Below are 69,307 nucleotides of genomic sequence, written 5' to 3' on the forward strand. Positions count from 1 at the left end.
TCGTGCAATGGCACGTTTCAAGGTTAGTGTTTCAATAGAGTATAGCTCGTGTGCTGTTCTCTGTTTAAAAAAGAAAAAAGCATGTTAACTTTCAGCAATTTGTGGCCTCTAGCTCAAGATGAGATTTTTTTTTAAAATTTGTGTTGATTTTTAAAAAATTTGTGTCAATTATTTGCATTTTATGTCCCAAATGGTTTACAGAGACGTAAATAATTGCACAGTGTTCCTTGGGCAGCCCCTGACACTCCACAAAGAGTGTGCTTTACTCTTAAGACTTGCACATCCCAGATTGCTTCAAATCCAGGTCTCCAGTATCACTTTCACGTTTGTAGGACAGTGGAAAGCTCTTTGCTTGCCAAGTGCAGGGGGGTGTGGGCACCGGTGGAGCACAGCAGGGCAGGAGGAGGTGGGCACAGGCTGATGCTCCCCGCAGGCTTCTGGCCCCCATTACGCAGGTGTACGTGAAATGGGAGAGCGGAAAATTTGCTTTAGTCTTCTCATGGTTATCGACTGTAAATCAATTTCATTTCCTGAGGCGTGCTGCTGACACAGAAGAAAATAACAAAACTGTGTGGCAAAACTGCCAGCACTACAAGTTCCCCCATTGGCTGATGGTACAAGGCAGATAACTCGGCTCTGCAAGATCACCCTCCAGATACAGGGGTTCTGCAGCTCCTGCAGGATCGCTGGCCCCCCCACGACTGTGTCTGCTGGTGGGCACCGCTCCAGTCGCATCCCATGGGACTTCCAGTGCTGGGGTGGAAGAAGCCCTGGGCTGGTGGGAAGGGCAGAACTAGCTGGCAGAGGGGTGCTTTCTGTATGGGGGGTTGTCTGTGCATGCTGGAGGGATGTGGAAGGGGTCGATGTGTGCCTGTGACCGGTGGAAAATAAAAAGTGTTATTGGAGGAACGGTTTCCGCAGCCTTCAGTGGGTGGAGGCTGAGCACCTCCCCGCATGTGTTTGCCCAGCTTCCTATTGATGCTTAGCACCACCTTAAAAAAAAAAAAAAAAAAAAGAGCTGATGCTAAAAATACAAAGTACAAATGAGGCTGGTAGGAGCAACCACTGCATGTGAGTCCTTCCATGCCTGCTTGGTTTGAGTGTCCTTTTCTTTTCCTGTGCCAGAAAAAAAAAACATGTGCAGAGGTTCAGAATAAACCACGTTGATGCTGAATGTCCATCTTGATCCCTCAGCCCAGCGGTAAATCCCAGCCTGGAGAGGGGAGCCACTGGAGGGGTCTCCTCTGCCACTTGTGGGCTTTTGGTGGGGCACTGTGCCCTGGGGAAAGTCATCAGTCAGCCTGCTAGGGGCCCGCATGGACTTTCCACCACATAAAAATAGATTTACCACAGACAACTTACACTATCAGCCACAGCATCATCGGAGATGCTAGCGGCATGTTAGGCCCACACGTTGGTGCCCCAGTTAATCCAGCAGCTAATGGTATGACTAAGAAAACCCCCCCACCACTTAGATAACTTCATTGTTTGTAATTTATTCTAAAGTGAAATCAAGCCTGGTTTGATCATGACTAAAAGGCAAGCAAAAGGCATGAGCTAGCTAAAAGGCAGCTTCCATCTATCTGTCTATGTAAGGGTTCTCCAGACAGGGTGTTGTGGAGCCACATGCAACCCTTTGCCACACTCCCTGGGGTGCTTGCACCACACGGCGATGATCTGGCCCAGCAAATCCTCTGTGTCCTTTCAGAAAGAAGCTGGCTCATTTCTACCAGAATATATTCTCTAAATTAATACGTGTTTTCACTTCTACTGTGAATATCTAAGATCCTGCTTTCAAAAAAAAAAAAAAAAAAAAAACCCGCAAACGTGGCATGAGGTTCTGGAGATAACTTACTTTTGTGGAAAAAGGTTGTTTCCCAGTCTGTGAAGCTTGCGCTGACTGCAAGCAGTGGGCTCCTAACCCTCCTGGTGGACATGGGCTTGAGGCAGGGAAAATCACTTCCAGTGCCGGTGCAAAAATGCAGTTGACTGAAAGTCGGGGGACATGAAGTGCTGTTTTTTCTCTCCCAGAGGAAACAGCGAATGCCCTGAAGCCCTCTGAGCATCGGGTGGGTGCTGGGTGGGATGCACACCTGGACCACAAGCTGCTGCTGGCAGTGCTTGCCTTCAGTTGGATTGGTTGGTCCTGGGTTTGCTTTTTCCCTTGGGCAAAACTGGAGACGAAGGCAGTAGGGATTCTTTTTTTTTGGAGTGATGGAGGCCGGGAGGCCAGAGTGCTGGGCTTTTCTGTACATGTCTCCCATCAATCAGGAAGTGGTGACGCAGGTTATGGGTTGGGTTTGAGGTTTCGGAAACCTTTTCTAAACGTTGATCTCCTCGCCCCGTCATATTTCTGAAGTGTGAAGCTGTGGTGAAGACTGGTGGAGAGCAGGGGGATGCCGGCCAAAATGCAGCTCCTTATCAGATGTAACGGGAGGATTTTCCTGGCTATTTGCTTAATCCTCTTTATGGGATACACAGCGCAAGGTAAAAAAGGGGGCAGTTGTTCTCTCAGTAATCCTCTTGCTGGGCTATGCAGTGTAGTACAAGCCGGCAGCCTCTGAATTTTTCAAACTCTAGGGGTAGAGATCTATTCCGAAAACCTGCTTTGCTAATGTTTCTTTTTTCTGGAGGGGGAATGGTAAGAAAACGTGCTTTTTGCAGGTGGAGCATTTCTGTGTCACTTTCCCAGCCCCTGTGAGACTTCATAAAATACATTGCTGTATGTGTGTATATTTTCAATCCATATATTTCAATATATATTTTTTTAACCGCTCCTTTCATAGTGGTCCGGTTATTACTGTTATGCAGTTCTGTAGTTACAAAGTATGTAACAGTTACCAGGGAAGGAAACTAGTTGTAAGTGTGAGGAAATTAAACGGTTTATTTGGTACAATATTGCAACATGCAGCACTAAAACAACTAAAAGGAAATGTTGATTCATGATGACATGTACTCTGTGGATTTGTTTCTTGCAAAAGAGAAGTGCTTTTCAAGCATGTAGGGTATAGTTTGTCCCCAAACCAAGGCTGTGACAGTGATAGGCTTCATTAGGTATCTAGCACTTGTAGTCTGGTCTCTGAGGCATTATGGCCTGCTTTTTGTATGTTGTTTATTTGCAAATCATTCATCTGCACTTATTTTGTTGTCACTGTTATTATTAAAAACCTTCTTAATAATAAGCTAAGAGAAGAAAACAAGTATGAAAAAGGAATCCTCTGTAAAAGAAGCAGGAAATGATACCCGTGAGATCTTTTTTCTCTTACAGAAGAGCGTTGGAGGTAGCTGAAAGTCATCTAGTACATTATGGAAATATATAGGGCAATAGAGAAGTGTAATTACAGAAAGATATTCCCAAGAAACCAAGAAAAAAAATAGATAAAAGTGCAAACAGGGGGAGAATGTGCCAGGAAGCTTCAGAACAAATTAATTACATGAGACCAGGAGGAAGGACGAAATGCCGCTGTTTTTGTCTTTACTGTGCAATCATTATTTTCTCCTTTTGGTATTTTTTGAAGATCCGCTTTTCAGTGACAGCCCTGATCAGGCACCTGGGGGGCACCAGAACTGAAACCATGGGTTTACATAACCCTGAGTTGTGTCTAGGAGTTGCCTGAACTGTCTCTTCTGTGGCGACGTGCTCGGAGAGCCTACGCAATCCTCAAATCTGCTCCCGCGGCAGGCGGCTTTTGGCATGCCTTGAGTTTCTGACCTCCCCACCAAAACTCATCCCATTGCACTCAAAGGGGCTGCGCTGAGCCACGCAAAGCCAAAGCAGTCGGCTCTGACCCTCGCTGGAGCCAACAGAGAAAGGGAGGGTGCAGGAGCCAGCTCTCTGCTTGGGTGTCTTGTCCCCAGGAGATTTTGACATACCTTCACTAGCTTCGGAGAGAGCTGCAGGTGGCCAAGCCCACAGGTCCCCTGTGGACATGCCATGCCCTGAGCTGGGGATGAGCCCTGCTATGACATCGGTGCAAGGCAGTGGTTTCCCACGGGGTTTCCATTTCTAGTTCCTGTGGACTTCCCGGTGCTGCATGCAAGATACACCCGATGTCTCTGACAGCAAGATGTCACTTAGGGTATCAGTAGCCATTTAAAAAAAAGTCTGCAGAGTTAATATGGATTTTGGCAGTTGCAAAATCCAAGGCCACACAAATAACTTTCTTCCACTCCTTTAAGCTTTATTAGGTGCTCATACAGTTAATAGGTCCTGGTGAATAATGTCCTGGTCCCGGTGAATAACGCATGGCTGATTTGATCAGGTGCTCCGATGCAGAAGGCAAGGTACAAGAGAGTGAGGTGCCGACCTGATGCCTGGTCCGCTAACTGCATCGAAGAGAAGGGGCCCTGGTTTTACATGTCCACCAGTGGAGCCAACAGGATCCTTCCTCCCATGGCAGACCCGTCCCTGTAAGTTCATTTGCTGCACGTTCATGTCATTAATGCTAGCACACAAAAATGTCTGGTATTCCTGTCTCCACAGTCCTGTCACAGCATGGCTCACCCATGTGAACGCGAGGCTTCAGTGCGTTCATTTAAGAGATAACAAACACAAAAATAAATCTGGAATAAACTAGCTGCCGCTCTGCGTTTCAGGATGAAGAGATACCAGGAGCTGAGCGATATGTTCCCTCTCTCAGATGAGGAGTCTGGCTCCGGGTCTGATGCTGTGATGGAATCGGAGCCATCCTCTGGGTCAGGGCTCGGCGATAGTGACAGCTTCTCTGAGGCGAAGCTGCCCATCTTCCTAGCAGGTCCACGTGGCAGCGAGCTGAAGCAAAAGCTAACGGAGGAGGATCTGCTCCTGTAGGGCTGCAGACGTCGGCCCCCTCATGCCGGTGCGGCCTCGCTCGCCTCCTGCACCCCTTCCCCGATGCCTGACCTGACGCGACGGCCACGAAGTGGCTTTAGACCAACTCCAATAAAAACTTTGCCTTAAGATCTTTATTGCTTTCACTCACTAAAAAAATCTTTGTTCGGTCTGAACTTGCTCTTTGCTTTCTGCAGCTGGAGCAGCCGTCCTATTCGGGGGAAAAGAGGTTTGGGGGCCCTGCCCTACCTGTGGGGATGTTCCTGTGCTCCAGAGGCGAGAAACGAAAAACCTTTGCGCGGTGGGAGCCTCCCGCGCTCTTACAAACTCAGCTGATCACGTAAAACCCGCCCGAGCGGCTGCCTCGCGCCGGGCTTGCTCGTGTTTCCCTAACAAGCACAAAATCCTGCGAAAAACATTTCCGATCGGCGACGGCTATCTCCCCTCGGCGCCGCGGTGCCGCGTCCCGGCCGCTAGGCGGCGCCCTCGCGCCGCGCATGCGCCGCTCCCTCCTCGACTCTCCCTATTCCCCCCCGGGCCGGTCTTCGGCGGGCAAGGAGCGGTCGGTGGAGGGGGGCGGAGGGGCGGTCACGTGCGGCGGGGGGGGGGGGGGGGGGGGGGGGCGTGGCGTGGCGGTCTGTAAGGTCACATGACAGGGGCCCGGGCCGGGGCGGCTGGTGCTGGCGGCGCGCGGCGCGGGAGTCGGCGGCGGAGGGGCACGCACCATGGTGAGTGCGGGGGGGGGCGGCCGTGCCGTGCCGTGCCGTGCCGTGCTGCGCCGTGCCGTTACGGGGGCCGCTGCCCGCCGCCGCCCCGCGGGCGCCCGCCCGCCCACCGCCTCGGGTGGCGGCCTGGCCCGCGCCGCACTGGGCGGTGCCTCCTTCCCTCCCTCCCTTCCCCCCCACCTGTGGCTCCGGGCTGTGCGTGAGGAGAGCCGCTCAGCGGGGCGCAGTTTGCTCTACGGCACCGCCGGTTGTCTCTACCCCCCCGGCCCGGCTGCGGAGCGCCCAGTGTCCCCCCCCGCCCCTTCCCTGGCCTGCGTCACGCGGCCGCCCGTCGCCCGCCTCGCCCCGAGCTCCGCCCGGGCCTGGCGGCGGGTGGGATCGGGCCGGGGAGGGAGGCGGCGGAGGCCTCGGTCGCCAACGGGAGCCGCCGCTGTGCGGAGCGGGCTCGGGCAAGAGCTGGCGGAAAACGAAGCTTTGGGGTGGTTTTAATGTAATTTATGGGTTAAGGCTTGGGGTGTTCCGCTGCTGCTGCTCCGTGCGCACGTGCCCTCGCCAGTACGGGACTTAGCCCTGACACTCGGCTTCCATTTTTGCCACAGAGCTGCTGCCGGGGAGGCTTTGGGGAAGGTGCCTGGGTTACTCCTGGGAGCATCAGTAAATCTGGCAGCAGCCCCGTAAGGCAGCGCTTAAAATGACAGCGGCGGGTAGTAATCCCTCAGGGCTGGTGGGATAGCGGCCGCTTCGCGCTTAGCAGGCCTGGCCTAGGCAAAGCGCTCGGTGTGCTGTGTATAGGTTTAAAAACATACGTGTTTTAAAGAATCGGCTCGGTTAGTGCACTTTGGGTTTCTGAAGCGTGTGGATACGTGTGTGTCTATCTCTGTTGGACATGCAGAAGCTATTTGGGGCTCCCTATGCAGTTGAGGCTGGGATTTTAGCACAGTTTATCAGCTGCTGGGAGTCCTACAAGTCCTTTAGTACAGCTGTAACACACAAGGACTGAATGCAGATGGATTTCGGTCCTGGCGTATCAGAATCTTCAGTGTCTGTCTTTTGTGTGAAATCAAGAACGTAGCCTAGCGCTTGGCCAGCTTCTGGAAACCTTAGTTCTCTCTTCATTTTCTAAAGCTGTAACATAGTAAGCGGTATGATGGCTTCTTAAAATACTTCTTCTTTTGCATAGTTTCCCTGAAGTAGTATCTTTGATGGCAACAGGAGGAGATAGCAGCTGTTGATGACTTTATTCCATGTGGTGTTGTCCTCTCTGGATGAGATAAGGGGTACAGTTGAAATATTCATAGGCAGTGTCTTGAGAAGTGATGTGTTACCGACATTAGGTCTGGCTGACTGTTAAATGATGGTACAGCTTCATAATTTGACAGGTGCTGTGAGAGCATCTTGTATAATATTTACTTAAAGGTAATGTGCTTCGTTGTTTAGTTGGGGAAAGAAAGTATAAGGCTAATCTGGAAAACTAGTACAGTTTCTGAGGAAAAAATACGGGCATGCTCAGAAGTAACTTGGGTAACAGTTTAAAATAGTGTAAAGACTTTGAATTCTTGTTGAAACTGTCTTCTTTCTCTCTCACCCTGTCCCAGGAGCCAAAACTTAAGAATGGTTCTAGTGTGCAGTCATTACAAAAAAATAAAATTCTTGTTTTGACGGTTAGTGTGGATATGTGCTTGGCAGAGACTTGGAAGACAGTTTGGTCTTATGTTTGACGGCAGTGTTGGTCGTCTCTTTCTGCTTTCCTCTGAGAATGTGAAGTAGATTTAACTAGGTTCCAGTTAGGGTTATATACATCTTTGTGGATTGAACTAGGGCCACTTGCTATCTGAACAAATACAAAGTCAGTTTAGTCTTGTGTGAATCGCTGTTTTATAGCTCAGGCTTGCACCATATCTTTGCTTGACTTGTAGGAGTAAGCAAAAAGTCGCTCACTGTTCCTACTGCGAAGCAGTTGCATTCAGATCAAACTTTCTTCTGGACTTTTTGTTATTAATGCTGCATTTCAAACTTCACATCCCTAGAATGTCTTGAAATGTGTTCTTACTCAATTTTTGATATTAAATTGGTGAAGTGAGAATGACTGTTCTATGTATACCAAAGTCATCTGGTTGAAGCGGGTGCTCTGTTGAGAACATAGTGTAATTTCTCCAAAAAAACCCAAAATCACCCTGAATTAGTGAAGTGTTGATGTACTGATTTAGTACATCAAAGCAGATTAGTGACTAGGTCTCAGGAGAAAATGTTGGCTTTTGTACTAATCTTGTTGAGTTTCCAGTAGAGTCGCTAACATGTTTTGCAGCTTCTTGTCAGGAATGTTTGTGCAAGCTCAGAAGATGATCTCTCCTAGTTTATTGTGTTTGGTGCTGGTTAAAAGTTCACGCCTAGGGAATGCTGTTGTACGGTGAGGACAAACATTTGCTACTTATAATGGATTAGTGCCTGGAGCAATATTACAGGTAAACTTGTAACATCTGCTCTATCTGATGGCAGAGTTGTGTAGCTAAGGTAGATTTTACGAGGAACCACTGCCTCTTGAGCTTCTTGATGCTCTCTTTATTTGCTAAGAGAACTATGGAGTGTAGGAAGAGACAACAAGTAAGTCCTTGTTCCCCTCTACCAGCCAGGGGGTTGCTTTAGGCCTGTGTTATATCCCCTGTTGCTCTTTTCACCCTACTTTGCTCTGTTGTTCCTCTTGCTTCAGATCATCCTTGTTACTGCTGTTTATGCAGTAAGTTACAGTGGGTATAAAGCAATACATAGTTTTCTTGTCATGGTGTCTCAAATCCTAAACCAGATGGAATAAATTGGTTAAAAAGATTTTTTTGAAGTGTGATTTAAAAATGATTTTTTTTTTAAAAAAAGTGAAATCAGTGATTGAAAACTTTGCAGTGACAGAAACTGAAGTTGTGTTTGCAACAGTAATGTGTTAAATATTTGTTCGTAATTTAGTAGTAATAATGGTAATTATGCTGTGTATTTATTTTATAAACATTATATTTTGTAAGAGCTGTCGCTGCTTGTTACTGACCTGATTTCAATTATTTGCTAGATGAACAACTGTCTTTTGTCACTGCCATTTCTTGGGTCTCTAATACATAATGGCTTTGTAACTTCATGGGAGCACAAATGTTCTTCCTCACTGTATAGTGTACATCTGCAAGTAAATTCCGTATTTACAATGGAGTGTGCACTGTGTAGTAACTTACCTAATTCTTGTTATTCCAGAGTTTTCTTGGAGGACTTTTTGCTCCTGTTTGTGAGATTGATGTTATTCTTAATGATGCTGAAACACGAAAAACAGCAGAAATCAAAACAGAAGATGGTAAAGTAGAAAAGCATTTTCTCTTCTATGATGGAGAATCTGTTTCAGGAAAGGTAACTTTATTTAAAAAAAGTGGCTTAGTTACTGTGCTGATTCTGGCATGCAAATGCATATAGGAAGGTAAATGAAAAATTGATAATAATTTCTGTTGGAATTTCAGCTTGTGTTATTCAAAGAGGAAACGGTGTTTTCCTATTTATGGTCTTTTTAACCATAGTCATTCAGTCAACTGAGAAAATGGAATATTTTGAATAGTGGCTGTTTATTTGTTTCTGGTCATCTTGTATTTATGAATAACCTTTTTGTGCAACCATGTGCAATCCTATCGTTGCTTCTGACAAGAAAACTGTTACACACTGGATCCCCCTGCTTCCCCTTCAACTCCAAAATCCACAACTCAACATGTGTACCAGTAATTTTTGGCTGGCACAGCCAGCCTTCTTTGCATACCCTGAAGCTAGACCTTGTGTTTCATGCCCTGAAGTGGTTTCTGGAATTGCATAAGAGGAGCAACACATGAAGTTCAGCTGGCTGCTGAGTCAACAAGAGTTTTTCTTGGGGGGGGGAGGGGGGGGGGGGGTGGTGTTGAAATTGAAGTGGAGATTGCCAGAGCGATTTCTCTACTTTCAGTATTGCACCTAGGAATTCCTTGCCATCACTCTGGTTTTACTGGAGCTGTTCTCACTCTGAATATTTCTTGTTATGATTCACTTTTCCTCCAGAAAAACTTGAGACAGTTACTGGATTCTGAGATTGACTTATAAATACCTACTTTGGTCTCGACTGACCTGTTGTCACTGGGCATCTTCCTGCTCTCAAGATACCTTTCCATGCTAAGATCTTTGTTCTCTAGAAAGATCTTTTCAGGCATGTGAAACTCTCACAAGATGGGCCTCAAACTCAGGAAACTGAGGGAACTAGCTTTCATATGTTCACTGGCCTGAGCGCTTCTCGCTTGTAGCAGAGATGCCTGAGAGGTTTCTGATGAGTTTTGGCTAACACAAGCCTAGTGGGATGAGGAGGTCTGGAAGAAAATAATTTATTGGACAACTTCCCTCTACCTCTCTCTTCCTTTTCACCACAAAGATGGATTTTTCAAGGGGATTACTTCCTACTCAGATGTTGGTGATGTACTGGTTTTTAAGGTACAGGAATCTCTCTAGTCATCACTCTCTATTAAGAAAACATTATTTATGCTTAATACTTACGTGTTTCCATAGAAAGTAACCTTATGGAATCTCTTCCTGTGAGGTGGGGTCTGAGAATCAAATTCACAAATGAAGACCTTGATAGTTGGTTTCATTATCTGTTATTTCTCATTGACTTCTCTGACACCAATACTTAGCTATCTGCTGAGGAAGGGACTTAATTCACTTGACTTGAAAGGAGTGCATTTCATGGCAGTTCTTTTTTGGACTTGTAAATGTGACTGTCAGAAGATGCTTTGAAGCTCTGCCTTCAAAGATGGCAAGAGGCTCACGGCTGGCTTATGTGACCTCTTCTTAAGCTCTGGCTTGGATTCTTAATTTTGGGAGTCAGAAGTTTCAAGCTTAGTTATTAAATTCAGTCTTGTGGATGATTAGATTTTTCTTAAATGCTTTAGTGGTGCCTTGGTAATGCTTGATTTCATAATCAGCTCTTTGGTTTCGTTGCCTTCAAGCTCAGGTAGCGCTGTTGAGAAGAGGACTCTTGTTTTCATAAGCATGTACTGATATGTTTTCCTTTTTACTGAGATCATTAGAGTGAAAGCGTTGGAAAAAGTTTAACTCGTGTTTTTTTTTGCCTTGGTAGGTGAACATCTCCTTTAAGCAGCTTGGGAAGAGACTAGAGCACCAAGGAATTAGAATTGAATTTGTAGGACAAATTGGTGAGTTTAAGCTATACAGGGGATGTTATAGATGCATGTGGTTTATGGAACTTGGCACTTGTGACTGTCAGCAGTTTGGCTCAAACATTGCAACCTGATGCGGTTAGCGGATGACAAGTGCCAAAGGAAGATTATATCCTCCTTATTTTAACGTAAGTGATGTACTAATTTGTGCTAGTCAGAAAGTCACTGGGAGGGAAGATACGTACGTGTGAGGGAGATCTGGGATGGTGAGTATTCTGTCTGTCTCGGTCTGGTTAAGAGTTTGATTAAGAACCACTAGAGATTTCTGAGAACTTAACTTGTGGTCTGTAATTCTGAATCTGAAAGAGAAGAGGCATAGAAAAGAAATGATGAGGCAACCTATAGCAAAGTACTTCTAAAAATTCTTTGGTGGTTGGTTTTCTAAAATCTAGTTTTATACCGTTAATGTAAAACAGTATTGATGCTCTGCAGGTTCTCTGTGCTTTTTAGCAAGATAATATATTGACATTAACAATGTCATTTTCTTATAGCTGTATGTAAGTCTGGTTAGATTTGAACTGTGAAAAATCTTGGTCATGTCAAGCTTCTTAACAGTCAAGGTAATGTCTCTGCACCCTTAGGCTGATGCTAAAATTCCTTCTCTCTGTTAGAGGGCTGTTTGCATTATTACTTGGAAGTAATTCTTCAAGTTTCAGCCTCATACAATTGACTTTGAGTGGAATTTCACAAATTCTGTATTTCTGATCAGTCTGTAGGCTCCAGTACCCTGTGTCTGAACTGTTATGTAGCAGATACGACTTGAGCTCTGACACTTGCTGCTTTATGCTTTGAGAGTTGATCAGTGGGGCTGTAAAAGCAAACTTTCAGAATAAAGCAGCAGTGTGATGGGAAAGAGGCATTTAGAGGCAGGAAAAACAGCTCACATGTGAGCTTCGTTTAGTCTGTTGCCTTCTAATAGCTGTACAGGCTGTTCTTCGTCTACTCTGATGTATAAATTTTTTTTTCTAAATGACTTTGATGTAGTTTTTCTTTAATTTTGTGTGTTTGTGGGACTTTCCATTGTGCTACTGTTCGGAAGTCCTCAGAGTTATGCAGAAGTGGTTTAGACTACTACTGCTTTTTGTACTTCTCTGTCTTCTTGAATCCTTTGAATCGTAATTACAGAGGATGCAAAGCAAGAGGTACTTATTAAAGCTAGCTGAACTGTCATTAAAAAAAAAAAAGCCATGCTAGTGAAGCTTCAAATATGTGTTCTGTTAATTTCAGTTAGGTCTTCAGGAATGCTTACTGTAGGTTGCTGAAACAGAAGATAACTTTGAAAAACTGGATAAAACATTTGGTTGAATATGTGTAACAAATCAAGTTAATTGCCGCTGTTGTCCTCTCCCACCTGCTCTTGCCAAATCACTGACAGTTCTGTTTGCTAAAAATAAACACTGAAACATGTTTTCCTTTAATTTCCTCAACTTTAGAACTCTTCAATGACAAAAGCAATACTCATGAATTTGTAAACTTAGTGAAAGAACTGGCCTTACCTGGAGAACTGACCCAAAACAGAAGCTATGACTTTGAATTCATGCAGGTTGAAAAGCCATACGAATCCTACATTGGTGCCAATGTCAGACTGAGGTTTGTAACTGTTCTTCTCTCCTCACCTGCAGAAAATTAATAATTTAGCAATTATGCTGCCCCCAGTCTTTCTCCTTTTGGATTTCAAATCAGATGTGTAACAGCCGGTAACTAGTGTGCTTTGGAGTTGTTGAGATTGTGTTATAGTGTAGCCTTTTCTACTTTATTTGGAATTGCCTGGTCTGTTTGTATAGATAAAATTCTTTCAGTTCAATGAAGTGAAGACAGTCCATGTCTCTCCTTTAAAAAAAAAAAAACAAAAAACCAAAACCAACCAAACAAAAAAACCCCAAAACCAAACCCAAAACAAAAAAACAAACCACAAAAGCCACAAAAAACCACAAAACAAAAACCCAAACCAAAACCAGGCAAAACACCCCCCCATTTCTACCTATAAGTGTTTTGTCTTGTATTTTGGTGTGTTACATTCTCGTAAGACTAAGCAGAAAAGAGTATCTTGTCTCTCAAAATACCTGTACTTCAGAACATAAGGGCTTTTACTTATGCATTTCCTGAATAATTATGGCTAACTTGGTGGCTTTCTCCCTAGGTATTTTCTGAAAGTGACGATAGTGAGACGGCTGTCAGACTTGGTGAAAGAATATGATCTGATTGTTCACCAGCTTGCTACATACCCAGATGTAAACAACTCCATTAAAATGGAAGTAGGCATTGAAGACTGTCTTCATATAGAATTTGAATACAATAAGTCAAAGTAAGTGTTACTTAGAACAGAACATATTCAAGTCAATAGCTTGGGATAAAAAGGTAGAGTATGTAATATTTGATGAACAACGTTGGCATCTGGAGACTTGAAATACAAAGCAACATTTTGAATGATTATTGTGTTGAGCTATTTGGTTACTAATTACACAATGGCCTTTGAGGAATACTTGTCTGTTCTGCCTTAAGTACTAGTAGGAAGGTCACTAGCAAGTATTTAAGGCTTGATTTCTACACTTATGCTTTTTCAATATAACTATAGTACTTCCTTTGTTAATACTGCAATGATGGAAAGGTGCTAATTGCACTGGTCTGGCTGAGATGCTTAGCTTAGTGGGGAAGTAAGCTCTAAGTAGTTAACAGGCAGATGAGGTAACTGCCTGCATAACTTGAATTCGAGAAGGTGTAAAAGTTGTGTTTATTCTTTAATGAAAACCCCCATTCTGTTCTTTTAAAGGTATCAGTTAAAGGATGTGATTGTTGGAAAAATTTATTTCCTCTTAGTGAGAATAAAAATTCAGCACATGGAGTTGCAGCTGATCAAAAAGGAGATTACTGGAATTGGTAAGAGAAACAAAGTCCAAAAGAAATGGCAACTTGTATGCCGGTTGAACCTTATGCAAACCTGGAGAGTGAAGTCAATAGTTGCAGCTTTGGCTAAACTAATGCTCCATGTGCTTCTTTCTCACTGGTGTTTGACTACCATTTGCATTTTGTGCTTTGGTAATCATACTTAGTAGTCAACATTGTCAGTCTGTAGCATTGTTCTGGGATTGTGACTGTTGGGCTAGCTTCACAAATGTGAACCCTTGTAGATGGAATTAAGGCATAAATATGCAGTAGCTTAATCACGCTTGATAGATAATGAACAAGGGAAAAGGTGTTAAATGCATTCTGAAGATGCCCTTGCCTCTGCAGAGATTAGCTGTTAAAGTGGACTCGGTAAAGATCAGCATGAATCTCTCATGTTCTAGACCTGCGTCATTTACAGTCAGCTAAAGCTGATATGATAAAAATCATAGAATTATAGAATTGTTTAGGTGGGAAAGGACCTTTAAGATCATTCTGTCCAGCCATTAACCTAGCACCGCCACTAAACTGTGTCCCTACGCGCCACATCTAAGTGGCTTCTATGTAACTCCAGGGACGGTGACTCCACCACTTCCCTGGGCGGCCTCTTCCAATGCTTGACAACCCTTTCAGTGAAGAAATTTTTTGTAATGTCCAACCTAAACCTCCCCTGGCACAACTGGAAGCCATTTCCTCTTGTCCTGTCCCTTGTAACTTGGGAGAAGAGACCGACCCCCACCTTGCTCCAGCCTCCTTTCAGGTAGTTGTAGACAGTGATAAGGTCTCCCCTCAGCCTCCTCTTCTCCAGGCTAAGTAAGAGTCTTTGAAGCAGAAACAGCTTGATTATTGCAGATCAGGCTCATACACCCTGAAACTAGGGAGACAGTAAGAGGCTGTGGCTCATGACTTCATTCCCCAGTGGCTGGGCTCTTAGTGAGCTGCTTGTGTGGAGAATCAGAAAGCTTCCATAGCAATAGAGGAAGGGCAGAAAGCTCTACTTTATTGTTGGCTTTTGTGGCAAAATTAGGTAGTCTGGTTTCTTCATCTTAGGCTCTGGAGAAAGCTGGCTCTTGTGCTGGGTAGATAATGCTTCAGGTTTCTAGTCTGATCGTGGCCTAGCAGTGTCAGTTTCTAGCACTGCCCACCATACAGAGCTGTTTCACAAGTCCTATCCTGCATGCTTGTCCCTTATTTAAAGCCTGTGTAGCTAGGGCTCGTTTCAAGTGCTGGGTACTACCTCTTCTGTGTCAATGTGGGGAGGAGAGGGTAAGAAATAGGTGCTCTGCCTGGGAGAGGGTTTTGCTTGCTTTAGCTGTGTGTAACTTATATGCAAGACAAAGGCAAAAAAATGCAGTGTTGTGTAATTTAAATGCACCAGAGTACAAATTGCTGTGGTAAAGCTTTGTAAATGTTTAAAACTGAAATGTGTGTTCTCACAGTGAAAACTTGTTTCACCAGGACCCAGTACCACAACAGAGACTGAAACCATTGCAAAGTATGAAATAATGGATGGTGCACCAGTTAAAGGTAAGTAACTGTGCTTGTTTTAAAGGGTAAGCATTTTGAGTGTATTTGACTGTATTTAAAAAAAAATCTGGAGAAGTGACTTGTATAAATTTTTCATGGAGAAACCACATTTCTCCTTTGGTTGCTGAAATGATAGTGGATTTTCCTCTTTAAAGTAGACATTTTTATTGACTTAGGGCATTTCACGTGGGATCCTAGTCATTCTTACCCTTATTCACCGTTGGAAATTCTATGACTGATCATTTTATCGCTTTGGTGCAAACCTGACTCCATGGTGTAGACCAACTCTAGAGAGTTCAAGGTGCTGATTCTTTTGTCTTGCCTGACTATGATGTTTCCTTCCACTGAGAAAGTGTTCCCACTTTTGATTTCATGCTTGCCTCTGTGCTCAGAGTTGTGTTTGTGATGTTTTTTTGGAGCTGGTGGGGTCTTTTTCTCTCCTTAACCAAGGAAGGGGCACAGACAGTGCTTGGAAAACTCCCTTTGTTTTGCCTGTCCTCTGAAACTGCATTAATGTGCTCCAGTTTTAAGGAACTAATTGAAACTTTCTTTTTTAAGGTGAATCGATTCCTATAAGACTGTTCTTAGCAGGCTATGACCCAACTCCAACAATGAGAGATGTGAACAAAAAATTTTCAGTGAGGTACTTCTTAAATCTAGTGCTTGTGGATGAAGAGGACAGGCGATACTTCAAACAGCAGGTATGGTCTATAGCAGTCTTGTTGCAGAATTGTTGTTTGCAGGCTGTTGTATGTGCTGCTTTGAATGTTCAGCACATTAGAAGCCACCTGCGCTTCATGTATGGCGTAAGCATTTCTGCTGGTAAGTGTATTGGAAGCTGTATAGAAAAATCTTAGCTTGCAAAAAGGAGCCAAGGGGATGATGGATACTATTTCAGCAAGGGTAGGATGCTCAATGCCACAGAACAACCTTGCATGGTGAATATCCAGGCAAAACACTTTGTGGGTGAAATAAGCAAACAAATGTACCTGTAGCTTGCTTTCTTAAACTACTGCAGATAGATTTTTCCTTCCCAGCATTAGCCCAGGTTCAAAATTGCAATAAAGGCTAAGACATTTGACTGGAAACGTAACAGAAGTTGAGGTCATGCTGAGGAAAGGAATAGCGAAAAAGTCACTGGAATGAAGCTATGTGGATTAGATCAGGGTCTTCCTTTTAAAGGATAGACAAGGCAGTATAATTAAACATGGAAACCAAAAGGTGACTGGAGCACATGGTGGCTCTCATGATCTTTGGATTTTGAGAAAAGGAGGAAGAAAAACTTCTTGAACCCTTTAACACTAAAAAAAGTTGCGAGTAAGACTGTTAAGGAAGAGCTTACTGCTCAAGATTGATAAAAGTAAGTGTTTGGTCAGTAACTAAATATGTAAACATAATTGTGTCATCTTTCTGTTACTTTCCGTATGAACTGCACTGTTCCGTAAGTAATGGGGATGTGGAGTTTTTGCAGGGTTTTTTTGTGGATTGTTTGTTGTTTGTTTTTGTTTTTTTTTTCCCAAAGTCTTTGTATATCAGGAACTTATGATACTTGATGCTGCTGGCTTAATGGTAAATGGTTGTTTCAAAAGTGTTTGCTTTGTCAAATAGGAAATAATTTTGTGGAGAAAAGCTCCTGAGAAGCTGAGGAAACAACGAACAAACTTTCACCAGCGGTTTGAATCTCCAGAGTCACAAGCATCTGCTGAACAACCAGAAATGTGAACTGATATAAGGTGAAAAACTTTGTGATGCTTCAGCAGGTTAAAGATGGCAGCAGCCTGTGGGAAAAGAAGGCCAAAATTCCCATTACAACTGTCTTCCTTCATCTTGCAGTGCTGCATTTACCATACTACTAAGCGTTCTTCAGTTAAACATTCAAGTATGTATATACATTTAAAATAAAGTGCTTTCTCAAACACTGGAACTTTCTTAAGCTACTATTTTATACTGCACATCTATTTGATAATGTTACGTGCACTTGGATATGCATAAGCTTAAATCTAGTTATTTCCATGCATGGTAGGCTGGTATATTTGATTTTTGCTGATCACCTGTACAGTGTAGACTAAAGCATTTCTCTTCTCATGTTGTTTATTGCATGTTTCTTTCCAATGCTTATTTGCATTTGTTTTTGTTTTGAAACTACAGTAAGACACAACTGACTAAATCACACTAAAAATCAAGGTTTACGGTGAGTTTGTCCGAAGACTTCTAATCACTGTGTTAGACAGGGTTTAACTGAAACTGCATGTATATGCACTATGACTATAACTGTGCAGCCTTCAGACACCTTACCAAGGTTTCTAAGAAGCTTTGTATCTGTCAGTAGCAAAGAAGGTTAGGAAGCATCTTTGCCCTCCCTCCCCCAGTTCTCTCTCTACCGCAGTTCTCTAAGCCTTTCATGTGAGCCACTCCTGACGTTTGGGGGTTCATTGCCCAAACTAGTGACGGCAGAGATGTTGTCCTGATTTCACCTTCAGGTGGTGAGCAGGTAAAGTACTTGAATGTAATTATCTCTTATTGATGAAATAAATGTTGGTAACATCAATTATTTTGCAAATCCATGAAACTATGTGGTTCCTCCTGGCTTCATGCTTCCACTGTCTTCACACTCTGTCTCCTCACTGTCCTGACAGGAGAGGCAAAATGTCCTCAAAGGACATCCTCCTCCTCCTAGTCCATCTGGGTCTGTTAAGAAGGCAAACAAGCTTTTCATGGTCTTCTGGAAAGGTATTTTGAAGCCAGGCAAGCCTTAAAGCTATTAGAAGCTTGTCTGGCAGAGCAGATCATTTGTCTTAATCATCTCATATGCATTTAGTGTTTGAAGAAGTAGCTTAAAGGAGTTAGCCTTCATCTATTCACAACTGAGCATGTGGTCTGTGATCAGATGTGTGGCTTGGGCATACAGTGAAGCCTGCTGTGTGGAAGGCTACTTGTGCTTGTAGTTCACTTGGCCTTTAAACCAAGACTTCTCAACTCTGGTGCAAGCGTCATTGGTAACCTTACTTTATGAGTAAGTAAATAATGAAATTACATTTCTGTAAGAACTGTTTTATTACTGTGGCACTTTGATAAAGCAGACAAAGCCTCTGTGTACTTTATGCTAGGATACTTCTAATGTGGATATCTTTGAGAGCAGATTTAACTCCCTCATGTAAGTGCCTGTTCACAAATTTAAAGAATAAAGTATAAAGCCAAATATTTTCATGGTCACTTGCATGTTGTAATCTGGAAAGGACTCCAAGAGATTTTGAGAACTTGATTGTATTTAACCAGCCTCAGATTGTGCAACCATGTATAATAAAGGGGAAACGTACTGAGCTGCTATTTGAATCATTAAAACAGCTGTATTCTCACTAACGCCCGGGTCCGCTGTGTTGATTGGCTCTGCCCTGTCGCTCCAGGATCCCGAGGGACGGACGTGCCCGGTCGGGGGAGGGGGAGGGGGGGGGGGGGGGGGGGGGGGGCGGACCTTGTCGCGGCTTCTGCCTCGCTGCATGGCGGCTGGTTACGGTTCCGCAGACCGCGGGTCTGCGCATGCGCGATGGGGGGCAGTCGCCGGGCGATGACGCGCGAGCCCTGCGCCGCTGTTGCTGCCGCCCTTCGCTGCCGATGAGGCGGTGCGCGTGGCCCCTTCTGCGACTCCCGGCGCGCGCGGGGCTCGTCCTCCGCCATGGTGGGGCCGCCGCTGCCCGGCTGCGCCTCGCCGCCGCCGCCGCATCCTCTTCCTCCTCCTCTGTCGGCGGGGACGGCAGCTCCCGGGCCCCCGACACCTCTCTCTTCGTGCCCGTGCCGCTGAAGCCCGTCGGCGACGCGGCCGAGGAAGACGTGGGCGCCGAGCTCACGCGGCCCCTCGACAAGGGTGAGTGCGGGCGGCCCTGGGGCGGCGCGGGATTCGCTTCCCTTCAGGACCGGGGGCGTGCTGCTCCTCCGCACCCGCCCGCGGAGCTGGGTTCGTGAGGGCCGAGGGGAGTTGGCGGGCCCCGCCGGGCGGCCTCCTGAGGGCTGAGGGCGGGCGTTGGTAGGGCTCCCTCGCGGGTCCCGCCGCTCCCTGCAGGTTGTTCCTGGGGCGTCAGCTCTGGAGAGCAGGGGACCTCCCCTCGCGGCTCGTGTGACCGGTGTAGCTGCTTGTGCCCAAGAAGGTGAGAGTGGGTAAAAGCTGTCAGGTGAGGTAACACGACTGACAGTGATGTTTTTGCCAAGGCCCATTAGGCATGCCCTGTGCAGAGGAAAAATCTGTTGGCCTGGTTCCTCCACTCCCTGTTTTGGTGCGGTCAGGATAAAGGTGCTTGGCGTGGGGGCAGGTCCCGCAGCTAAACTGAAACCTTGTGGCATTCCGTAACTGCATGTGAACTTAGAAGTCATAGTTTTCTCAAATACCGGTGTTACAAACCGAAGAGTATTGTCTGTGTGTGAACGTGCCTAGACCAAAATCGGGCAATGCATTCAGGATTTGTAGTTATTGGCCATCGGTGTTAGAAACTCAAGTTTAAGTTAGAACAGTGTAGGTCTGTTTGTGTATTCTTGGATTTGCACATCTTAAAATATGAGCAAGTAAATGTTCAGTGTAGGTTTGTGTTTATCAACTGGGAAAGCCGTTTCAAGAACTATATGCTTCAGTGCCCTCTGTTATGAGAGCTGCTGAGTATGTCAGAAGCAGAATAGGAGTTTGGACTTCAATCTTCAAGTAAAATAATATCTTTCTTAGTGTTTTATGTTTCTCTTTTATCTATCTGCTTGGTGTATATCCTGTCATTTTACTTGACACATTATTTTTTTGACATTTAAGTGCAAACAGAGAAGAAATTCTATTGTCCTTTAGATGCTCTGCACTTCTGTTCTTTGATGTCTTTAAGTGTCATTATATCTCAAGAACCATCGAGTGAGTTGTAACTGCTTTTTCAGTGTTTTCTTTCCTTTAATGATAAACTGCACACCCTGTTCATTCTTCATCCGTGTTCAGTCTTCTGCTCAGGAAAGGTCTTATTTTATCTATCTGTGTCAGCACGCTGTCTTGATAATAGATAACAAAAGACTTGATAAACAAGAAACAAGTTCTTGATCCTTTTGATGTGTGGTGATCCCAAAGCATTGAGGTTGTAAATAGAAACTTTTTTTCTTCATGTGTTCTCCTAATTAAGTGGCATAGTATTTGTATTAACTCCAAGTACAGGAAGCATGAGAAAATTATCTTGATTTGTTCAGAGCCCTGGAGAATAGAATAGCTGACCCTGACAGCTAAAAACGTAGCTAGGAGGAAAAATCCTGAACAGCTGTGATGAAAAAAGTCTGTGTTTTCAGACTTGTCTTCAAGTGTTGGCTTATATTAGTAGTGCATTGCTCAGCTGCCAATAAATGGGAATGGTAGGATCTTACTTGAACATCAGTTGTTGTTGCATTTATTAGATAAGCAGTTATGTTTGGTACAACTAAAATGCTCTGGGAAAATAAGTACAGGTTCTGTGTGTTCTCTGCTAACTTGTTGAGAGAGAACAGATTGGCTAAAATTACTTATGTTCCCACGGGTGAAAATTAACTACTTCAAACAGCCTGAAGTTCTTTCATGTGAGACTTGCAAGGAATACCAGCCAGGTGACCCATATGGTGCTTGACTGGCCTGTTGGCTTGTAGTGCTTGCTCTGGTGCTGTCAGTAATTTTGTATTTTGCAACCTATCAATAATGTTAAAGAGGAAATAGAATGAGACCTTCTTTAGCAAATGTCATCCATTTTTTTTTATGAAATAAATGGTCTTCCTCTGCTTCCCCCCTCAGATTCTGACCACACACAGTATTATGTATCTGTTTTTCTGATATCTTGAACGAAGATTCTCTGTCAGATTCTGCTGTCAAATACTGAAGTAGATTCAATAAAGAAAACTTTATATTTACAGGCTTTTGGCTACAGCTTGTGAAGAAATGTTGTTACTTACAGTGTGAGTAATTCCAGTGTGAATCATCTTGTTAGCTTCTAACTTGCTGAAGTGAGACAGTGGTCGTAGTTTTCATGCTAGCCAAACGCTGTCTGTATAACAGAAGCCTTTTTAGAAGCTTACTTTTTGCAAAACCTTTATAACAAACCTGCCGCTTAATGGCCTGTAGTGGAATTCATTCATGGCTGCATCTGTTTTCTGTGACTTCGTGGGAAGTGCATCTTTACGATGGTGATGTATGCTTTCAATTTTGGTGTATCAAGTAGGTTACAGTTAGAAGGAGCTTTGCTTTTGAACTCTTCTTGCAGAGATTATGGCAGAATATGTCTTTCTGTAGCCTTTCATTGCTTTTACGTTAGTAAAGTTTCTGATATATTTGTGTGATGATGATGTCCTCCTGAAAGGCCCAAATGTACAGTGTTATGGGAAACAATAGAACAGTATGAAATTCCTGTATGATGGAATGATATAAGATCTGAGTAGGTGTTTGCTAAACCCCTTGTATGATTGCCTTGTTGGACAAGCTAATTGTTCGGTGACTAGGTAACCCATTGGCATGTTTTAGTGAAATACTTAAGGAGCAGTTATCTTAAAAAAAAAAAAAGAAAAGAAACTATGATGTTAAACTTAGATAGGAGGATGAAAGGGAACAAGAGGACTGCTCATGTGTGTAGTGTCAAAAGAAAGGCGTGTAAAGAGCAATGAGAGAAGATAGGGATGTTGTAAAGGTAGGCGATCTGCTGTCAGTACAGAGAGGAAGGTTGTTTCCTGCCTTCATGGTCTTCAGTACTGGGCCTGAATGTGCCAAGTCAGTGGGCAGCACAAATTAGGTTTGGTTTGATTGTGAGCCTTCTGGTATGGAGATGATCCATTAGCCATTTTTAAATAAATGTAGACAAAAATCTACTGTGTGAAAGATCGGTACTTTATGCCATGTGGCTTCACAAAATCCTCGATACAGTTGTTGATATGGAGCCCTAATGCTCAGTTCTCTTACTGAAGGGCAGTTCTGTGGCTTCAATTGTCAGACCATGGGGCTATGCTTACTGGTGAGAAATGGAAGCTAGGAAAGACAAGATATTGTCAGCAATTAATGTGTCAGAATCAGGAGGTGCCTGAACAAGTGGATTAGTTAGATGCACGAGGTCACTTGGACTGGATGATAGAAGTCTACTAGTTTTGGAGGAAATTGAATATAAAGCAGTTCAACAGCCCCAGTGGTAGCATACAGGCTTACTGAAATGAACTGTTGTCATCTCGGATGCAGGAAAATGACTGAAAAGTCTTGCTGCAAATAGGGCTGAAACATCTAAATGAATCTGATACAGTGGACACTTAACTGCATGATTTCTGAACTTAACCACAGAGTCAGGCTGTCTTTACACAGAACCTTAAAAAATGCTGCTGAGAAGTCAAAGTAATTGAGGAGTAAGAGCTAAAATACTGTTCTAGAATGAGGAAATGGTAAGGAAAGGGAAGTCTTAAAACAGGAGTGAATGGTAAAAAGGAAAATGGTAGAAGCAGGGCACAGATCTCCTGAGTATGTACCCTGATGGCTAGCTGTTGCTGTAGAAACAGTTAGTATTATGTGCAGTTAGACTAAGCTAATGTGGGCATGTCTCAGTGGAATGCACTCTCAGCTTTGTTTTGTTTTGATATACCATACTGTTAAGACAAGTATTTGTGCTCAGGAAGGATCGTGACCTTGGATGTTGAGAGCTGCGATGGTCCCAATGTCATGTTGCCTTGGATAGTAACAGATGTTCTGGCATTGACCTTTTCATCTTGTAGTAAGGCCAGCAGGTTGTGAATTTAGCTGCATGGCTGATGATGTGTTAACTGTTACAACATCTTATGGAAGCTCTGAGGAGAATTTAGCCCTCTGCTTTCTTTTAGTGCATTGTCTTCCACTCTGTCTATGATTTCCGAGCCCTTAAACATATTCTGGTGAGAGTGTGGATGCCTGTGTAGTAAATGTAAGCCTGCTGACAATTTTGCTTAGTTACCTTTGTGAACATTTCAGACTGTGAGTTAATCCGCTAATAGATTCCTGTAACCATGCACAGGGTATGGGGTGTAGCCACTGCTCTCATGCTTCTGGCTGTGCCTGCAGTTGAACTTTGCCATGTTCTCATCACCTGATGAGTTTCGTTATGTAAGGGGAGCTATATCTGTTCTATAGTTTTTTTCAAAAGAGAGGCAATCTTTCAATAATTTAGAGTTGATCTTGTGGGAAGCTTTCCATGTTGTGGCAGAGACTTCAAAGCATTATGGAGAGAGCAGAGCTCTCATAAGAGAGCAGAGCTTTGTCAGTGTTGTGTTCAGTGACTTCTGCTGGCAAACCAGGGGTGTGCTGCATTATGTATCAGTCCTAGCATTGTGGACTTGAATTTTAAGAATAACATAAATTTATGAATAGGTGCTCATGATATTTGCTAAATTTTTGTGAATTTCTGATCTGGAGTAGATGGAGAGGGGACACATTTTTACCATTGTGATTTAACTAACATTTAATGAACTAAATTCAGAGTGTACGTTAGTAAATACAGTTTTGTTGCGACTCTGAACTTGCCTTTTAGGGAAGGGAAAGGTTTTATTAATAACTTTTTAGTAAGAGATTTTTATACAAACTAATCAGGAAAGGTTTTATTAATAACTTTTTAGTAAGAGATTTTTATACAAACTAATCTGAGTAATTTGTGATATATATGAAGAAACTGTGTTAAGCTTTCTTCTTCCCTCTTTTATTTAACCTGAGGAATAGGAAGAATACTGCATCTGGCTTGCCTGGTCTTTCTGGAGAGTGTGTCTTGGAAGCAGTGTGGAGGGAAGAAGGTCTCCAGGATGTTTAGTAAAAGCTGTCACTGAGTAGTTTAAGCAGATTTTACTTTTCACATTAAAACCTGCTGTTTCCTGATAGATGCCGATAAAAAGCAAACAAAACCCACCCCAAAACCTTAATTAGTTTGTTCCATAACATGTTGGCTGCAGGTTCCCAGCTTTATGTTTTCCTATCAAGCACCAAGGAGAGTGTGCCTTGAATACCGACCTCATCTTCATGACAATTCTTACTCTGCTGCAGTTTTAAGATTGTCCTTTTCCACAGTAGGTTCAGTCGTTGATTGTGTTTAATTTAGGCAGAAATCATTTGAGTTTGTTCAGCATGGCAAAGATTCCCCTCTCCAGAGTAAGGAGACTATGAGCCAGGAGAATGTGATTTAATTTTGAGGAAACTAAAAAAAAAGTTACTCTTTTTCTACAGGTGAAGTTCTAAAAAGCTTAAATAAGTTCTACAAAAGAAAAGAGATCCAAAGACTAGGAGCAGAAAATGGATTAGATGGTAAGAAAATGTTCTATTTTTTTTTTTAAATGTGAAATCTGTTTTTATTCAGATATGGTATTAAGTAGATCTGATCTTTTATAACCCCATAACAAAAGCTTGTTTAGGTTGTCTCTGTCACTTGGTTCAAATAACCTTTATATTAACTTGTAATATCTCATTAAGGTATAGGTTTTTAATGGTCTACTTCAGTGTTTTGTTAGGTTTTTACAAATATGGTTTTGTGATTCCCCCTAACATTCACTTTGTTCCTTTGTTGTTTTTTTTCTCTAGCTCGCTTGTTTCACCAAGCATTTATAAGCTTTAGGAAGTATATCCTGGAATCCACTTCTGTGAGTGCTGATTTGCATATTATTCTCAATGATATATGCTGTGGTGCAGGCAAGTATCTAGAGTGCTTGTAAAATAAAATATGATTTTTTAAAAATTGTTTTTGACCTGTATGCTTACCTATGTACCTCTCAACCCCCCTACTATGCTGTAGGAAAGGTTAAAAATCATGTCAGAAACATTTGTGCCCGTCCTATGGAGTGTTCTGTCCTTAAATCTTCTGAAGTGGAAACAAAAGAGTTGGAGGTCTTAGCAAGAAGCAGCCTGTTGTCTTATAGCATGTCTTTATTGCTGAAATGAAAACTACTGTTCCATGTATTCCTCTCTTCAAAATTGAGTAGTCACTAGGGGGCACTTTGAGAGCTTCCTCCTGGCCAAGTGGCTTTAAGGACTTGGGAATACAGCTCTGCGCTCTGTTTCCGTGTGGCACCAACAGAAGTGAGTGTTGTTTGCTTGCTTAGTGCCTCGTGTGGTGTAATCAACAGCACTTAACTAAGAGGTGATGCTAACTGGTGACAGCAGAACAGCCTTCTCTTGACCTGCAGAACTTTGGCATAGTATGTGTTTTTAATGACGGTAATTTCAAGGTTATAGTGGCCATTAGTTTTGTCTTAAAAGGTAAATGTGTAGATTTTAAATGTTTACTCTCTTAGGAAGTTTAAAGTGTCTTTTTATATTAATTGTGCATAAAATCTTCCATGTGATTTCCTTGCTTCCACTCTTATTTACTTATATATAAGCATTGTTTAGGTATGCCTTAAAACTCATACATAGGAGTGTAAAGGGTTGTTCACTGTGGCAGTGTTGAAGTTTTTTCGTTGAGTTTTGCTTGTCCAAAGATGGTAATCGAAAAATACTAGAATTTTTAAGTTCTTTACATTTTTCACAATAATTTTGGTTCGTTGAATACTATTTCTCAATTTTAAAAAAGAAAACCAAAACACTGCTCTATTTTTTTTGTGTGTCTGTTTGATAATAACAGTTTTTTAGATCCAGGTAGTTCTTTGAAATTTTATGAGAGCTGGACAATTTGGGAGTGTGACCCGGAATGAGACCTTTAAGGCCACGTGCGTACTCTGCAAACATTCAGAAGAGTGAACCTGGATGTCTCTTTGGAATTGATTTTTCTATTTTTGTTTTCTCACCTAGGGACAGGAGACTCACAGTTTTGAACCAGCATCCCAAGTCTTAGTAGCTTAGGGAAGCTGCAAACTATTCTGTTTTTCTCTGTTTATTTGTAAGAGCATTTTAGAAATTTTAATTTTGTTTTATTCCAAAGCAGCATGTGAATTTAGGAAGAAAAGGCTAAAATCTTCTTAAGACAGAAAAGCCATTTCTCACCCAGCTTTTCCATAGCTTCTTATTTTATTTAGAAGTTCTCTAGACATGTAGGCTAACCAGAGCGAATATAGTGAAATGAGATCTTTTTTTCATACTATTGTATTTGTATTATGTTGCTTAATGAGTCTGTGTACTGGTGTTAGTTTACCTTTCTACCATTGAGATAATTACTCCACTTTGTAGAGAGCCAGAAGTTGAAGGAGTTATGTGTGTGGTAGAAGTAGTAGAAATTTTTTTAAAGTTTATTATGAAGATGCACACCTTCAGAGAAGCGTGCAAACTTTCTTAAAAGCGTTTGTCTTCTAGGTCATGTGGATGATCTCTTTCCATTTTTCCTGAGGCACGCAAAGCAGATCTTTCCAATGCTGGACTGTATGGATGATCTGCGCAAGATCAGTGATTTAAGATTGCCGCCCAACTGGTCAGTGTGCTTAAGTGCTTGCAGTGTTTTCTTTTCTTAGTGTCATAGAATTTCATGGTCTGTGGACTTAAGCTTTAGGATGTATAATTGCACTATATTTGCAGTTCCATTTCTCTGTTTTTACAATAATTTGTGTCAGCTACTCTTATCTTTGTTTCAAGATATATTGCAATCAGTTAAAAGGAAAATAAGATTTTATCAGCTACGAAAGTCGCTGAGTTGGTATTGTCCTTCCAGAAAGCTGTCTTCTGGCTGTATCTGTTTGGGAGGTAGCATGCCAGAACATGAAAACAAGGAGAGAGACCTCAGTAACGAGAATTATTTTGAACACAATGCATGAATTCTACTCTAAAGCTTTGAAAGCATTGTATGATTTAGAAGATGAGTATATAAGACATAGTAACCTCTTTATACTGTCTCTATTTAAGAACTTGATCTTTCAGCTTTCAACACATTAAAAAGACTATTAATAAGTAAATGTTTAAGCTAATTTGCAGTTTCACCTGAATCAGTATCCAGAACACCAGCTAAATGTTCAACAGATCTGCTTTCTTGTGTATGTTTTAGGTATCCAGATGCCAGGGCTATTCAGAGAAAGATAATATTCCATGCTGGTCCTACAAACAGTGGAAAAACTTACCATGCTATCCAGAGATTTTTGTCAGCAAAATCTGGAGTATACTGCGGTCCACTAAAACTTCTGGCTCATGAGATCTTCCAAAAGAGTAATGATGCTGTCAGTATGTTATATTAATTACCGACATCCTTAGTACTGGAACAGTCTCGTGAATGCATGTTTGTAAAGTACTGTAGTTGCTTAAGGTGGGCCATGAAGCAGTGTGCTTGAACAGGTGCCTTTGCTTTGCAGTAGTGTCAGCTCATGTGAATACCAGTCGTGCATTTTGGCTTTAGGCATGCAGCATGGAACATAATTTCCCAAAACGGAACATCGCTTTCCTCAAAGCACATGCCAGGTGTCTTGGTTTGAAAGACAGGTGTCTGTGGAGGAAGGCAGGAGCCTCCCTTGAAATGGAAAGTGCAACCCCCTTCCCTCCAAATTATTATAATTTTGAAATTAACGGACGTTCAGGCAAAGATATGGGAAATAGGAATAACAGTTTTTTACTAATATATATATATATATATATATATATATATAACACAAGGCAGGGAAAAAACAAACAACCCACTGGTTTACACTGACAGAGTCAGGAATACAACCTGACACCCTGTTAGGGTGGCAGTAGCAGTCCGATAAGATGCTGGCTGCAGTCCTCCTGAAGCGATGGATGTAGTTCTGTGGAAGCAGCAATCAGGTAGAAGAGTCTGGTCTTCCTCCGAAGGTCCAGTGGTAGGTAGGTAGCTCTTGTCCTCTGGAACTCCAGTGGGGGGAAAAGCTCCTCTGGGAATCCAGTGGAAGAAAGGCTGCTAGGGTGTTCAAAATCTCCGTTTTTATTTGGCATGGACTGCTTGGCTCCTTCCCCCCCCTCCCCGGGCGGAGCATCTCACAATGGGATGGGGAGTCGTGAGGCAGTTCCTTGATGGGCCATTAACAGGAGATAGCCCAGGAGCGAGTTATCGATGAGTCAGGCGATAAGGCATTGTTGTGCCCAGTAACAGGAGATAGTCCAGAGGGGGGTGGCAGGGAGCACCTGGTCTCAACAGCTCCTGAAGATGAATATTTTTTTTCCTTTTGGCACATTTTACACTGTAACCCAGCACACCAGGCAATCATTCCTATAACCTGCCTTTGTTTTCCTGTAATTTTTCCCTCTGTGAGTTTAGCCAGGTTCTACTATTAGCTTTTTCAGTATGGAAACTGTGGCTTCTTAGCTTGTATGCAAGAAATTACTCTTGCTTAACTCCCCTCAACTGTCTGCTTCAATGTTTAAATATATTTCACTCAACCATCTAATAAAAAATTCTGCAGCTTCAGATGTGTTGAGTTGAAGAGCAGTGCCCTATCTCAGGTCCCTAGAGGAAGCTTTCATTAGTACATTTTCATTGCGTCCAGCATCTTTTTGAAGGCTCCTCACCAGAGTATTTCCAGCTGCACAGAACCAGACCAGTTCTGAAGCATTACAATAACATCTCACATGTTAATGCAGCATAGTGTGTATGTACAGTAGTGTTTACCAGATGATCTTGTGATTTCTCTTTTTTTATTTTCTATGATTTAGAATGTGTAATTCCCATTATTGGTTTATCAAAGCAACATGTAAGAAAGATTGTCTTGTCCTAGGAGATATCTGTAATGTGTACTGCGTAGTGAATGCGGATACCATGTAGTGATGTTCCTTGTTAGTAGAGTTACTGCATGTTTTTTCCCATGTGTTTAGTGTGTGTAAGGGCTTCTCACTTGGCAGCTCATGGATAATATGTAGCCCTTGAGGCTTAAACAGGGCTTCCTGTGTGGCTCCATAAGTGGCTGTAGATATGGAAGGAGTAGCCATCTGCCTGAGATCCATTGAGTGTAGAGCTGACAGTGGGTGGTGGCACCTGCTGTCTCACACAGCTGGCCATCATGAACTCTTGCTGTGTGAGTATAAGGCAGCAGGTAAGACACTGAACAGGGCCATCGCCAAATGAACTGGAGGAGGCTAGAGCTTGCAAGGCTCCTTCACTGCTGGGCCTTGCTTTATGAGCCCCTTGTACTATAGCTCTCCTGACAGTTCCTTTGTTGCAGATGTGACAGCTCTGAAATGCTCAGAGGAAGGTGTAATCTCCTGCAGGAGTAGAGGAGGGCACCTAATTACAGATGCTCTTCATTATACCCTTCCATTTGATAGGACTTAAGTACAGTGCCTAAGTCTCAAAAGGCTGAGTGGTTATTTTCTGGATAGCTTCTGTTATAATGTTTTAGAATCTACTTTAAGAAACTGATTTTTTTCCCCTTTGGAAAGGAGATTCTATTATTAAAGAAACTTAACATGAGTTTTCTGAATTTCTTTAGAATGTGCCATGTGACTTGGTGACAGGAGAAGAGCGTGTCTATGCCAATGAAGATGCCAGACAAGCTCCTCATATTGCTTGTACCATTGAAATGTGCAGCACTAATACACCCTGTATGTATACATAACTATTTCAGCTGTATCTGTGGTATCTTTATGTGTATTATTGCTTGGACTGTGAAGTAACTGAGCTATTCCTTTTTGCTCTTATCTGAATAATTTCTGAACTATATTAGAGCGGTTAATAGAACCTGGATCATCTCAGAGCAGCTTTTTGGTGGTAGAGGGTTAACTTGATTTAAGCAACCTGTTCTAGAAAGCCTTCGTGGTCCTTCCTGTGTTGTATTGCTGTTCTACATGCTCTTCCTTGGTGCATCATATTTTTCTTTTTTGTTTTAAGTTGAAGTTGCTGTGATTGATGAAATTCAGATGATCAGAGATCCTGCCAGAGGGTGGGCTTGGACAAGAGCCCTTCTAGGTAAGCTTGTTTGTGTTGACAATGAACTAGTTTAATGTGACTATAACTGACATGTTAAATTTAAGCTTAGCGGTCAGTATATTCATAAGTGGTTACAATATGTGATGCAAAATAAAAGCAAGTATTGTTTCTTCAAATGTCTTCTCACAGCGAGTTAGACGCTCTGCCTCAAAGGATTTGTCTGTATGGCAGCAAGTTACCTGTCATGTTTTACTTAATGAATGTTTTTTTTTTTTTTAATTATTCTCTTAAGTTATACAGAGGCCTCTTTTAGTTTTGCTTCCTTGGATAATATGGAGTCTTTGTGCTGTTACACCATGCTGTCCTTTTGTATTCATTATTTTCTGGAAGTGTGTTTTTTGGTTTAATTAAACACAATTTTTCAGAGATTTCATTATGAAGAGATACTGTTAAATGTATGACAATGTGGTGGACATTACATATTTTATAGTGTTAATTTTAAATGGCTCATTTATAAAACTGCATTGATCTGTTAAATTTGTAGAAGAATGCTTCTTTTAATAATTCTAGAATTTTTCAAGAGGAATTTTTGAAACAAATTTTTCCTCAGATTTTGAACAGAAGTTTGGAATCTGATTTCCCCCTGTTGCTCATCCCTTGACTGCTGTCGATGCTAAGTGTAACAGGATGATGTGTCACACTTCCTCTACCTCCTATTTTTTTTTCCCTTTTTTCTATTCTGACTGCATTAGACATTTATTAGTAATTTTAGAAGGTCATGCAGAAAACAAAGCTCTTCAGTTTTGCTGTGGTTTGGGAGTTAGTAAAACATTAGTGGTAAATAAAACATACTCAAATCCTTGCTCAGGGTTGAGGGTACCTCTTGTTTTGGCTGAGAGTGTGCAACAAGGTATTAGCTGCTCTGATTATCATACTAAGGGATTTCTGGCCATCACTTGCTGATATGAGATCAAGAGCAGCTCTAAGGAAATAGTGTATTGTGGGAGAGGATTTAGGTACTGATTTGGGGTGTTGAAGGAGGTGAAATGCAGTCCTCACTGATATGTTTAGTAAGCAAAATGTAATTTTTGGTAACTTAAAAGTCAGCTAAAACTGCTGTTGTCTATAAATATATAATATTTTGCATTTTATTTCATTGGATCTTGCTCAGGACTCTGTGCGGAAGAAATCCACGTTTGTGGAGAAGCTGCTGCTGTTGACTTGGTGACAGAGCTCATGTACACTACAGGGGAGGAAGTTGAAGTAAGTTTTTTAAATCTGTAAAGTTACAGACAGAACATCAGGTTCTCCTTGCTGCAAAATAGGCAAAAATTTAGGGTCTTTTGGGAGTATCACTGATAAAAGTTATTCTTGCAAGAGTTCTTAAAATGTTTCTCAATTCCTGTAAACCAAAAGAGGTGTTGCAAAGTGGTTTGAAAAGTTCTTTTTTGGCTTTCTTTGGGGTTTTGTTTTTGTTTTGTTTTGTGGTGTGGGGTTTTTTTTGATGGTGGTATTGTTTTGTTTAAAGAAGATAAATGCTTTGCTGAGTTCCCCTCAGGGAATGCTACAGCTGTTTAGGGGCTTTCTTTACAGTTCTGTTCTTCCCGGAGGGCATAGTGCCCTCAAGTTTGCCTAGGTTACTGCATCTGTTGATAGTTATTCTCCATATGATGAAGAAAGGAGTTAAAAGAGCTAGCACCTCCAGAAGAAAGTGAATGAAAGATCTCTGAAACCCAAGTTCACTGTCATAATTTTTTTTTTTCTTGGAAAGATTCCTTTGTGAAGAGTACTTAAAAACATAAAATTTGATCCTAAGAAAGTCCAGCCTATGTGATTTCCTGGTGAAGTATCTGTAGCTTTATTTATCTGTGTGTGGAGGGGTGCGTAATTCTGAAAGGGGACCAGTTACAGCCTTCAGATGACTGAGTGAAAACAGACTCTCATTTTTTGATAGAATTGCTCCATAGCCTGTATACTTCTTTTGTTGAATCTAGTTTACATGTTAAAAAAATACATAGTTCTGTTTCTTGAGAAGGCCATATAGTTCTCAGCTTGGGAACTGCTGCAAGTATGCAAGTGCATAAGGTGTATGTCACCTTCTCCCCAGTAATTATCCCTCCAGGACTGTGAGAGGTCCCTCGGTGTTACAGTCTATTGTGATAATAACCATGTTGCCTGATATTCCACAGGGATTTTTCATTTAAAAACATACTGTCTACAATCCTTTGATTCCAGGTCCGAAACTACAAAAGACTCACTCCTCTTACTGTGCTGGATTATGCGTTAGAATCTTTAGATAACCTCCGTCCTGGAGACTGCATCGTCTGTTTCAGTAAGAATGACATTTACTCTGTCAGTCGACAGATTGAAGCCAGGGGATTAGAATGTGCTGTCATATATGGCAGTCTGCCACCAGGTAAAGCATTCTTCTTTTTAAGGGAACGTTCTACTTCTTGCTGCTTTCTTAGAAAAACTTTAAAATGAAGCAGTCCAAGTTTTCCTAGTTTTGCATCTCTATATAGTTAGAGAAAGTAATCAGCTTTTGTTGACTGATGTTTTCATCTTGGGATTAGACCTTTGTTATGTACGTAATATTTATCTTCAGGTAGATGTAATTAAATGAGGTCTATCTGCAGCTCTGGGAAAGATTTACATCCCTCCTGACCCCTTCCCCCAACAACAGCCAAATACCTATCAAATGCCAATTATTTTTTTTCCTCAGCCTATTATAAAGGTGTTGGCTTAGTGATACATTGTCTTTGTTTTGTAAGTAGAGTTTGCTATGTGAAGTGTTTTGTCATTCTGTTTTAGGAACAAAACTTGAACAGGCAAAGAAATTCAATGATCCTGATGATCCATGCAAAATTTTAGTTGCTACAGATGCAATTGGAATGGGACTCAATTTGTAAGTACTTCGAGCAGGTTATAGTATGATTTTTTTTTTTTTTGACAGGTGTGATACCTGCATTAATTTCCTCACTTGTTTCTACCCAATTTGACTAATTTGTCTAGATATCTGCTATGTCTAGGTAACACAGGACATACATTTTAATTCTGAAGTAGTGATCAATTTGATTGGATAGAACTAAGCTTTAATTTTAAAACTATTTCTAAGACTTAAATGACTCACTTGGCCTAATTCTGTGTGATAGTAGGCCCTGTTAAGATCCTTTTGATTCACTGGAATCAGATGTGCTATGTTGTCAGAGTACCAGTCTCTTGTATTTCTGAAATGTAGAGCAAGTTCAGTCCAGTTTCAGATGTATGTTGTTGCTGGAGGTCACAACACTATAAACTACTGAGGCAGATGATGGTGAATGGATTGGGACCTTATTAGAACATGGTTGATGTGTGTAGGGATGATGATTCTTCTGCAGCTAACCAGTAGTCTTATGCTACCCTTTTGAATATGCTGTGTCTATGAGTACTATCTGTGGTCCCTTAATTTATAGAGGGGAAAAAAAGGCTTTCATTCTTCTGTGGTAGGTTGTGTACTGGAAATAATTTGCAAAAAAGGATTCCTCTTTGGTTTTGTTCAAATATTTCAGGTGTATAAGAAGAATAATTTTCAACTCTATAGTAAAGCCGACTATCAATGAGAAGGGAGAAAAGGAAATAGACTCCATTACGACCTCTCAAGCTCTACAAATCGCAGGCAGAGCTGGGCGTTACGGCTCATCCTTCAAACAAGGAGAAGTCACTACAATGCATCATGATGATCTTGGGCAACTGAAGGAAATTTTGAGTGAGCCTGTGCGCCCTGTGAAGGTGAGAGCCTCAGTATCCAGTTTGTACAGATGTGCTCTGGAGCTGTTTTACTACATTCTGGTCCCAAATTGTTTTTCCTTGTGTCTGTTTACAAGTTAGTAATAAAAGTGTGTTGTGTCATGCCAGAGTGACTTTGAATATATGTTCCATTTGGAGGCTTGCAATATTTCATTTGTATTGAAGCTGATTTTTTTAACAATTAAAAGCTCAAACACAAAAGAGCTTTTCAGATAAGTTTCAGATAAGTGTACTAAATAAACTGTACTCTGTAGGGTGCTTTGGTTTCTTGCATTTTGTCTTTCTAGATTTTGTTTCTGATGCACTAACTTAACAATAATATTGAGAATTAATGGAAATTTTTTTATTTTCCCTTTAGGCAGCTGGCCTACATCCTACTCCTGAGCAGATAGAAATGTTTGCTTATCATCTCCCTGATGCCACTCTATCCAATCTAATTGTAAGAATGATCAAAATATTAGCTTCTGCTTCAAAAATTAACCATTGTTTATAGTCACTGCTTTTCTACAAACCTGCACTTTGTGGACCTAACAACCTTGTGTGCATCATTTGTCAGTTGGAGTCTTCTCTCTACCACAGCAGTGCCTGCAAAGGCGTTTAGCATGCTTAACTTTTCTGTGTTCTAATAAGTTGTTGAAGTGTATAGATGTGTTTACATGTGTTGAGGAGTGCAACAGCCTTTTCGTTTCACCTTTTCTGTATTTTAAATGTAGACTTTTTGGTCTGAGGATGAAAATATTAGAGACTGAAATTTTGATAAATTTACATGAAAATTCCTGGGAAACTGGGCTGGTCAGGTTAGATTTCTGTACTCCTGAGAGCTACCTGATTTTTTTTTTTTTTCCTGGTTCTGTGGACTTGATGGTAAAACAGTGTCTGCTTAACTTTGAGAAAACAGATTTTGTGGGATCTACTTGATCTCATCATGAGCTGGATAGTAGAATTTTTAAAAGTGCCTGAAGCTTTTAAAGTAGAAATTAAGCTTTCAGTGCTGTATTTAAAAAATAGTATCATGGTTTTTAGTACACTGAGAAATTCTTAGCAGCTTCCATGGATTTAAATGCATATTATTGTTCTCTGCTGATGTGCTGCTATGTAGCAAAGTGTATGATTTCTAACCTTGAGGTAAAAGATTATACTTGGAGACCTCCTGGGAGACTTAGGCTGGTAGGGTAACAGCACATCTAAAATTTTACCACTGAGAATATCTGGGCTAGCATAGGAGTATTGAGATTAAAAACTCATAGTGTTATTGGTCTCTTAAGTATTCAGTGACATATTTAATTAAGAAGCTCAGTGTTTCTTTAAAGATCTTTTGAAAAATCTTTCGAAGATTTACACTAGAGAAATAATGTTGGAGGCCTATAAAAATTCCCCCTACAGTGTGTGGTGGCATCTTCTGTTTCTCCAAACCCTGGATGTGTTTCAGGTATTCTTTGAACTCCTCTATTGCAATACCATATTTTTCTTGTGAGTTCTTTCTTCCTAAAAATAGATCTGTTCCTGAAATAGGGCTAAAAATACCTCAATTATTGAATTTTATGCTGTAAAGTTAGCTTTTTGGGTCATGCTAAGTGACAAACCTGGAACAAGTTCTAAACATAGTAGTAAGTGGCTCCTGTGATGGTGTTCTTTGTAACTAAAACGTACACTTCCAGAACACTGTATTTGTTGCTTAGGAGACTAATTGAAAATGCTTAAATAAAGCATAGTGTGTTATGTCTTCTGCTCTGATCCTGTATTAGACATTTTAATGAAAATCCTGTTGAAAGAGTAGGGGAAACTCTCCTCCCCCCTTTTTTATTACTGTGGTCAAATTTCGTATTTTTAACTGTTCTTTCAGTATAACTAGCCTTTGAAACACAAAATCATTTTTTGATTTGGTAATACAAAGTTTAACAACCCTCTCCTCTAATAACATCCTCTTAATTTGGTTATATTTTCACAGGATATTTTTGTGAGTCTCTCACAAGTTGATGGGCTTTACTTTGTCTGCAATATTGACGACTTTAAATTTCTAGCAGATATGATTCAGCACATTCCACTAAATTTGCGATCACGATATGTCTTCTGCACTGCACCCTTAAACAGAAAAGAACCTTTTGTGTGTACCACATTGTTGAAGGTCAGTCATTTTTTTCCTCTGAAAAAATGTGGTATTTATATAGGAGCAAGCGGGTCTTGGTGCATTGAGGCTGTATCTAGCTACAGTATTTATTGGGGGTTTTGTCATGAGATCATTTGAGAACATTCTTAAAGTGCTCACAGGTAGTAATATAAAATAGCTGGAGATGGATATATATATTTTTAATTGCATTCTTCACCATTTTTATTGGCCAAAGCTTTTAACTTCTGAGAGCTGATTCTCATTTTGTGATGCAAATTAAAGTTTGGATAGCTCTTCTGCTGTTTGCCATAGAGAATCCCACTGCTCGACTTGCAGGTGATCTATGAACTGGGAGAGATCAGAGTTGTGTCATGTAGTCACTTGTGCCCTGTTAAGCATTGCACTACAGTCTGTCTAAAAGTAGTCCTTAAAAACAGAGATACTGCTGCTTCAAGGTATTAGCTTGTCAACAAAAGAAAAGAATGTGGGATTAAGTGTAATTGCTGATGTTCTAATACAGTTGCATAGAATTAAACCCCCAGAAAATACAGTGCTGTAAGTTGCTCTCAGAATTACGTCATTTCACTTTTCTAGCCTGGATGAATTGTTTTCCACTGTGCCCCTGGAGTGATTATTTTGAGGAATTTTTAGTCAGCTGATTTCAGTTTTTCAGGATTAATAACTTTGTTTGGGGCTGTTACTTTGTTAGACAGTATCACCTTTGTCCCCTTTTAGAGACTGCGTTAAGCATTTTTAATAAACTAGTGTATAAAGAAACTGATGTGGTGCCCTCACGTCACAGATACTAGACCTGCGCTTTTCAGAAATGGCTAATAATGTTCTTCAAAAACTGAGTGATTGATTTAAAGAGTTGAAAAAAGAAATCTATCTTATTAAGAAAATGCTGAGCATTCACATCCCAAGTAATGGAGGTACATAGGGGCATAATGTAACGTTGGAGGGAGGTAGGCTGTTGTGAATGCCCATGTGAATTTAAGCCCCATTCCTTGGCAAAAAAAAAAAAAAACACTTCTGGTATCAGCCAGATAATTTCATATCTTATTTGGCTTGTTTATTTGTTAGTAAAAGAGCTGAGATGCCTAGGTTTCAGAAGGGCTGATGTCTAATGCAGTTTAATCCGTTCGGGTTGTGAATAGCGTGTTTCCTAAGTCAAGGAACACATTTGGAGATTCTGAAACAAGGTAATTGACAAAATAGGAGCAGGAGAAGAAAAAAAAGACAAAGTCCATCTGCTTAGCTAGATAAAATCACATGCCTTCAATGCAATGCTTTTCTGGATAGCTCTATACTTTTGTTGCTTAACTGTGTGCATGGCCCATGGACAAATTGTGATAATGAGGCCCTGGAAAGGAAAGGTGACTACTGTGTTGAGTAATTAAGTAAAAGAATGTGTGGCATTTGGGCTGTGTAAAACAAAGCAGGTATTTTTTGGAGTATTCTGTGTATACAGACTCAAGGGAATTTAACTCATTTGGGATTTCTTCCTTCATGACTAAAGCTGAGGACATCACTGAATCTGCTTGTTTTTCAGTTTGCGAGACAGTTCAGTAGAAATGAGCCTCTGACGTTTGATTGGCTCTGTCGGCACACCAAATGGCCGTTAGCTGCTCCAAAGAACATCAAAGAACTTGTACACCTTGAAGCTGTTCATGATGTTTTTGACCTCTATCTGTGGCTAAGGTATTGTTTTTGTGCTTGAAAATTATTTTATTTTTTCCTAGTATTTGTGAGCTATGGATATCTGGACTTCTGTAAGGATTTTGACCTGATCCCCCACAATCTTTCTCTCTAAATTGGAGACAGGTGGATTTGATGGGTGGACTGTTCAGTGGATGAGGAATTGGTTGGGTGGTCACATCTAGAGGGTAGAGGTCAACGGCTTGATGTCCAGATGGAGATCAGTGACAAGAGGCATCCTTCAGGGGTCAGTACCGGGACCAGTGCTCTTTAATATCTTCATCAATGACATAGATGGTGGGATTGAGTGCACATTCAAGGAGAGGTTGGATGGGGCTCTGAGCAACCTGATGTGGCTAAAGTTGTCTCTGCTTGGGGGTTAGGCTAGATGGCCTTTAAAGGTCCCTTCCAACCCAAACTATTCTGTGACTTACAGTCCTAGAAAAGCAACGTCTTCAAGCCCGTGTGTATGTGGTGCACTATGGGCTCCTTTGAACCTTTAGAGGATCTTGACAAATGCAAATGTAGCTATGTTGTGGGAGCAAGTCATGGGTTCTGCAGAGAACAGTTTGTGACTGACAGAAAGTTAGAAACAAGGTTAGAAGTAAGGGACTGGAGCAGCTGAAGTGCCACTTAAAATACAGTGGCCATCCCATGCAACATGTAATTTTTTTTTTTCTTTTTTTTTAACTTTACATAGTAGGTATCTCATTTTTGTCCCAGTCAGCACTCCTTCAGAGAAAAGGCTTAACTCTGTGTTGTTTTGCCTCTCTTCAGTTACCGCTTCATGGATATGTTCCCTGATGCTGTCCTTGTAAGGGATATTCAGAAGAAACTAGATGACATTATACAAGTCGGTGTCTGCAACATCACGAAGCTGATCCGAGCTTCACAATCTGCAGCTGCTTCTAGCACAGTGGAAGTTGTGTCAGAAGACTTTCCTCTTTCAAGGACTATGAGGGTTACCAGGGCGGTTTCAGACCATCACGGTGCAAAATCCAAAGAGGCACTCTCTATTGCAGTGGAGGTTCCAGGAGAAAGAAGAGGGAAGAACTTGAAAGCCTATCGGTCTGCTGCAAAGCAGGAGGATCTGAAAAGCCATGGACGTGGATCTCTTGCCAACAGATTGCTGCGTGAAGGACTTCTAACACAAGACATGCTGAGACAGCTGCAGAGTGAGTGGCAGGATCAGCACAGGAATGGTAGATACGGCCTTGGTTCAAAAAGAGATGATCAGAATAGTGCAAAAGCAACGGGGAGAAAGAAAAAATAGAGCCATGTCCTAATTCTGTTTAGTTTTTATTCATAAAATAAAATACTATTTTAATAACTTCTTTGGCATTTCATGTTTACACTGTCGCAGCCTCTTGATGTTTTTCCTTCTCCTGTGACCAGTTACATGAACCATTAGAGATATGGACTCAGAGGCCATAAGTTTGTTTTTACGAGTCAGCTGTACACTTTTTTGATCATGGTGTTCAGCCTAAGTGTATGATCTATTGCTATGTGAAAATTTGAACTTGATGTCTTCTTGCAAAGTATCCTCACATCATTAATAAACATCAGATATTTCACTAGTAATGAATTAGCTACTCATTCTGTCCCTTTCCAAAGGGCAGAGTTTAACAGATAATGAACAAGTAATGAACAACCTGGCAGGAAATTGGGTCAGAATGGTGAAAGGAGTCATGTGCCTCTAACCTTTGTGTCCTGAGAAAATGTGGAAGAAGCTGAAAAGCATTTGTGTTAATGCATTGGGGAATGATGAAATTCTGGCCACAAGAGTTTTTGAGTAAATTCCAGTTCTGTCATCTGAGGGGTAATTACTGAAACAAAGCAAAATCTGTCCTTTAAAGTGTATTCTTTCTCCTAGGAAAAGCTCGTCACACTGATTCAGGCAAATTTTGGGAGGGGCAAATGTTGGATTATGATTTTTGAGGGGAAGGAGGAGATGTTATAGAGGCATAGGTATAATTTATTTAGTTTTGAGAAATTCAGATGTCTGTTTCTCCATAACCTTTCTAATTCAGTTGCATACGAATTATTTTGTTCTGTTGCATTTCATAAATGTTTTTTTGCTTCACATGCCAGTTTGTTTGTGATACCTGAATTTTGAGAGGAGACAAAATATTTTAGTTAAGTTCACATAACAGCTTATAGTTTAAGTTACAGCTTGTGGCTTGGTATTTGTGCCAGTAGTATTTCCACATGCCTGTTTTATCGTGGCTATCACAAACTGGAAAAGTTAGTTAGGTGCTTACCACTTGGAGGAAGGTTTAATTGGTTGGAACTAAGTTCTCAGGGAAAAGGACTTTTTTTTTCCTGATGTGGTGTCACTGAGTAATGTTTAAGGCAGCGCACCACCAGGGTATGCCTCTTTTATACACATGCACATGCTCTGTCATTTGTTTTCAGTGTGAGCAGCTTTAAGGTATGCTTTTGACCTCCCAGTAGGGATACTGGAGAGTGGAAAGAATCAGATGCTGAAACTGCTGTGTATTCATAGGGCTGAGTTTCAGCGCTGGGACATGTTGCTGGGACTGGCTGAGGAGAATAATGCTGCAGCAGCCATAGTTCTGGGATTGGCTTTATAGAAGTCTGCAGATCTTTCTTGTATTAATGTTGAGATACTTGTAAAAGCCAGGTTGAATTTCACTGTATCAAACACCTGACTTTATAAAATGATCAACCACAGGTTGAAAGTTTGCTCTGGATCCCTGTTGCTTCCCCCTAGTATCAGTCCTTTAAGCTGCTGTTCAGAAACAAGTCTGCAATCAGTTTGAATAATATTTTTAACAGCTGCTTTCAATGTATTTCATGTACTCTTTCCCCATTATTTACTAAAAAGCAAGCAGTGCATAACTGTTTATAGTCCACATGATCTGCTGATTTCAGTACCAGACTGGTGGGGAAGGAAAGTTTTAGGCCCTTCCCCTGCAAAGCCCCATCTTTTCTTTCCTCCCCCAAGAAAAAACAAGCAGCTATGTATGTGTGGCAATGGCCATGTGAATGTCATGAATTTTCTGCTTTGCGCATGAGTAATTCTGCTTTGCTTTCCCAGACTCCCGAGAGCCTCTGCTTAACGGCAACATGGCTTGCACAGCCTGGGAGCTTGCAATTAGCCCTTACAAATGGATTCCATTCAATACTATTCAAATAACTGGTGTGATGTGGATTACGTGATTGAGTGGTATCAATTGCCTCCTTGTGTCCTTTGCACTTGACAGACTTGAAGGGAAGTTGTAGTTGCTCAAGCCTGCAGCATGCATTTGCCCACTTACCTCTTGGACTGCAAACTCCTTGCTAAATCTGCAAACCACTGTTTAAAACCACACTGGTGCAAGGTCGACTTCTCTGTTTTCTGTCCCCCAATGTGTGTGGGGTTGGATTTCAGGAGAGCCACACTGCTACTGTACTTTGCTTCTAGTCTGCTTTGATAAATCTATCCTTTAATTGTACGCTAAGCTGCTTACTAGTGTATATTTTTGAGCAAGGAAAGAGTGGCTGGGACTTCGAGGTATAAGCCACCCTTGTGTTTGAGCAGCAAGCCTTGCAATAAGGAAGCTAAAGGACTATAAGCATTCTTTTTTGTATTTTGCTGAGATTAGCACTTGGCTTAACTCATTCCTTGTTTCCATAGTGACTCCATAGTAACTGTTTTAAGAGCTCTGAAGTTTATTCAGGCGTTTCCAGGCTGACTTTTTATGAAAGTTTTCTTCAGAGCTAATGGTGTGGCTGTCATTGATTCCCATTAGAATGGCTGCCAAATTGGTCCCATGTGGTACAATCTGGACTCGTGTGGTGCAAAGCTATGCGAGCTGCACATTTTTAACGTGCCCTGTGTGAGAAGGCCCCGGGGGGGGATGGAGTGGCCTCTTGCTCTTCTTCATGGGGCTGTGCCAAAACCTTTTCTTTAACAACATGAACAACATTGTTCACTTGATCTGGGAATAACATTTGCAAAACTTTATTTCGGGTGTTTAGATTTCCAGATTAATTGCAGGCATTCAAGTTATAGATGTTTGGAAGTTCATTGATTTCACTGTGATTTTTTTTTTTTTTTGGTGTTTATTTGTTGTGCTTCAAATGTAAAATGCTGGTTGTTACAGCACTACTTGGAAAAAGCCTTCTTTTAAGCCGATGTAGTCTTTTCTGTCTGTGCTGTCTCCAGCTCTTCTAAAGAGTGCCTGTCCTTGGAGTGGGTTCTCCAGTCAGTCCCCTCAAGTGTTCTGCCTTATTTTGCAGCCTGATATTGCCCTAGGAGGGTCATATGCAGGATGAATCTGGGGACCTTTTTCTGTTCTGAGTTTTGACGAACTTGTGGGAATATAGTGGGGAGCAAACCTGCTGCTGTGAGGAGAAACGTGTTCTAAGGGTTGGTCTTGGAAGCATAAGCTATAATGAAGAAGGATTTCTTCTGATGACTCACCTGTAGCCTTGTTCAATGCCTCCTTGTTAACCTGGGTGCCAAACTCAGCAACCAGTGTTGCCACTGCCTCTGATACCTCACCAAAGATAGATGTAATTCTCCAGCAATAAAATGGTTATTAATATGATACCTCTTTCTGGAGGTAACTAGTGCGTGTTTAGCTGTTGTACTCAGACATTTATCTGAATTTCCCCATTGTAGCTGTGAGTTCCTCTTCTCTGAAGACCTTTGGCTGCAAGACTGTTGGGAGGCTCTTCAGGATTCTCCATTGTGCCTTGAGACAGGGTTTGGAAGAAGAACTGCAGGAAAAAGAAAGTAGGGAGAGGGGTATTATAACTTTTAAGTCTCATTGGCCCTTGAAAAGGGGGAAGGGAGGGTTTGTGACTAACTTTTATTGGGTGCAGCTCTAACAAAGGGAAAACCCAACGTAGCCTCAAGCCTCCAGGCTGCATGCAATTGGAGCTGGTCTGTTCACTTGGTCCTGGATTGTTTCCCCTGTACTGGCCAGAATACATACAAAATGGCTGTAATATATTTGGGTATTGGGCCCCTAGCACATTGAGCTGCTGTCTGCGTGGAAATGAGATAATGTCTTGTCTTTTCTTGCACAACAGCCTGCCTGAAGCTAGGATGCACAAGGGATGAGCGAACAAGTTACGCAGTGATTCTGACATGTCAGGTATTTCACAGAGCTTGCTGCCAATTTAGTAATGTTTAGATCTTTGAGACCCTTTTCCAGTGGCATCCGTTAGAGAAAGAAAGAAAAGAGAGAATGAAAAATAAATCTGCTGTATTACAGACACAATGAGCTCTGGATCAAAGTGGGATGGAGCTTGAAAGGTGATGTTTTCAGTTTTGCTGGCCAGAGGGGTTGTGACTCGGATGGCATGGGTAAACAATGAGGAAAGAGACAGTCCCTCTGGGAGTCAGTGTCTGACTTAACGAGCCAGCAGTTATTAAAACATGAATACAGGAGAAGTGAACCGTGCTTTCTGGCTGGTAGCGTGGCTTTTTTCTTCTCTTTTCTCCCTTTCTCTTGAAGATCAAAGGCCTAATTTTAGAACAAGCCCTATTTATGGACTGTTTAGCCACTCTGTCTGTTTTACTCTTGTTCTAGAATAGTGGAAAATAAATAGAGCTGGCAGGATCTCCCAGTGTTCAGAGCTCATCCCTGATGCAAGGCAGGAGGGGAAAAAAAAAAAAAAAAAAAAAAGACCTCAACCTTTCGTAGCAGAGGTTCTGTGTAATTTGTCTCTGCAGAGGGAGTTCCCTTCCCTTCCCTCAGCTCTTTCAGTCTTTCCTTGTGATCAGAGACTGAAAAAATGTAACCTGTGACTTCTCCTGATGTTCAGCAGAGCTGTCTCATTCTGATCCATGCCTTCTTGACGTGCTGTACCTGCCAGGACTGAGCAGAGTCCTCTTCCTGAGACCGGTCCCGAGTATAGAGCTGAGTGTTGTTTAGTGTGTCTGTGGATAATACTCCTGTTCATACAGCCCAGCATGATGATCAATCGTACTTTTTTGACAACAGCATGAGATTGTTGGGTCTGCTTTACGCTATGAATTGATACAGCCTGAGATCCTTTTCTGCTAACTGACTGCTTCTGCCCTGCTCTGGATCTGTGCAGACAATTTCCTGCTTCTGCTCCGTGGTTCTTTGTGTTTCCTCCTATTACTTGGCACTGTCCCTCCCCTTCCACCTCCCTCTTCCCCCCCTGCCCCAAGGCTGTTTTTCTAATTTATCAAAATAATTTTTAATTGTAACCTTGTTCTGCAAGATTTTGGGTGGCAATCGTCTGCCAGTGCAGTAAGTGTGCTTGGTTCCAGCTGAAATACTGAACTGTAACTGGGGGGAAACACACCAAGTACAGGTGCCGTTCGAGAGTGAGCCTCTAGTATTACCCCATGAGAATGCCTTGTTTGTTTGTTTGTCTCCTTTGAGTCAATGTTTCACAGTTTCCTTTGGATGATTTTTCCGTAGTTCATATGACTTTATACAGTGACAAAATCCTGGAAACACTTGTGCATTCAGAATGAACTTCTGAGAGTAATAGTTAAAGGCAGTGTCAAATTCAGCTGTGATGGTGTAAGAAAGCCACTCGTGCTATAGGCACTCCATGCTGCCAGTTAAAGGCATTTATCAAGTGAGGCAGTCTGATATCAACACTGTTGGCTGCCAGGTAAATCTGTCCCCGCCCCAGGTTTTGCAATACCAAGGATCTGTATTGGTCTGATACTTTGTCTTCAGGAGGGGTGAAGGGAGAATAATCCGTACAAAACCTCTCTGCTGGAAATTGCGCAAGAAGTATTTCAGCTGGGGGCAGGGGTCTGTGTGTCTCTTTGCTCCTTTACACGGCTGAAGCTTAATTGGAAAAAAGCCGCAGATAAGGGTGCACTGTGTGGAACTAGAGCAGAGTTAATTCATGCAGAAGAGCTTGTCTCGCAAGTGGGAGTGCTGAGCAGAGGGAAGAAACCTCCTAAAATCCTCTCTAACTTTCCAGATTCCCTGCAGCACTTTGTTGCATGCTGTGCTGGTGGGAGCTTGTCAGCCCCCCAGGAAGGAAGCAGGGTGAAGCAGGGCAGGCTGCGTAGCAACTACATTGCAAAGTGGTAACAATTCCCAAGTGGGGCAGTAACAAAATCGATTTTTCTCCCCTTCAGCTTGGCAGCTCTCCAGGTGGCTGCTCTGGCACAATGAAGTGAGTAGCTGGGGAGGGAGGGACTTTGGGTTGATGTGGGGGGGTGATACAAAGAGACAGAAGTTTAATCATTGAACCGATCACACTGGATGGATTTATTTCTGGACTCAATTTCCCAGGAACTCCACTATCTCACCCTGGGGGAAATGCCTCAGCTGAAGTTTCTCTAGCTCCAGCTTCGCAAATAACCTGACCTATCGCTTTGGAGTTACTCACAGCAGCTCTGTCACTATTGACGCATCCATCCGCTTCAAGAAAATGTTTGCCGTCCACTTGCTAGCTTTCCATTTCACAAAGCTAAAAGAGGATCAAATAAAAAAGGTAAGATGCAGCATTAGCTGATTCCTATTTTGAGAACTGTGTTACTCAGATACTGTGGGGTCTGCAGTACGTAATGCAGACTAGATAATAGCGTTGTCTGCTAAAGCCATACAGCCAAATGGGGTAAGAATTATTTGGACCCTAAACCATCTGACAAGTGTGAAAATAGTCCTGGTCAGTGCTTTTCCCTGCACAGTTGTAAGTTCTAGTCCAGTAATGGAGCAAATTATCTTCAGTAAGCAAAAGTGGTGCTTAAACGTTATCTGACATGGTGTGGTGTAGTTCAGAGGGCAGAAAGGAACCTCTGCTGAGTCGTTTTGCAAGTGTAGTGTGAAGGGTGGGATTTCTAAAGCTGAGTAGGAATCAGTTACTCACATTATAGCAGGGGTAGGGAAGACCCCTGAGGTCTTTGGGCCAGGTCCTCTGGGACTCAGGAGGTAGTTCCAACTAGCATTGGTGTGAGAGGAGTGCATGTGCCTCCTCTTTGGTTGTCCAAACCTGGCTGGTCACTCTGATGTTTATAGATGTGACCTTTAATTACAGTTGGAAAAGCTCTAGATATCCCAGATCTGAAGCCATCAGTACTGGGTGTGAGCTGCCTAATGGTTGCTCTTCCCTAATCCACTTTTGTGGCCACACTGTAATAAGTTTTTGGCTTGCCGTTATAAGATGATGTGGGACCCGTAAACTTCTTGGGTCAGAGGTCCTGTGATTTCTAGACATGTCCCCTGCAGGTCCTCTGTTCTCCTGGCGTCTCCATTGAGCGCTTTCCTCTGGCCATTGCTGCCAGGTTCTGTCCTCTTGTTTTCCAGCCAGCTGGAGGCGGGGCTGACTGCAGACGCGGGGCTGACTGCAGACGCGTGGCAGTGCGGGATAGCCGAGGTCTTGGAGGGTAAATCTGCCTGCACCGCTGAGCTCATCAGCAAAGCGAGCAACACTGGGTTGCCTTCTCTGTGCCCTTGCTTAAAGAAGGTGTGGCGTGTTCTTAGGGGGGCTTCTTCCACTAATTCTGCCTTGAAGAGAAGCATTCCAAGAGAGGTCCTGGTATCTCAACAGTCAGATGTCTCTGTCTCAGTCACAGCCCTTTTATCCCCAGGGTTTAATATGATCTGAAGGGGGCCCCAATGCCCTTTCCTTGTGTGAGATCTGATCTAAAGTCTCTCACCTAGACAGCACTATTTCTTCTTACTTTTTACTTAAGGGGGAAACCTTGTGGAGCAGTGCTTGGGTGGAGTGGGCTCTTCAGAGCAACATCCAGGGTGTAGTTGAGGGAGGGCTTCCCTGAAGTGAGGACAGTGGAGAGGAAGGGGGCAGAGGGATTCTGGCAAAGCCATTTAAAAAAATCGAGTCTTTCTGCTAGGTGCAAACTAGCCCTGTCTGAAGGCAAGAAACCATGTGCCCTTTGGAGTTCTCTTTTAAGAAGCCCAGGTTATGCTGTATGGAGCAGAGTTGATTTCTCCTTAATTTGAAAGAAGGAATGCCTTCCTGCCTTTCCATCCTCAGGCTTATTTGCAGTCTGGTGGAAAGAACAGGAGCCTCCCTGCCATGAAAAGAGTGCTGTCTCCATAACTGAGGCAAGGCACCTAAAAACAAGGACTGTCCTTGTGTGGTGGGAGGGAGGCAGCGAGACAGAGTTTGGTGTTGCATGGCCTGGCCATTCCTGCATTTACAAGCAAATGGTATGTGAGCAGGCCCTTGCTCTAGTTGTAAATCAGGCTAGAGAGTCAGCAGGCTTTTCTGGGCTCTGCCTTATCTAGTTTCTCAGAGAGGACTGTCTCCTTCTGTGGTTGTAGGTAAACAAAGTGCAAAAAATGCACTTTCTATGGGGAGCAGGGGGCTAGCAATGGTAATTTTTATTACTGTTTAGTTTTTTTTTCCACAGGGACTTCTGTCACAACGTTATTTCGGTGAGTGTGTGAGTGCTCTGTGTCTCCAGTTACTGTATTTTCTTTTTCTTTTTTTGGTATTCCCAAAAAAGTAGTGCTGGTGTTTGGGCTGGGATGGTATATCCTACACACTGATGGGGCCTCAGAAAAGCCTTGGAGAAAATTAAGTCTTGTGCAAATGAGGGCTACAAAGGAAGATCTAAATAATGGCCTTTTCAAGGCACAGCTGTATCCAAAGGCAGCTGCTGCTCACTGCCAATTGCATCTTGTAGTTTAAGACTTTCTCCTCTGTGTGTGTATGTTTTGCTGCTAGGTAAGAGCTGGACTTACTTTCAGGGTCCTGGCTCTTTCAGGTGGGTCGTTGCTGACCATCCGTTTAAAATGGGACTGTGAATAGGTAATTAGTTTGTGCCTCATTAATATAGGTGGCCAGTCCAAATTGCAGAACAGGCCAGTTTATCTACAGCCTGCATTCTCCTCTGTTTAAACAATGCTACCTTTTAAGTCCTACCTTGTTGCCAGTGGGACTTGTTTTGTGCCTGTTCTTCCAACCCTCCAGACCTCCTAACTGGTGAAATGTTCTGAACAGATAAAACAGTGTAATAATGTACCCCATGGTGCAAAAGCTGAGTGTCTGTACTAGTGAACTGTTGGAAGCTGTCCCACCTCTGGCCCTGAGACTCATGTAGTGGGGAGCAGGATGTTAACAGGAATTATCCTCCGGAGCCATCCAGCTGTTTGGAGCACAAAATTATTATGCCTGCATCGTGTTTGTTCATACAGCACCAAAGTCTGGCTCTCCAGTGGAAAAGCATTTGAATGTCGACAGATTCTTACTTTACTGCATTAATCCTTTGTTGTTCCCAGCTATGTAGTCTCTAAGCCACCTTACAACTGTGTATCTAGCTCTGCAGGTAAATGTTAGTCCAAGCAGTCTGTGATCCTGAAGAAGAAAACCTTAAGTTTTGCCTGATGAAACTGTACAGAAACACTAATTAGCTTCTCTACCAGTTTATCTGAATGTGTGTCTGCTACTTCATAGATACTTTTGATTCCCTTTAAATTCAACTGGCTTTTATTTTGATGTATGCTGCAAGTTATAGACTCTTAAGAAAGGATATTGGTTGCACCCAAAAATGTGTTTTAGATGTAATCCTAGAATCACAAGCGAATGGAGGGCAGAGCTGGAATGAGAAAAGGCTTTGAGCTCCAGCCTGGCATGCCAACAAAGCTAATTGTCTGTGAAGTGAAGCGGTAGCTGAATAGATGTTTTCAGGTTGTGGCTGACATGCTTGGGTACTGATGGCATTTTCTGGACCTGACTCAGAGAGGTTAAATTCTCACCAGGTCGAGATACTTTGCAGTTCTAGTTCATTACATGTACAGGAGGAGAGAGTGGTGTAAAAGCAGCTTGTCATGGTCTCAGGCAAGTCTCATGGGCTTATGTATGTTGGCAAGTTACTGAGCCATCAGAAAAGATGGCTAACTTTTTGACAGTAATTCGCTAAGGCTGCATTAAACATTTTCAAAGCAAAGTTTTTATAGGAGTGAATGTTCTGATGATGTCCTGGAGCTTGCTTGCACTGATGATAATGGGAATTTAGTTGCTGAGGTAAAAAATAAAGCTAACTTGTAGAATCAGGTGGCGTTTGCATAGGTGGTAGGCTCACCTTCAGTTTGTTACATGTGAAAGGAATTATTTTGTCTCCTTAGGATCTGTTTAGCGTCATGTCCATCAAGTAGGTGGGAATGAGCATAGTAATTCTTGTCCAGCATAATGCAGGGGCGCTGCTGGAGTTGGAGTTCAGGATTTTCAGATCCTTCATGCCAAACTGCACCCTTCATAGCCAGAAAACTGGTGCAAGGGGCTAGGAAGTTCCTGCATTTTCTCTGCTTGCAGAGATAAAGGAAGCCTCCCTAGTACACATGGGAGAGTCCTTCTGTAGCGTGAAAGCAGTGCTCACCCCAGACAGCTGCTGGGCACTGAGGAGCTTGCACGGCTCCTGCATAACACCTTTCATCTTTGCAGGTTGACAGGTTCCTGTATCACTTGCGTCTCTCCGACGATGTCTTGCTGGACGTGATGGCTCGCTTCCAGGTCGAGATGGTGAAGGGCCTGGGGAGAGACACAAACCCCACGGCAACAGTAAAAATGCTGCCATCGTTTGTACGCTCGCTTCCCGATGGCTCAGGTGAGTTCCCCCTGCTCCATCACAGCAGTGCTGGTTTAGGAAGATGATGGGTTGCTGCCAGTACTCAAGGACAGCACAGCAAAGACACAGGGCAGCCAGTGGCTTCCAGTTACTGCCTATCTCATGTTGAGAAAGCAGGTGTGTATTGAGGAGACAACAACTTGGGGGAGTGCTGGCAGAGGGTTTTTTCCCTGCACCTGGTGGATTTTGACCTAGTGCTGCTTGTTTGAGGAAAGGACTGCAAATGTGGTACCTAGTGCAGGCCTTACTGCAGGAGCTGTGGCTGGACATTGCAAGGGCAACCTCTACAGCTCAGACCCTGCAGTGCAGGGTGCTGCAGGTGTGGGGATGTGAGCAATGCTGTGGCGCTCGCGTTCATGGAGCTACAGGGAAGGCAGGATGCTGCAGTGAAACCCCTCACATTGCAAAGTGGCAGCAACGTTGGGTTCTTGGAGCTGTGATCTCCTCTCAGCTTCTGACAGCAAACTCTGCGCTACTTTCTCTGTGGCCCCAAAAAGTGATCCTCTCCTGCTCTTCCTTGCCTCTCCTGCGTTGGGAAAATCTGCTTCTGGGTGGGGTCTACCAGGAAATAGTCTGCTCTGCTTCTGCAGCTGGATCCTTGTTTCCAGTTGCCCCTGAGACTTGAACAAAGAGAGGGAGAAAGTGCAGTGGTGTCCTCTGAGAGGATGTGAGGTGAGGTAGGGTCTAAAAGCTTGTCCTGTTCAGAGAAGTACACACATCCAAAATAACTCTTCTAGCTCAGCCGGCTCCCGGCGGTGCAGGCTGACAGAAAAGTACATTTTTCCCAGGTTTAACCACAACTATGAATTTGTGCAGGACTAAGTGTCTGGCCTAGGTCAGGACTCAGTCTATAAAGCTGTGCAGAAAAGAGAAATGTTTGCTTTGTACATCATTTCCATAGGACTTTATTCCTTCTGAAGGTAGTTTTCGTACAGTTAAATGAGAAATAGTGACTTTAATGGCATAAAGTGAACATTTGGAGGCTAGTCCCTTGAAATGGAGGATGTCTGACAGAAATTGTGTACAATCCCCTCAGACTGCCTGGCTAGAACTGGGCATTCTTCCTTTTGCCACTGCCTTCATCAAAGAAAAAGAAATACTAGCTTAACGCTTGCTATCTCAGTGACTGTCACTGTCCTGAGGTCTCACATGGCACTGACCCTGTCCTGAAATAGCAGAGAGCCCCGGAGGTCAGGAGACTTGGGAAATCATATGTAGCGTCATCAGTGTTGCATGACTTCATGTTCCTCAAGGCCAACTTTGGACAATACTGTCCTGGCCTGTGTGACCTTTCCACTGTGTCAAGGACATGCTGTAGAGTCAAGCTGGGCTATGTCTTACTGACACACTGCCTATTTCAAGTATTGCATTGATTTTTCTATTTTTGCTCTCTTGCGGTATCCTTATTGGTTATTTTGTTTCCAGGCAAAACTTCCAGCAACCTCAAACATGGCTGGACTTTCCCATTTGTGATAGAAACAAACCTTCAGATTTTTCAGTGCCCTCAGTGTTGCTACCTGAAATGACCCATATGGAGCATCATCAGTTTTTAATCATTTAGGGATTAATCGTCTGACTGATGTCACAGTTTACTGAGTAATCCGGTTTGCCTCCTCACCTTTGTGATATCTGACCATGGTATTACAGGTAGAATTTTCTGCTTCCTTCCCTTTCAGGGCCAGGCTTGATAGAATTTAGTCAGGTGTTTGGACTGTGGAACAAAGATCATGCAAGGCTATGCACATACCACTGCATTTTCTCTTTGGGAAGGGCCTTTTCTTGTACGTGGGATAGATAATTGTTTTATTGTAGCAGTGAGGCCAAGTTGTCCTTCCATCTGAGGTCTTCTGCGAGAGAAGAACATGTTTGAGCTAAGAGTGTTGTGGACTGAGAAACAGAATGTTACTTTTCCAGAAACTCCTAAAGGCATTTGGAAATGATTGTGTTGGTTGACTTTGGGTGGCAAATTAGTATTGCCCCACTTGGAAGTTGACTTCTGCAGTAGGGCCAAGTCTTAACATGTGACTGCAAATCCTGCATGCTTTACTGGACATAGATAGTGCTGTCGGATTCCCATTTCCCCACATTTCAGGTGTATGGTTTTGCACAGGTGTACCCTGTGTGCTCTGGTTGGCTTCGCAGTTGATTTGGGCCTCTCTTGCTGAGAAGCTTATCCCTCTGCAGCGTGAAAACATACTGCTGTGGAAAGAGCAGGGTGGACAAACCCAGACTGATAAATAAAAATGAAATTAGCTGCCACATAACAAGCTAACACGAGGGACCTGATATGCTTGCTTAGGGTTTCCAGCTCTCAGTCTTCCTGGTGATGCTCCCATGCCCATAGGATGAGGACCTGCTGTGACGGGGCAGGAGAGCCTGTGGCCACAGCAGGGCAGGAGCCTTGGCCTCTGGCCTTCAGCATGGCATCTGGACCATGCTCCTCAGCCACCACCGGTGATGGTTGCCCACTTGTGTTGCAGAGAAGGGTGACTTCCTTGCTGTTGATCTGGGTGGCTCCCAGTTTCGTGCCCACCAGGTGAAGGTGTTTGATGACGGGAAGCAGAGCAGCCAGCTGGAGAGCAAGTTTTACCCCACACCCAAGGAGGTCATACAGGGGAACAGAGCTGAGGTAGGGCACTCGGGTTCTTCTGTGGTGGTGCTGTCTTGAGTGCAGGCCTGCTGGACGCAGCCTGACTCTGTCCTCTCCTTTCTCATGCAGCTCTTTGATTACATTGCTGACTGTCTGTTAGACTTCATGGAGACCAAAAACCTGAAGCATAAGAAGTTACCTCTTGGCTTTACATTTTCTTTTCCATGCAAACAGACCAAATTGGAAGAGGTAAGATGCAAAAAGAAATATTATTGGCAAGCCTAGCGTTTTGCAGAACCTGGAGAAGCTATTGCATGGGAGTGTTACCCTGTGGCCTTTTTGTGGGGTCGTGTTTACATAGCTCTCTGAAGAAGGCATGGATGACCATTAGCATTTAACTAGACTTGACTGCTATTCAAACACTCATTTCTGATCTCAAGGCAACATGATCTTTAAGCTAAAGCTGTCCTTTTACTTAATCAGTACCCAATTCCATAGTAACCATGTGCCCTTGTATGAAGACTGTTAGACTGTAAACCATATACTTCTGTGTCCTGAAGCATGTTTCTTTTTTTGATTACTCTCATTCAATTTTTTTTTTTACAGTTGATTCTAAATAGAAAAGGCCTGTAGCTGAGCTGTTTGAGAGGCTGCATGGGGAAATGAAGGGCTGGTTGCAATTGTTTTGTGGCCTCTTATTCTAGCCTGTCTTTTATTTCTAAGGATCTGTGCTTTGGGTCTCAGTCCTGCAAATGCTTTGTGCTTAATGCTATTAGTTTGTGATGAGCATCAGTAAGGCTACACATGCTTTAAAGAAAGCACAAGGAGAAGCATTTGCAGGACTGGGACTTTATGACTGTACCTGTTTAGTTGTGTTTGTGCTGACAGGCACCCCAAGGTGAGGTATTCTGCTGTGACTTATTTTGGCCCACATTTTAATGTGTGGAGACACACAGTGGGCTTCTCCACAGACTTTGGTCTTGGCTGTCATTGCGACAGGTTTGTATGCAAATTTGGAGCTTTTGGGTCACTGGGCTGTTACTTCGCAGGGGTTTCTTCTTGCCTGGACAAAACACTTCAAGGTCCGAGGAGTTCAGGACACAGATGTGGTCAGCTCTCTGCGCAAGGCTCTCCAGAAGCATAAGGCAAGTTTTGTACCTGCAGGAGGTAACCCTGAGTGGCCCCAGATTGTCCTCCTGGGAGATCAGCTCTTGGTGTGTGGGTTGTTTTGGGAGTTGTCAGACGTCCTTCAAGGTCAGCCAGTAACAGATGTCCAACATGGCTGTATCTCTAGGAGATATGTCTCCCTTGGAGCTGAAGCCGTGGAAGAGGGCGTGCAGCTGCAACTCAGCCTGCCCCCGCTCAGTCTAACAGTGATGGCAACTGCACACTGATAAATCGAGCTGGCCGTGACAGTGGACCAGTATGGCCCCACTGTCTGAGCTACAGGGAGTCTGTTGTGGAGGTATTTGGTAAGATGTGGATACACACTGTACTTCATAGCCTGGCTTGTGGGATGAAGGTTGGCAGGGGGAAGCTATCATCTCAAATTGGCACACCTAACTCTACCAGGGCTTGCCCGTTCACTTCAATCTGTGGGATGGAGTGATTGATTGTACTTTTTAAGGTCAGCAGTGAGACATGATTAAATCTGCTCTTGAACCAGTGTGTAGCTTCGAGTAACATGTTTTAATAGTTTGGAAAGCCTTGTTTTTCATGTTCGGCGCTATCGGTAACACCATCTAAGAAATACAAAGCATCTTTCCATGCCTTGACATCTTTGTCGTAAAGAGGAAATGATTCTGTTTTCTCACATGCTAAAAATCCAACCTTGATTTTGGTTCACTTTTTTTTCTGCATCAGTCTTGTTGTAGATAGCAGGAAGAAAGGATCCTGAGACTCCGTCAAGTCCGGCCCCCTGCTAGTGTTGGCATCTGAGTTACAAAAATCCTTTGATAACATTGATTTTACTTTATCGAGTTACCTCAGTGTGAAAGGAAAACTGCACAGCTTTGATGGAAAGGCTTTTTACTTGAGTGTGATATTGGTGCACAGCCTTATGTTGAACAGCTGCATTTACGTACGTATGTTTTCTGTCCCATTTGGTGGGATCTGCTGAGGCGATAGGACATTGTCCTGTTACGCAGCTCATACGGACAGATACTCGAGTGCCAGCGTATCACAAAATTCAAACCAATAACACGTTGCTTTTCTGGCAAATGAGGTTGGATTGGAGAAAAACAAATCCTCCAAGCAAAGATCCTGGCTGGCCAAGCACTTGAGAATTCAGAGATGTTTGTTGCTTTATGGGGTTGTGGGCATAGTGTTATAAAAGGAAGTAGTATGTCTTTCAACTGAAGTGCTTTCCTGGACCAAGCCTTCAAAGTACAACCCAGGGAGTATGTCTGCATGCTGTTCCTTTAACACACAGGAGGTTTTCTAAGCTTTTTTTCTGTTAATTGCCCATCTTTATGCTATTAGGACATAGACGTTGATGTTTTGGCACTGGTCAATGACACAGTGGGAACCATGATGACTTGCGGATATGATGATCAGCACTGTGAAGTTGGACTTATAATTGGTAATTTTTTTTTGTTCACTAGATAATTTTTTTCCCCCCTCATTTGTTTAATGCTAACAAATCCGGAGTAGAAGGGAGTGTCCCAGTACAGGAAAGAGCAGGAAGAAAATGGAAAAAACAATGATCAGATTTTCAAGCCTGGCTGCCTTTTGTAAAGCAGCTGGTTTTGTGCTGATCACATTGCCATCAAATGCCACAGTCCCCATTTTGTCTGGGTTCAGTTGTGACGAGCATACTGAACTTTTCTGCTGACTATATAGAAAATTGCTGTCTGTCCATCCAGAGAAAGCTGAATTCCTCTCACGTCTGGTAGTTAGCATCAACTACACTTTCCACAGTGTCTCTACTTCATGCACTGTGGTGGCTTTTTTAAGGCACATAGAGTACATTTGAAAAAGAAAAAATGTTTTTAAACAAGTCAAGCCTTAGAGTAATTTCCAAAATTTTATCACTCACTGTGAAATGATTATTTAACAAGTGCAGATGGCTTGATATTAGCATCCTGTACCACAGGGTTATGTATTTACGTTTTCTTCCAAAGACAATATACTGTCTTATTCCCAAACATGTGGACTTAAAACAAACAAAAAGCAAACCTGTAACAGGCAGGTAATTTATCCACACTGTCTCCAACACGCACAGGGACTGGCACCAATGCATGCTACATGGAGGAAATGAGGCACATTGATCTGGTGGAAGGTGATGAAGGGAGGATGTGCATTAACACAGAGTGGGGTGCCTTTGGAGATGACGGTGCTTTGGATGACCTCCGCACAGAGTTTGATCGGGAGCTCGATCTGGGATCTCTCAATCCTGGAAAACAATTGTAAGTGGTTCCCTGGTTGATATGCCTCGGCAGTCTGAGTTATCTGAGTGCGTTTCCAGCCTACGCCAGGAGCCCCTTTGGAACAGCGATCGAGTTAAGTGAATCTGAGTTGACTTGATCCTGGTCCTGTCCTATCCAGACCTTTCCCTGCTGGGAAGGGTGGATACTTTTCACACTTCCCTGCCTCACAGGCCAAGGGATTGCTGCTGCAGTTGCTAATGTGTTCTTAAAAATAGGTGGTTGATCTGGTATGATGGTGTGCAGGGGTAAAGAGAGGAGGAAGGTAAACAAAGGGCATATTTAAATCCTGGTTCATCAAAACTGCTTCTACTGGCTGGGCTGCTCGCAAGTGTTTTGAATTCTCTTTAATCACTCACTTGTCTTGAGGGGTTGTTGCTGGGTCCCTGGACCTCAGGATGGCATCCTGTCTACAACTCAGCTCCCAAACCCCTCTTGTACATGCTTAAATGTGATCAATCTGCATAAGAACATAAGATGCTCATACTTGAACTCTTCATAGCTATGGCTAGCTGGTGAACACCTGTAATCCTTCCTGTGCCCCATTCCAGGTTTGAGAAGATGATCAGCAGCCTGTATTTGGGGGAACTTGTAAGACTCATTCTCCTAAAAATGACAAAAGAAGGTCTGCTTTTCAATGGGAAAGTGTCAACAGCTCTGCTTACTAAGGGCAAGATCGAAATGAAACATGTGTCTGCAATGGAAAAGTAAGAACCTGCAATACGCTGTTTGAGAGTGGCTGTTAGTCTTTCACAAATACAGCAATGATCGTGAATGTGTAATTATAATCTGCGAGTACTGGACACAATACTAAACTGTTCAACTTGATTTTGCTTTTGCCTAGGAGAAGAGTTGATCTTTCTGTAAGTAGGAGTTGGTGGAAGTTAAAGTTTTAGCAAAGTACCACAGTAGCAAATGTATTATTAACCATCAGATGCTGGTTGTGTTTAAATAACCTGTTTGGAGACCTGAGTACATGGGATATTGAGGTTTTCAGCTTCTGTGATGTGGGAATACTGGGGTTGTGAAAATATACTACAGACTCTGGATCAGCTAATGGATGACTACATGGAAAACTGACAGATTCTGGTGTTTTGAAGAGGACTCCTTGTCCTTATTGTTACTCCAGGAATAGCTTGCTTTCTTGTATTGAGTGAAGCTGTACATCTATTCCTGTGCTCTCCTTCTATGGACTGGGTATTTTATCCTGTTCTTTTCTTGCTAACTGCTATGTCTCACCAAAAACTGAACCCCAGGAAGCAGCCTCTTGAAAGGCTGGTTTCTCCCCCAGGTACTTTTGGGAACAGGGCAGGAAAGAGATTACTGGTTTGTGGGAACCAATTATGATGCTGCCTAATAGGTTGTGCCCTGGTCTTTTCTCATTTGTATTTGAGCCAACATGCAGATATTGATTTATGTGTTGCCTGAATATCCTTGCATTAGATGATGTATTCTTTTGTTTTGGGGTAGATATAAGGAAGGTCTGAGCAATACAAAAGAGATCCTTACAGAGCTGAACCTGTTTCCCTCTGAAGAGGACTGCATCGCTGTTCAGCACGTCTGCACCATCGTTTCCTTCCGCTCAGCCAACCTCTGTGCTGCCGCCTTAGCAGCCATACTGACCCGACTGAGAGAGAATAAAAAACTGTTAAGGATGAGAACCACTGTTGGGATTGACGGCGGACTCTATAAAACCCACCCCCAGTAAGTAGTAATTGCTGGCCACATGTTGATGTTGCAAAGAATCTCCATTGGCATGTGAGTGTGGCTTTTCAGAGAACTGCTGGTTTTGCTGCAGGGTTGGGGTGAGATCTGGTGGAGTGTGGAAGATCAGACAGGCTTAGTTATTGCAAAGCTGTCTCAGGAGCTTTAGAACTTGGGGTGGGGTGGGAACAGAGTGACCAATGGGATAATGGTGTCTGGGGAAGAGCAATTGATTCTTCAAGTCACTCCTGGGCCTCCAGGGCACTTGCAGTTCACTGTGGGTTTTTTTCTTTTCTCCCCCCTCCCCATTTTGAACCTAAGCTTTCCCAAACTGGGTGGAAGTCTGATTCCGGATGGAGACTCTCACCCTCTGTGATTGTGGCTATCCACTGTTGCCTGGCTTTTCTCCAGTGTCCCTCTCCCTTGGCACTGGCACTTGTTTAGAAGTGTCTTCACATTCCTGTTAGGCGTACAGGTTCTGCAGAATAGCCAGAAATCAGGATCATTGTACCCATCTCCTAGACCAGTTTCTGACCTTGTGCTCCGCTCAACTTGTGCTGTTGGATGTGTGCATGTGTTGGAAGTTTATGTGAAGTAAACCATGCATGAAATGCCTGTGAGAGTCTAAAGAAACTCTCTTTTCCTGTAGATACGCCAAACGTCTGCACAAGGTGGTGAGAAGGCTGGTCCCAAACTGTGATGTTCGGTTCCTTCTCTCTGTGAGCGGCAGTGGGAAGGGGGCTGCCATGGTCACAGCGGTGGCATACAGGCTAGCCGCTCAACGCAAGAAAATTGATGCTGCTCTTGCACCATTTCTGCTGTCCCTGGAGACCCTCAGAGAAGTCAAAAAAAAAATGAGGACTGAGCTGGAATACGGGCTAAAGCGAGAGACACAAGCCAGTGCCACAGTGAAGATGTTACCCACGTATGTCCGTGGGACACCAGATGGAACAGGTGAAGTAATTTCCTGATCACCTGGAGATGGTTCTTGCAAATGCCAGGGTGATTTATGTTGGCAAACTGGTGCTTCCTGCGATGTTACTGGCTGTCCCTTCAGCTCCATGCTGGCAGACTGATGGGGTAAATGCCACAGGGAGCAGTGTGCTGTCATTGGCATAGATGGAGTTTCTTGAGGATGTGTGGCAGAGTATACCATTCTGACTGGCAAACATGCTACGAGAAGCACCAAAATTAAATACCTTTCTTCTCTTACAGAGAAAGGAGTGTTTCTTGCCCTTGATCTTGGTGGGACGAATTTCAGGGTTCTGCTGGTCAAAATCAGAAGTGGGAGAAGAAGATCGGTGCAAATGTATAACAAAATCTTTGCCATTCCTTTGGAGATCATGCAAGGGACGGGGGAAGAGGTAACCTCTAATGAATGTTTAACTGATCCAGCCAAGACCCATTACATGGGATTACTATGAGATTTATATGCTTTTTCTTTCCTTCCAGCTGTTTGACCATATTGTCCAGTGCATAGCAGACTTTCTGGAGTATATGGGGATTAAAGGTGCTCGGCTGCCTCTGGGCTTCACCTTCTCCTTCCCATGCAGGCAAGCCAGCATTGACAAGGTAAGAACTGCAACACAGAATGGTTCAAATGGCAGCTGTGCATCTGCTTGGTAAATGACATCATTTTGGGTGAGGGTGACTTGTTGGTTTGGAGACTACATGCAAAAAGCTATTCTTTCAAATGTTCTCTTCCAAGTAGGACTATACAAGGTTTAAAAAAAATATATATGTGTATGTGTGTATATATATGCATGCAAATTAGTCTTTGGAGATAATAGTTCACCTGTTTTATGGGGATTTTGTTACTCTACTGTGCAAATTAGTTGTGTTTCATGAGAAAGTTATCCTATATGTGTATACGAGGTAGAACTTTCACCTCTTGTATCTGATAAGAGATGGATGTTACTTGCTTTTATTCTATAAAGATTAAGCCTTTATGATAGCAACATGACTACATATTTTTAATAGCCCAGGAATCTCTTACACTACCTTAACTCTTCAATGACAAGGGATAACATGCCTCCTTCTGCTTGCTCAGCTACAATTCCAGGATGTTTTCCTAACTGTGCTGCACAGCTCTGACTATATAACTTCTGCACCACATTAGTTTCTTTTTGTTGAGTGTTGATGGGCTTGTTCAGCTTGGAAGGGTTGGCTTTTTGACAGGTCATCTTCATCTTTCCATATCTGATGTAAGAAAAAAACAGAATAAAAAAATCTAATTCAGGAAGAAATAATTCTCCATTATTTCCAAAGAGGGGTGTGGGAGTTTGTGCTGCTTGATGTAGGATATTGGGGAAATGAGGGACTGCCATTTTATGGAATGCTTTTATGTCCTAGTGGGTTTCACAGTAGTTTCTAGGTCTAGAAGCTAGTCTTCTCTGTCTCAATTTTCAGATCACAGTTGAGAGTATAGCAATAGGACTTTGCTGTTTGTGAGGACACCGCTCAATGTGCCTTCCAAACCTACAGCATGGTATTTATATCTTGACAAATGATGAGGAAAGAAATTCCAGTGGGGGCAAACTGAATGAGACACATCTGCGTCAGAGTCCCATAGTATGTTGCCCTGTGTGTTTGGTCTTTTATTGTCGCTAGAACTTAAGGGTTTTTTTAAGAGCAGCTCTTTCTCCCAGTTGCCTTCTCTCTTTCTTATTTGGACAGACAGTCCAGAGGCAGTTAGCAAGTGGAAGGCTAATTACTTCATGTAATCTGGAAATCTACTTCTGTCAGGCCAGGTCGCTGTCGGAAAAGAAACAAATTAGTGTTGCCTGGAGTGGTGGGATCATACCAAGTGTCGTTCAGTAAATGAGCTGAAAATTAACAGTAGATGTTCATTAATGTTTGTTTGGTGTTTAATTATTTACAGCAAAAGTGTTTTTTGCAGTCTTTCCCCGACAGATAGTGCAATGGCAATGTGCGCAGGAGGTGAGATGAGAAGCTTTTCCAAATGAGAGTGTTAGAAGGCACTGAGTTGTCAATGTCTTGAGAAATAGCTGAGTGAGCCTGGAGTCACTACCGTCAGCAGTTGAGGAACACAGATACACATGCACACACTCTGCCCTAGATACTCAGGGTAACCTGTCCAGGCAAATACATTATTAAAAATAAAGAGGTGGGGGGCAGGGGGTTGGAGACAAGAAAAGACCGATGCTTGGAATGTACAGTCCTCTATCTATCTTCGTTTATGATTTTCTTCCTCTTCTGTTTCAGGGAACGCTTGTGGGATGGACAAAAGGTTTCAAGGCAACAGACTGTGAAGGAGAAGATGTTGTTGATATGCTGAGAGAGGCCATCAGGAGAAGAAATGTGAGCTATTGTTTTCTGCTCTTTTTGGTGTATTTAATGAACCCTCCCTCTTCCTCTGGGACCCCCCTATTGATTGTGGCTTGTGTTTTTAGGAGTTTGATTTGGACATTGTGGCAGTGGTGAATGACACTGTTGGGACAATGATGACATGCGGATATGAGGATCCAAACTGTGAGATTGGCCTTATTGCAGGTACAGCGATATTGAAGTGACCACTATAAGAAAAAAGCACGTGTGCAGGTGCTAGGCTTCACACCCTATTTTGGAATTTGTAAAACAATATCTTTTTATTCGATATGTGGTGTTACTGGTCACTTGGGGTTCTTGGCAGATTTGTATGGTATTGAACAAAGAACATAATAACACCTGTAGCAGACAGGACCCTGAACCTGTTGGACTTTTGATTCTGTCTCTGACAGTGCCTAATAAGTGTATGCGTGGTAAAGGAATATGAGAACAGCAGATCGTGATTCCTTGTTTTGACAAGTGTATTGATATTTACTGTGTAGCCAGGTCATAGGCCTTGGGACAATAAAATTTTTTTTTTTAAATCTGAATGAGTTATTTTTGGGCTTTCTAGATGATTCCCCCAGTAGGTCCCTCCAAGTTTTCGTGCAGAAATACATCTAAGCACGTAAGGTCTGAAGCTCCAGCTATATAATTTTCTTTGGAGAACTGGTCATTGTATTCCTTAATGTAACCCATGTTGCAAGTGATGAGGCCCTGTTCACCATATCATTTCAGACTTGGTAGCTGCTTGACTGGCTGCTAGGCTCTTGGCAGTGTTTGCTTTTGGGAGCATACTGTCATGCAAGATGATTTGTGGTGCATTACAACCAGACTGGCAGCAATGACTGATCAGTGCTTGCCAATGACTGCTAAAGCCATTTCTGACCTGTAACAGAGTCTTCATTCCTCTATGCTGCAAATTTTCTGCGCAGGACCCGTTTTACTTTGTAACATTCTGTTGTGATAAATTACAGCACTCTTAGTAGTACTGGCTAGCACTTGCTTTTGTAAGATATGGAGAGATCTTTGAAATTTGAGATGTGGAGAAGAGAGCTTTTAAGATCATCACTGCAATCATCTTCCATGTTTCAGCTGCTACTTTGCTTGTAGTGAGCTGGCTGAAGTCTTGTCATTTCTCTCCTCCTAGGAACGGGCAGCAATGTGTGCTACATGGAGGACATGAAAAACATAGAAATAGTGGAAGGGAATGAAGGAAAAATGTGCATTAATACAGAATGGGGAGGATTTGGTGACAACGGCTGCATTGACAATATCAGAACAAAATATGATAAAGAAGTAGATGAAGGCTCACTAAACCCAGGGAAACAGAGGTAAATGTGATGGTCTTGATGCTAAGAGCCTGATGAAGTCAGTCTTTGAGACATGCTGCTGCTTTTTAGGATGTTCTTAATGAATGAATAATCAGAAGGGAAATTTTAATATTACATTTCATTTGTTGCATGGTACGTAATGCAAATATCCAGGAAAAAAAAAGAAAAATGTACGTGGTTTCTGTTACCACAGCACTGTTTCCACCTTAGGGCGGTTACCAAACAGTGCAGCTCTTAAGATTTCCTTGCAAAGTGTAGGGCTTGCTGTGTTCCTCCTCTTGGAGTGTTTTTTTTCAAAGGCAAAATACAATTTGTGCAAGAGGATAAACTGAACTTGACCGTTCTTTGTTTGCTAAAGACAGCATTGATTACATATGACTCATTGGTGAATGCATGGGAGGGACAGGGAAGTGTTCTGCTTCAGTGTGAACTCTGGCTTTAACACTATGTTCTGTTTAATATTGCAGGGTTTTTTTTCTAGTTCTGTTACCTTTTAACATAGGTAAATATGTTGCAATTAACGTTTGAAATTGAAGTCACTGAAACAGATTTTGATGATTGAAAGACAGAGTTCAATGGCTGTTGCTCTGCAAGCTTTTACTGCTATTTTGAGAGTTGATATGACATGTACATACAACTCATGTTAAATAGAGCTAATGCACAATCTCTTTAAACACATTTTTTTCTTTTATAACATAACAGGTATGAAAAAATGACCAGTGGAATGTACCTAGGTGAAATAGTAAGGCAAATTTTGATCGACTTAACCAAACAAGGACTGCTGTTCAGAGGACAGATTTCGGAAACACTCAGGAAGAGAGGCATATTTGAAACAAAATTCCTGTCTCAGATTGAGAGGTAAAGTTGTTAATTTACATGGTTTAAATCCTTAAGGTCTTCTGGGACCTCTAGAAAATAGTCTGCTGTAAGCATGTAGAGCCCTTTCCTTCAAGAAGTCAATTAGAGTTTTCTTCTTTGCGCACCTCCTCCCCTCCACCATCCCCAGAGTAAAAGCCAAAAACAAAGAACTGGGCGAGTTCCAGAAGTATTCTGTAATTATAGAAATTATCATTTCCTGTCCCCACAGCTGTGTTATCTTGGATGCCTTAACCATCAAGTATGATTAGACTTGGAGTGTTTCTTGTAGGACTTAAAATAGTACTTAAAAAATAAAAAGTCAGTGATACATGATTACTCCATGAATATATGCTTAATGCTTACCTACATATCTGTGCATGATTGCAACGGTCTTCCAGGCTGTTTGAAACCCTTTCTACTGTTGAAAACCTTGGAAGGTAGAGTCTCAGCCTTGAGATCAAAAATAACATAGACATGTGGTGGATCTGGCTCAGCTCCCTCATGACTTTGGGAGTTAGGTGGATAACCACTGTTTGTGCCTTCTAGAAATATAGTCTAACATTGCAAAGGGCATGCCAGGAGCAAGTGTTCAATCTGAATTGAGGCTCGAATCTGCCTTGAAATAATTGGAGAGTGTTAGAGTTAGAGAAGTGATCCTGTTTCCTTCGAATCATGGCAGAGTCTCAGCTGTAAGATCTTTCATTTGCATGCCTGCCAAGCTTCCCCTAATGCCTTGCTGCTGCATGTGTTTCCTCTGCACAGCGACCGGCTCGCCCTCCTCCAAGTCCGGCGAATTCTGCAGCAGCTGGGCCTGGACAGCACATGTGAAGACAGCATCATTGTGAAAGAGGTGTGTGGAGCTGTTTCAGAAAGAGCTGCCCAGCTCTGTGGGGCAGGGCTGGCAGCTATTGTAGAGAAGAAGAGAGAAAACCAAGGTGTGGAGCACTTGCAAATCACTGTTGGTGTAGATGGGACTTTGTACAAGCTCCATCCACAGTGAGTAGTACCTTGGTATCGCTTCCTTCGCTATTTGCTCATTTTCACTGTGAAAACATACTGAGCTGTACCAGCTTTCTTTCAAGATAAAAAGTGAGAGAGGTGATAAAGATTGAACATATTTCCCTGCGTCCTGTCTTTTCCCTTGCCTAGCCAAAGGATCAAAAATGGTGAAGTTGAGTCGTTACCACTGGGAGGCTCTTTGCTCTGGGGTGTTGAGTGAACTTACTCTTCTAATACTTATTTTCCAATGTTTTGGGGGATTTCTGTGATATCTGGGTTTCCCAGATGGAAAGCTGTGTTGAGTTTTTGGAGTTGGGTCAATATTTTGTGAGCAAGGCCTAGAAATAGATGCATTAGCCTTTGAGTTGGGAGAAGAGAGCCTCCTCCACTATCTCTAAAGGCAATGGGGGTGTCTGGTGTCATGCTGAACAAAATTGAAGTGGAGAAATAGAAATTAAAATCCAATTGTGTACAGAAACCTGTCTCTTTCATGAGTAGGAGGAAAAACAAACAGAAAGGGATGGTGTGGAGAACCAGCAGAAGATGTTGACTGAGGTTATGGTTCCTTGCTAGTATATAAATTCAAAGATCTCAGACCAGAAAGCGACTGCTAAAATGTTCTGTTCTTCTCTCCCTTTCCTTTCAGTTTTTCTAGGGTCCTGAGGGAAACAGTGAAGGAACTGGCACCTCAGTGTGATGTGACTTTCATGCTTTCTGAAGATGGAAGTGGGAAGGGAGCTGCCCTCATTACTGCAGTAGCAAAAAGATTGCATAATGTTGGACAGAAGTAAAAAATGAGAGGTCAAGTCATTTCAGCACTGCCACATGTATGCACTAGAGATTTGCTGAGCAGTGATTCAAGATAGCTTTGCCAGACGCCAGTACACAGGTACCTGTTTTCAGGGAGCAGCTGGTTTTTGACCAACCAGGATGGTGGATTTTTGTCCTTTGATAGCTTGGATCAGGTGTTTCTGCTTCCCACTGGCATTATGGCCTTGGCATACCGCAATCCACAGTTCTGTACTTCTTGCAATGCATCTATAATGCACATGGGAGACTGAAAACAAAACAAAACAATCAACCCTAAATGCGTCTTTTTACAATGGCTTGATTAAGTTACTGCACCACAACTGAGTTTATCACCAGTTTCTTAGGATTTGTGTGTGTGTTAGCTTCAGCTTGGCCTGGCTCAAGGAATACTGAGATCCTAATGTTGCACCTATCTGGAGGATGTATTTGTTCAACGCTTTACAATAAATCTGCAGGTAAAATAAAGGAATGGACTTTGGTCAGTGATGCTCCCCTGACCGCTACATTGGTTGAAAGTGCACTGTAATGTAATACTTCCCTGAGTACAGGAGACATGTTTGATAGATGAATGTAAAGGAAAAAAATATGATTCCACAAAGTACTAGTTTGTGTCAAAATACATTAGTGCATCTGAGTGCACATAAACCTAAACCAACTCCAGATGGATTCTGACTGTTACTGATTAATTTAATGCCGGGGGAAAGAAACAACGTAGAAGCAGCTACAGGGTCTGCTATGTCTGGGCTATGTAGAGAATGTCAAATCTGTTCATCTTGGGGCCGCCAAAGTAGCTGTGTAGAGAGAAAAAAATAATCACCTGAATTTCTGGAATTCTCCTCTTTATTTTCCCTCAGTTATCTCCTTGCCTGTTCATGAGAGGATAGTTTTCATTTCATGGAAAGGAGTTTATCTTTGTTTTTCATTTTCTGTTACTCACTGCTCTGCCTGTGTGTAGTCTGTTGTAAATAAATCTGCGGTGCTGTGAGCCTTTGCTTCTCTGTCTAGTGCCTCTTTTGAGTTGTGGGAAGAACATGGAGGCAAGTGAGAGCTTTCTTTAAGCCTGTCTAACAGTACTCAGCAGCACTGCAGTTATTATGAAGGTGGCTTGCAGATAGAGCCCATGCCCTTGTGTGACCAGATATCCCTCACCTGATTTACCCATCTCAGAATAAACCAAAACAATAATATAGTACAGAGAAGCAGCAAATCTGTAGCCTCCTATTCTCTGTTCTCAAGTATTTCTGTATCTCCTTTAATCCTCTTTTCTTTGGTATTTGCTTCCTTTTAGGCTGTCAGCGTAAAGTGGGACCAAGAAATGTGCTTTAAGCCTAGTTAGGTCAAAAGTAACTATTGTTCAGGGGGATAAGCGGTTGGGTTTATGTAATAATCTGTAACAAGGCCGACGGGTTTAAATTTAGCAATGGCAAATTCAAAATTTGAAGCTACGTACCTTTTCTGTTTTGTAGTTTTTAAAAGAAACATGTCAACAGCTCTGTGTCTGTGTCAGAGTCACTGGATGGGTAAAAACTAGTACTTGGAATTACTTTTCCTTCTGAAGGAATTCCTCTTGGTGCTGGGCTCACTATACTGGGCAATTTGGAACAGAGAAGTTGTGAACTCATACTATGTTTAATGTTTTCCTTCTTTTGTCAAGAAACAGTATTTTACTTTTTCTTCGTTTTTCAGAATCCACAGAGCTAGAGGAACCAAAGCTTGCTATGTAGTGGGGGCAGAGTTATTTGAAATGGATGTTTTTTCCTGGTGATGAACCGGATAAATCTGGAGGGGCTGGGTATAGATTAAAAAAACGTTAGGTCTTGGGGCTGTGTGGGGCCTAGAAATAGCCTAGAATAGCTCCTCTGCATTGGCTGTTTCTCCCCTTGGTACTCTGAAATCTTGTACTGTCTGTAGTTTTGGGTCTTTTGCGGGGAGTGGCTTGTGCTAATCTGCAGAAGTGCACCTGTGGATGAAGTATGTCCGTGTATATCTGGAATGAGGTGATGTGGACTTGCTCCAGGATGGCACGTGAGTATGGTGCAGAGTATCTTTTGCACTTTTATTCTAAAGTCTGTTCTGCCTAATTGGAATGCAAATCAGTAACAAAACAAAGTAAACCCCTTGCATGGATCCTTGCTTTAAATTTAGAAAGAAATCCTATATTGCTTTGATTTTTCTTTTTAGTCTTTTTTGGAAAGTAAATGTTCGCACAGAGTCAGTTTACACCTCAGCTGCAGTTATTCCTTTTCTGCAGTAGAATAGGCCCACACAATAATATTTCTTTGCATCTGCAGTTTTTTTCCTGTGAGTCTGTGGGTGTCGTGGAATCCAATCACATGAACCTGAAACTGCTCACAAAGTGCTTGGCGACCTACGGCTCTTGTCAAGGTCCCTAAGGCCCAGGCCATGCATACTCTTGCCTTTTCCACAGGCTGCTGGCTTGCTCTGAAGCCAGGCAGCTCTCATGCGGCTCTGATACACATCTGCTGAGCAGGGAGATGGTATCCAAGCTGGGAAGGCTGCTGCTTTATGAAAGAGAATGAGCAAAGATTCTCTGAGCAGCCCTGGAGAAGGGAAGGATTGTCTACTGTGGGATTTTACCAGGGGTACAAACTTCAGGTGTAGTTTCCCAGGGATCCCATAAACATACTAGCTCTTCATCTGACTCTAAACCAGAGCATTCTCCATCTGGGTAATCATGCAGCATCATGTTCCTGATTATGTCGACATGTGGACACTCAAGGACCGTTGCAAAATTGCAGTCTCCCTTGAGTAGATTTTCAGCTGCTGAACCAAAATCCTTCTCTGCACATGGCATGTGGTGATTCATTTTAAAGCCCCAGCTTAAAATAAAAGTGGCCTTCCATATGCCAGCATACCGTACGCTGAAAAATATGTCGTACAATTCATCACGTGAAGTTGTTAGTCGATTTAAAATAAAATGAGATTCTTCCGGTTTCACATCTCAGATGTGCTGTTCTACTGCTTTTTTGGATAGCTTTGTGATGCTTATTTTCTGTATGTTTTCTGGGTCTTCCCTCCAGTCAATATGTTTCGTACTTCTTGAATTTACTGATTTTGTTTTGATGCTTCTTGAAGACATGAACATCCTTTTTCAGATCTAGGTCATACATTTGATTTGGAAAGTTGAGAGATCTTTAAATCACAGGTGTGATAAAAATATTACTGGATGGAGGTACTAAGGTTTGTGGTTTTCAGAAACTCCCAGTAGATGGTTGCAGTTACCCTTTCATCTGTGGGGAAAAGGTATTCCTAAATATGTTGGTTTGTTTGCTAGAGAGATATTTTGGTGGCTATAGATTTGGACAGCGCTGGTGCTTGACTCGTAATCCAGAGAAAATGCAGTAGCAGATCAATGGAGATATATTCCCTTTGTCACTCTGACAAAGTTTGAAAGTAAATATAGTATCATGTGTAAATCCTTCAGAAATCATGATTAGCATGATCTCCCTTCTTGGGAAGTCAGTATTATATAGCATTACATAGGTGTTTGAGGCTGAAATATAGATAATACCCAATACCAAAATGAAAGTATTGTGATTTGTTTCTTTGCATTTGGTGAATTGAGCTGGCTTTTGGCTGGATGTCTCAGATACAGTGTCACTGTAGCAGTGCATGGAGAAGCAGGGAGCAGGGAAGATTAGGTGAATGTTGTCCAGCTATTGGTAAACTTACAGTTTCTCTAGAAAGAACCTCCACTGCCTTGGACTGTCATTGAGGGCTTATTCAGAACATTTCTCAGACTTGTTAAGTGGGTAACTTGTCAAGTGATTTTTTTTTTTTTTTTTAAATAATAAAAAAAAGACCTATTCCTGTATGTGAATATGGATGGCATGTTGGGGTAAGAGAAATTAGGAAGGGAAATTGGATATCTGCTTTGTCCCAGCACTACATCCACTCTGTAAACCTGATATAAAGCAAGATATAAAACCACCAAAAGTTTAATTAATGTTTTCACCTTTCTCATTGATACTATCATGTTGCAGGTGCACAGTGAAGGTGCTGAAAACATGATGGGTCATGTCTATCCAGGAGGGGTATGCCAAAATAATTTTGATCTTGTTGCATGCCTTTTAATGTCTTCCAGATGCCAGCCCTTCCCTACCCAGGCTTATGCTTTGTCTGCACTCTGTGTCTGAGGGCCTCACACAGCCCAGGCATCTTTAGAGATAGTAAAAGCAGCCTGCTGTGAAGAGAGAACAGATTTGGTAAGAAACCTGGTAAATGTGGGCTCCTCCAGAAAAGCCTTGCTGCTGGCAGTAGGAATTGGTTACAGGAAAACAGACAAAGGATTCCAGGCTGGAGGTTGCCTCTACAGGAGTTGAAGACCCAAATGCTGAGGAACCTCAGCTAACAAGAGCTTGCTGGAAGGAGTGAAAGAAGGTCCTTTCACCCCTCATCTTTGCTGACTCGTTATAAAAAAACCCCACCCCCCCCCCCCCCCAAAATTCTTATTTTTATCTAGAAAAGCGTAAGTTAAAACCAAACAAAAGCCAAACCAAAGCTATATTAAACAAACCAGAAAAAAATGATGGGGGGAGACAAAGGCAGTTTCACTGCCACTGTATTTTATTTTCTTTTGTTGGGAAGGATAAAGTCTGTTGAGAGAAGAGGGAAGAGATGTGTGAAGAGTGTGACAGATCAACAGTCAAAGCTTCCCCATAAATTTGTTATTCCATATCAGAATAACTTTAAGTCATAATAGTGGGGAAAAGGGATGACAGCAATGCAAGGTGTGATGTATTAAGAGCAGTGAATTACAAGGACTAGTCAAGAATGTAATTGAGTTAACTGGTTTGGGTTTTTATTGTTTTGTGTGTAGGATAAAAGGGGAGGTAGGCAATGGAGTTGCTACCTTACTGGCATCCGCTTTCTTTGGACCTGGAGGTGAGATGTAGCTCCCACTCTCAGGCATTTCAGAAACACCAGTGTTCAGTTCTCAAAACCACCAGTGTTGTTGATTCCCTTTACTTTTCTGGAGGTCTGGTTTTGTTGTTCTTAATTTGCTGCTTGGTATTTGGATGTTCAGCTTGCCAAAGGTTTCTGTGCACCTGGGAAGACCCCATTCCTTAGGACTGGTTTGGCCAGTGCCAAATCATACTGTGATGCTGGGCCATCTGTTTAGCTGTGGGACTGGGACTGCTGCCTCCGAGGCCATTGTAGAGGACTGTCCTCATCATTGCCAT

The 69,307-nt window shown here is 42.5% G+C and overlaps 4 protein-coding genes across 8 annotated transcripts; all 4 read left to right on the plus strand.

The window, feature by feature from the left end:
- Positions 1–2,341: 2,341 nt before the first annotated feature.
- On the plus strand, positions 2,342–4,939 carry SRGN (serglycin). Its single transcript, XM_009946218.2, has 3 exons — positions 2,342–2,487; positions 4,263–4,410; positions 4,597–4,939. The coding sequence occupies exons 1-3, from the start codon at positions 2,397–2,399 to the stop codon at positions 4,808–4,810; spliced, it is 453 nt and encodes a 150-aa protein (XP_009944520.1). The 5' UTR covers positions 2,342–2,396; the 3' UTR covers positions 4,811–4,939.
- Positions 4,833–18,524, plus strand: VPS26A (VPS26 retromer complex component A). Its single transcript, XM_086467307.1, has 10 exons — positions 4,833–4,838; positions 5,467–5,538; positions 8,767–8,916; positions 10,655–10,730; positions 12,188–12,344; positions 12,895–13,059; positions 13,525–13,631; positions 15,096–15,164; positions 15,723–15,865; positions 16,773–18,524. The coding sequence occupies exons 1-10, from the start codon at positions 4,833–4,835 to the stop codon at positions 16,884–16,886; spliced, it is 1,059 nt and encodes a 352-aa protein (XP_086323433.1). The 3' UTR covers positions 16,887–18,524.
- A 252-nt stretch (positions 18,525–18,776) lies between these two features.
- SUPV3L1 (Suv3 like RNA helicase) lies at positions 18,777–38,838 on the plus strand. Its single transcript, XM_086467385.1, has 15 exons — positions 18,777–19,026; positions 24,358–24,435; positions 24,709–24,816; positions 26,413–26,527; positions 27,095–27,263; positions 29,481–29,592; positions 29,879–29,956; positions 31,089–31,180; positions 32,153–32,333; positions 32,729–32,822; positions 33,466–33,685; positions 34,062–34,142; positions 35,652–35,828; positions 37,363–37,511; positions 38,286–38,838. Exons 1-15 carry the CDS (start codon positions 18,777–18,779, stop codon positions 38,779–38,781), a joined length of 2,400 nt encoding a protein of 799 aa, XP_086323511.1. The 3' UTR covers positions 38,782–38,838.
- A 6,056-nt stretch (positions 38,839–44,894) lies between these two features.
- Positions 44,895–64,116, plus strand: LOC104343957 (hexokinase HKDC1). Of its 5 annotated transcripts, XM_009947984.2 has the most exons (18): positions 44,895–44,957; positions 48,873–49,035; positions 51,537–51,685; positions 51,776–51,895; positions 52,696–52,791; positions 54,128–54,227; positions 54,870–55,053; positions 55,623–55,778; positions 56,542–56,775; positions 57,425–57,729; positions 57,991–58,139; positions 58,228–58,347; positions 60,001–60,096; positions 60,189–60,288; positions 61,253–61,436; positions 62,139–62,294; positions 63,057–63,290; positions 63,940–64,116. In XM_009947984.2, exons 1-18 carry the CDS (start codon positions 44,895–44,897, stop codon positions 64,082–64,084), a joined length of 2,754 nt encoding a protein of 917 aa, XP_009946286.1. In that variant the 3' UTR covers positions 64,085–64,116. The 5 variants fall into 5 exon arrangements, with proteins under 5 accessions (XP_009946286.1, XP_086323399.1, XP_086323397.1 ...); XM_086467273.1 differs by lacking the exon at positions 58,228–58,347; XM_086467271.1 differs by lacking the exon at positions 52,696–52,791.
- The last annotated feature ends 5,191 nt before the right edge of the window (positions 64,117–69,307 follow it).

The sequence above is a fragment of the Leptosomus discolor genome, chromosome 6 (assembly GCF_034619465.1).
Source record: "Leptosomus discolor isolate bLepDis1 chromosome 6, bLepDis1.hap2, whole genome shotgun sequence".
Lineage (NCBI taxonomy): Eukaryota > Metazoa > Chordata > Aves > Leptosomiformes > Leptosomidae > Leptosomus > Leptosomus discolor.

Excerpts from the sequence above, each read along its gene's own strand:
- SRGN (XM_009946218.2), top strand. The coding sequence starts at position 2,397 with ATGCCGGCCAAAATGCAGCTCCTTATCAGATGTAACGGGAGGATTTTC. Across the intron at positions 2,488-4,262 it reads TATGGGATACACAGCGCAAG|GTGCTCCGATGCAGAAGGCA; the intron begins GTAAAAAAGGGG and ends TGATTTGATCAG. Across the intron at positions 4,411-4,596 it reads CCCATGGCAGACCCGTCCCT|GATGAAGAGATACCAGGAGC; the intron begins GTAAGTTCATTT and ends TCTGCGTTTCAG.
- VPS26A (XM_086467307.1), top strand. Across the intron at positions 10,731-12,187 it reads TGAATTTGTAGGACAAATTG|AACTCTTCAATGACAAAAGC; the intron begins GTGAGTTTAAGC and ends CCTCAACTTTAG. Across the intron at positions 15,165-15,722 it reads GGATGGTGCACCAGTTAAAG|GTGAATCGATTCCTATAAGA; the intron begins GTAAGTAACTGT and ends TTCTTTTTTAAG.
- SUPV3L1 (XM_086467385.1), top strand. The coding sequence starts at position 18,777 with ATGAGGCGGTGCGCGTGGCCCCTTCTGCGACTCCCGGCGCGCGCGGGG. Across the intron at positions 26,528-27,094 it reads TTAAGATTGCCGCCCAACTG|GTATCCAGATGCCAGGGCTA; the intron begins GTCAGTGTGCTT and ends TGTATGTTTTAG. Across the intron at positions 35,829-37,362 it reads TGTGTACCACATTGTTGAAG|TTTGCGAGACAGTTCAGTAG; the intron begins GTCAGTCATTTT and ends CTTGTTTTTCAG.
- LOC104343957 (XM_009947984.2), top strand. The coding sequence starts at position 44,895 with ATGTTTGCCGTCCACTTGCTAGCTTTCCATTTCACAAAGCTAAAAGAG. Across the intron at positions 56,776-57,424 it reads CTCTATAAAACCCACCCCCA|ATACGCCAAACGTCTGCACA; the intron begins GTAAGTAGTAAT and ends CTTTTCCTGTAG. Across the intron at positions 62,295-63,056 it reads TTCCTGTCTCAGATTGAGAG|CGACCGGCTCGCCCTCCTCC; the intron begins GTAAAGTTGTTA and ends TCCTCTGCACAG.